This window comes from Anopheles marshallii, chromosome 2 (assembly GCF_943734725.1).
Source record: "Anopheles marshallii chromosome 2, idAnoMarsDA_429_01, whole genome shotgun sequence".
NCBI classification, from domain to species: domain Eukaryota; kingdom Metazoa; phylum Arthropoda; class Insecta; order Diptera; family Culicidae; genus Anopheles; species Anopheles marshallii.
This window is the reverse complement of record NC_071326.1, coordinates 40,202,025-40,272,625: the sequence shown is the minus strand read 5'-3', so window position 1 is coordinate 40,272,625 and position 70,601 is coordinate 40,202,025. Positions and strand designations below refer to the sequence as shown.

Sequence of the window (70,601 nt, the reverse complement as noted above, 5' to 3'; positions counted from 1 at the left end):
CATCATTTTCATTGAAGATCATATTCTTTGTTGAAAAACGGCAAAAAAAAGATGAATGACCTATTAATGATTTCCTCACAAGAATCTTTATGTGAGCAACAACGAATGAGCAGAAAATGTGCAGAAGTCTGTAAATTTGCCAATTTGATTTGAAAAAAAAAACAATTACAATATTAATCGTTACCCCATAAACTGAACGTCCATACCTCAGCCATTATTTGTACGATGCTTGGAGGAGCATCGTTGCAGTTGAGTGACATTATTATATTTCTTCCCGAAAACTAAAACGAAACTCTCCACTCATAATTTGTCCCACTGTGCTCAAAATATGACCAGCAAAGGTCCTCCATTTTATGACCCCTTTTTTATTAGAACCAACCAATGGTGTACCTCGACAAACGCCGAATTGATAATCTTCTCTCCGATTTCCAAAATTTTCACACTCTCCCCTCCGCTTATGAAGCCCGAGCAGCAAAAGCAACGCAATAATGGCCATCCGAGTATCTTTCAACCGAGTTTGACTTATCCGTTGGTGAGATGATAAATACCGAAACCGAAACCCGCAGAACGGTGCAAAGCAAATTGCAGCCCAACTGTGCGACAGCACGTTCCGGGCCACCGTCATCATCATCAGCTTCCCCTCACTTTGGGCCCACCGTTCGGAAGTGGATTAGAGCTAATTTATTACGTTGGCTTCTTGTACCGGAGGTCCTTCGGTTACGCGAGTCAGTAAAATTCGTGGAAAATAAAACCGGACCAGATGAGCGCACCCCCACCCTCGGGGGGGGTACGAGATGATCTTATGCCTTTCGCCGGAATAGAAGCCGTTTTCATGGGAGTGGAAAAAGCGCACAAGTAAAAGCGGTGGGGTCACTCGCCAAAAAAAAAAAACCTTACCGCCCGAAGATAATCGGATGGATTTGGGCGAACTCGGCGGGTTGCTAAAATTGGATTCGGTATTTTTTTTTTTTTGTGAAAACTGTCTGACAAACGTTGGTTTGAGGTTGATTAGACGTTGCTTGCGCGTTTCCTTGTCCGGCGGGTGATGAAGTTTCGGGCTGGAACTGGATTTGGACACTCCTTCCCTTGCCCGGTTAACTGTAATGTGCGGCGGACCGTTTAACCGGGTATAATGATCAAATAATCGTAATTGAAAGGATTATCCCGATGTAAGCTGGACTGTTTCGGTGCAAAATTAAAGCTCAACCTTCAAAGGCTTTCCCTCGCAAGCGTTGACAAATGTGTTTGCAATTGAACAGCGAACAACAAAACCCTCCCATTTCGATGTCTTTTTTTAAAATAAATTAACACGTGGTCCTCGAACTCCACCTTGCCCCAACGCGAAACGCAACTCAAACGCTCATCAGCCTCAAACACCACCGCCTGACCGCTTATGACAAATCGTTTCACACTAAACCACCACACAGCGCTAACTTCTTAACGCGTTAATTAGATCGGACTTTTGAGCCTTTTTTTAAGGAATTTTTTTTTTCTGTCCACTTCCAATCAGCTTCCACCGTGAACCTAACGACGTCAGTTGGTAGTATACGACGGCAGGCGTTATAGTAATAGTAATTTGTGCTGACCTACAGCAGAAGTATCGTCTAATATGCGTGCAACACCACACCGCATCAGCATTTACCACACCGGATGGATGTCCTTCCTGTGTGATGAGGGTCGTGTCCCTGTCTCGTGTTTTCTTTTTATACACCCAAGCACTGTCTAATGGTTTCTACAGAGGCGTAAGAACAGAATCCTTGCTTCACTGGCAGCAGCAACGACTGGTGAGCGAGAAATCATCATCAAGCGATAGAAAAAGTCCACTAACGTACTCATTCTTAAATCATGAAGATAACAAGTGCTTAATGTAAGGTTGTTCAGGTGGTAGGACGAGTTTTATGATAATTAGTAATGGAAAAACTGTAACTGGCACCCGTGCTCTCCAGCCACCATTACACGGCCGTTTACATCTGTCGGTGCAAAAGTCATACAGCCCGTCCTGCCTGAAACCACTGTTGCATGGCGGCTTTTAGCACATGTGCCCGGGGTCAGCCTGCATCTTAACCTCACTTACGCGCTACGTAAACAAAGCAGACACATTGACAGATGTGTGCCCCGAAGTGCGTCGCGAGAGCGCTTCGTGTGTAGCGGCAGTTGTCCCCAAGGTTCTCGGCGTTGAGTCTTCTGTACACACAAACTTCTTGAGCTGTGGGCATGAGTCAAACGCGTCCGGTACGGTACATCAAGCAATTACACAATTGGATCCACACGCGTACCGTCGACCTGGTCGGAGTGAAACTGGACCCACCGACTGTCACGGTAGCGCCTTCACGCCGTCCAGCCACAACAACAACAAAAAACCCCCCGACGAATGCGAAAGCCTAGGAAACGACTCTGAAGTGGTGGATTGCTTTCGCGAATCACGGCATCGAACCCACTCCGTCTCGTTTGCCCTATATTGCCCACTGTCTCGTTCTGGCTCTGACGATCGCGTACCAACACACCGCCACTAAACCGATCGACCTTGCACAGCCTTAGTTATTCCATTAATAAACGACGGCCACACTACACAAAAAAAAGACACCACAAAATCGACCACATGTAATCCGCAGCAACAGCAGCCACTCTAAACATCGTGGAGGGTTTGCATTGAATGCTGCTACGACAAAACCGTCCCCACCGAGGACTTCCCGTGCAAGGCTGTCTCTTTTTGCTGGGCGCAGACCATGACAGCGAGCGAGTTGGCGAGGCACAGCACGACGGCAGGTCGGGTTGGAAAACTCGTTTCACCAAAGCAATCACCCAACCCCCACAACGGGCTGTACCGGATTCCAGCCAGTGGTGGAGCCGTTCAACCCCAAAAACAAAAACAATCAACCCCCCCGTACAAGATATAATAATCGAAATCGGTTCTAAACTCCATTGTCATAAATACAAGAGCCGGTACGAAGCAGCACTACGGCAGACACCCTGCCTAATTGCTTCACACTCACTTGAATGCGCTTTGGCGATCGATATTGGTTGAGGATGCCCCCAAGGGACAGCTACTGGTGAAACATTCACCTGATGCCTTCTCTGCATTTGCCTACCGGTACGGGGATCGGTTCAAGTCGGACAAGCCTGGTCAATGTGGACACACACATTTCATCAGCTCTGTATTACTGTGTTGAGTGGTGCACCGAGATACTGGGGCCCGGTGTTCGTTGGAATTTATCCCCGATGATGTCTTATCTCCATTCCCATCCCAAACCAATTGTTCCAGTGCTGGGTGCGTGTGTGTGTTTGCGGACGTGCCCAACAACGTCTCGTCGTGTATCGGGCTGGCACAACTAAAAGCCAACCGCTCGGATTACTTGCAAGTCCTGCTTCGTCCGCTCGCAAGATCCACGGGCAGTGGGGAGCGGAGTAATCCCAGTTTGCTGCCGATGTGGACTCAGCATCGTCCGGATGTTCACGTTTTTGCAGCCTGCAATGGATAACGGAACGCTGCAGAGGGCTACCCGTTCTACCAAGTGTCCCTTTGAATGGACTTCGATATCACTCCTTTCACAGAAATATCTTGTGTATGTTTATCCTAATGGCACCTTGCTTTGCCATTTCACGTAACGCTCGTTTCGTTTATCTGCCGGTTGTCGTCGCTAGTGAAGTGCACCGAATTATATTCCCGCACCATGCCGTCCCGCTCACCGTTCGCTCCCTTGCCAGGATACACGAGATTGCCTCAATCGGTATCTACACGTTGGGGAGAGGTACAGTAAAAAAAGGTCAACGCGAAGGAGTGTGGGCAGAATGAAAAGGACCTAACCTCGTCCTTGCCGAGCGGCAGCCAGCAAGCTCCCAGATGGAAGCAATTTGCTTTCGATGTTAGCAGTTTGTTTGTACGTAGGTCGATCCTTTTCGCTCGCTGCCGTTCCACACCCAAACCGCCCGAAAAGAAACGAAACCGGGGGGGGGTTGTGATTGTGGGTGAGCATTTTCCCATCCCGTGCCGGATGCTTCATTGAGCACCAACGGGAAAGCCAATCGATTTCTAATGCGCGAAATGACAAACGGCTCCCAGGGGGAGGGAGGGAGGTTTGTGGACAGGGTGGTCAATCGAACGGAGTGGGGGTTTTATTCGGGAAATCGTTCGTTAAAATTCATGAGCAACTATATCAAACGTAGTTCATTTCTTTTGCCTATCTCTCTCTTTCTTCTCTTAATTTCATCGGCTAGATTTTTGGCTACCTTTATTTGGCACGAGGCGTAGAAAACCCTAAACACACACACACACACCATCCTGCCAGCTCATCGTACCGCTGGAAGCTGTGTGATTAATTAAGCGACAGTAAGTGCTTACGCTTGCCCGAACCCAACCAGTCGTATGATTAATTGATAAATAATGAGCCATTGGCGATGATTGCCAATGCTATCGGGGCAGTTGGGTTGTGAGCCGATGATTCCAACCCACAAAAAAAAGGGACAGCTGCACTGCTAAAAGGGCAACCAGCAGCAGCTCACTTCACTTTTATCGATCAGTTTGTCATGTTTCTCACGGGTTTGATGGGCAGATACGCCGGTGCGATATCATCGGCCCAAAAAACCAACATCAGGAAATGCACCCGTGCGCCAACGGGAGGAACAGATTGACGGGAATGTATTTCAAAATCTGCCCCTTACCTGGAAATGGTTATGAACCGTCCCAATCGGGCCCCGGAAGCTATTCATTTTAATTTAATTTATTCAATTAATTCCACCGCCCCCAAAACGAACCGCCTGTGTTATCAACGATGCGTCACATGATTTATGACGTTTAAGCGCGGGTTTTTTTTTGCGTTCTCTATTTTTGGGTTCTGATGTAAAAGATGGAAAGCTTTCCAAATGTGTGCCAGATTTCGGTGTGTTTAATTAACCTAAAATAGGTCTGATTACGTTAAGCCTAAAGCTTGATTTATCAGAGATGTGTGGGTTGTTGTGGTTGGGGCCGTAATGAGATAGATAAAAGGTACAAAGGATACTCGCATATGGTCGAACCGGTAGGTCCTTTTGTGGATTATAGGTGGCTTGTGCAACCGAATGCAAATTCAACCGATTTTTCATATGAATACTCTGTCAATTAGAGGAAAACCCATCACTGGTTTGTGCGTTGTAGTTATCTCACCACACACAGTGAAAATCTGACAACGTTTTCATTCAATTAGTAACGGCCACTACCAAAACACTAATTCAATTGTATTCAAGGCTTTGTTCAAACTGTGTTTATTTTACAAACTAAAATCTCTGCGTATTTGCCAGTTGTGTTCGATCTGATTTCTTTTTTCTAGAGTGCCAAAAGGTAGTCTTGTTATGACCACCACAATAAAATACGCCAAGACTACAGACATCACCATAAAGTGCAGCAGAACCACAAGATGAAGTGATCTCTGTGGTTCCTCGAATTCTTGAGCAATTGACCAAAGAGTGAAGAAGAACCTGGGCTAGATGGACCTTGTTTTGTAAAACTGTTTGTTAAGAACAATCGCATCTGGCCAGCAGACAATCGCCTAAAAGGAGCGACTTGTAAAAATTATTTAGAAATTGGTTCATTATAACTTTTTAACGAAGATCACCAACCACCCTGAAGGCCCTCAGAAGTTGTGGATAGATCTTTTTTAGGACAAATCTCAGCCAAAAAAGAAAATTTAATATCTTTAAGTGACATTTGATATCCAATTTCACGAAAAAACATAAAATAAAATCAAATATTTTTATTTGCAGCGGCATTAGTTAAGGTTCTAAGCAGTTGACCTATGGTATAATAATTATAATATGTTATTAAAATCTTTAATGCTTATAAGTTAAATTATTGAATAACTTCCAAGAATTCAGACTCTCCAAAGCTATTAAACGTCCAAAGCTAACCGTACGCATCGAAACGCTTTGGCTTCTTCGAACGATCGTATCCCCAGGGCAGTCTCCAATGGCACACCGGACGACATCCACATGTTCTGCGAGTTTAATTAACTCGAACCATTTGCGTCCGAACGAAACCCCCCCCACTTTCCGACGCAAAATGTCCGCTCGCGTTGACCTCCACCTCCCTGGTTGTGTAGTTAAACAAAATTAGTTTTCCACTAAACGTTCCGCATTCTCGATTGACGAATGGGTCTTGCGTTTCCAAAAGTAAAGCATAACAATTGGGCAGCTAAAGTGACAATTAATCAGCAGGCGGGTTAGAAGCGATTGGATAACGCTTGTTCAACAACCGCCTTGTCCATGCATACCGTGCAGTTGATGTGAAGGCATTATCTGCCATCGTTCTTGGAGGTTGAGGTTCGTGCGTCGAAGGGTGTGCTATAAAACACAGCTGCTTGTCACAGACCTTCGGACAGACACTAGGAGAACATTCACGCTCCGGGTTATAGCCGGTACGTTGGACACTCAGTGCCGAGACGGGGAAAAAAAGGCGAACCAATACAGAAATGTGTCCAGCCCTACTGACCATGTGCTAAGTGAGTCGCACCAGCACCAAGACACCTTACCCCCGTACATGGAATTTCCGGAATCGGTACACTAGGCCGTTCGTTGGCCTAGTCACCACTTCAGACCACTGTGCCCCAAACCAACCAATAAGACCTTTGGAAAGGGAGCCAATTCTGCTACCAATATCTCCGACTCCAAGTCCACGTCGTATGGCAATGTAGGTTTGTTATATTTTTGGACCACCCTCGGCACTCATTTTCCAGTTTTCGGTAGCCTTCGATTGGTTGTGTTTGGATTTCGCGGTTTCAAATTTGAACCATTTACCGAGAGGTAAGCGTAACCGACCCGAGCGACGAATACCTCGAGGGAAGGTCAACATAGGTGTACTACTTCGGCCGCGGTCGCGGTTTTAACTCGATCGCTTAACGATACTCTCGATGGTGCGTCACCGAGTGGCTAACTTTGCCATCGCAACTCCACTGTGAATTTCTCCCCATCAATTCGCACACAACTTCCGCCGATCGATTTTGATCAATTGCACTCAGCGTGTGCGTTGCGAAATCTTGTCACTTTCACTTGCCGACATTGCGGAGCTTTCCACCAGTGCGCGAATCGTGATCGTGGCACGATTAGTCTTCGAAGGCACCACGACAAAGGGAGCGGCAATCCGAAAGGAAGATGCGCAATTTTGCGGATTTGGGAAAGTGATTTACGGACGCCGGTTTGTGGTCGACCCGTTAAAAACGATCATCCGGAAAGATCTTCGTGTGGTGAAGCATTCCAAACGCGGGATAAGCGAAAACATACTTTCAACCAAAAAATAAAAAAAATCACATCGCTTCAGCAAATATCTCGTAAATTAATTTTAATATTAGATCCCCGAGCAGCGCCTGCGGGGAAAACATAAAGTAACCGGAAGCAGAGATAGGACAGTGGGTCATATTTCGAGCCACCGGTTTGTGAAGCTGCGGAAACTTTCAAATTAATCTACAGCATTGCAATCTTTGTTATGAAAAAAGTTTATCCAACAAATTGATCAGGAAAGAGCGTGTGGGGCACAAACAAAAGGCTTTTATAGCAACTGTTTTGTTGTTTTACTCGTTCACGCGCCCTGTTAACTCGATCTCCTGCTACTAATACACCACTACTACTACTGCTACTGCTACTATTACTCGAGACTATTTATGGGGTTTTGAAGTTGTATCTTTGCCGACACGCCCGAGTACGGTGCCGCTCGATTAAGGGATGGCAAGAAAACTTTTTCCATCGCTGGGCACGGGATACACATGTGCATAGGGAGCACGGGGTGAACCATCGTGGCTGATGAAGCGGCAAAGACCATCCCACCCGTAGCGGGGGGAGGGTTTTGTGGCTTTAACTTTACACCAAACCATCGGGTGTAACTTTCGCCTTGTTTCATCCCAAGATGGTGGTTGGTTGGGTAGTTCCTTCTACCACCCGAGATGGTCCCGATGGTGACACAAAAACGATCAAATGTCCTGTCGGGCTGGGAGAAGTCAAGTGTTGTTGCTATAATTTGTACTCATTTCCAACGTTGGGAGTTGTGCGTTAATTCATGCAAACCGTTTGTATTAGCTCATGATGAAGCTATCTCGGTACAGCTGGTTCTCGCTTTGTTCTTACTTTTCCAGCGCAACAACCGCATGGCGGTCTTGGCCTGCTGCAGGAGTTCTTTAAACTGCTCAGCGTCGAGTCCCGTCGTCCCGGGGAAAACTTTTCAGGGGACGCATCAACGCCATCACTCCATCTCAATTTGGACCCACTACGGCTGGGAGGATTGAGAACTCTATGGGCTGGGTTGTCCGGTGTCATTCTCATGACGTGATCAGCCCACCGTGACCGACGAGGCTAAGCCGCTGTACAACAGTAAGTTCGCCATACAGCACTCAGAACTCGTCATTTAGTCGGCTCCTCTATTGTTCTTCCACACATCCCCCTTCTGAGTATCTTCCTCTCGAATACGACTAGGAAGGTTTCATCAGTTTTGGACAAAGTCCATGTCTCAGAGGCGTATGTGAGTACTGGAACTATGTAGGTTCTATATAGTCCCAGCTTCGTCCTTCGCAACAAGTGTTTTCTCTTGTGCTCTAGTAAGGGTATTTTAAATTATAATAAGTCGTGCAAGTTGTAATCAAGCTAATCACACCCATGCAAAAGAAGTGATCGCATAGAGCTAAGCTGGTCGGCGTTGGTCCTACCATTGCAAATATCGTGGAACATAGACCTTCAATCTATCAGCAATTACGTTGCACTTTGTTGCAATGAAAACTTTAAATAATGTTGTCACCCTTCTAGAGCGTTAAGTTTGTGAAGGCTACCGCTACTACTGAAGTGCATCAAGCACCTGGCAAGCATAAAGTCAGCTATCTTTACTAACTTTTACATCGCGCTTGAAAACTTTCGCAAAATTACTTCCCCAAGCTGGTGTCGAAGTGCTCATTCGTCTTATCACGGGACCCTCCCCCGTCCCCATTGCTTTCCGCAGCTTATTACGCGTTTACACGCACCGACCATTGCAGTACTTACCGCGTGATCCCGATCTGGGGCTGTCCCACGTTGGAGGAACCGTTGCGTAGCGTGCAGTTCTGCAGGCTTCCGGGTTTCGCCGAGCTGTTCTCGAGTAACGGAACCTCCGGTCGATCTGTGGGACAATCTTCACCGACGGTTTGTCAGATGGCGGGACTAACGGAGCCCATCGCTTGGCACGAACGGCTCTTGGCAGGGTAGCGAAGATATTTGTTTTGCAGGTCGAAGAGAATGAACGGTGTTTCGCTTCATTTTTTGTTCGGTAGCTGTGTCGTAAATTCCATTCTCTGCTGCTTTGCTCGTGCCGGGCGTATGTTTTGTCTTATGCGTTTCTTTCCTTCGTCCGATGTGCTGCTGTTGGTTTAGTTTTTTTTTTCTTGGTTTTGCTCTTCTGTTTTGCTCTTCCGCTTATGCTCTATCGTATAACGTATCGTTGACTTTCTTATGGAAATTCGGTACACACTTGGCAGACACCGTACTGGGTGTGCGAGGGGGCCACACTCCCGGAACCCGGTTGGAACACACGTAAATCACTGCATTTTCTGCACTCTTCGGAATTCACCCCTAGAAGGACCCAGTTTCGCAATGCCGATCGTTTCTACCTTAGTTTGCCCGTGGCGCCAAACCGAAAGCCCCACGATGGAAGCTTAGGTTCGCAACTAATTTGCATCAAAAACGTTCAAAACGTTCCACAGCAACTAATTTCGCAACCAAATCCCTTGCCAGGAAGATGGTTGGACAGACCGGGTGGAGACGCTTCGCCAACAAAATAAATCTTACTCACACACACACACACATACAAACACGCACCAAAAAGGCAAGAAACAGAGAGAGAGAGTGAGAGAGCGAATGAATGATGGGGATGGTTTGGAGAAAGGGCACACCACCCATAAACGAACCAGCGGGGAAAAGTTCAATATCCGGTTTGGCACCGATCGTACCTCGGTTAGTGACACGCTTTGCGACACGCGGCGCAAAGTTTTGGCGCGCACGAAACATCACTCACGAGTAATTGAAACACGTGCTGCTGCGTAACGGCCTACCGGGCGGTACGTAACCTCAAAAACCACCGCGTTAGCGTTTTGGGGTGAGTGTTTTAGAATGTGCCAGGGATGGGAGGAAAACCAATTTCGAAACAATTCAACAAATGACACTAACTAACACACTAACAGCAATGATGCTGTTCCAATATTCCCGTTAGCATGTCAGCGTTTATTGACATTCACATCGACCGTTTCCCGGGTCCGGCTGTTTTTCCGTGCAGCTTGAAACAAAAAAAAGAAGCCATAGCAAACGAATCTCTAACCGGATTGTCGATACCAGATCAATGGCTGTTTGGTTCTGCTCGTAAGGTGGAAGCTGTCACTACCAAAAACACGCCCAACGCACACGGTCACTATTGGTACGAGGGTCTTTTTTTTTGTTCACCCTCCTTCGTTTAGCTTGCTTCCCGCTTATTCGGCTTGTTTGGTTTCAACAACCACGACACAGCCTCCAAAACTGGTTCCGCCGTACAACACCACATACACCAACACTTACTTTGCTTTCTAGCGAAACGGGAGAAAATCGAAACGTACGCGTACGCGGCCACCGTTTTTCTTACGCTACTGCCTACTGGCGAAGACGCCAATCAGGCACGCAGACACAACACAAGAAAGCGCCCCAAGTTATACCGTAGCTCACGGTTTGCTAACCTGACACCGATGACGGCTATAGACGGACTGTTTACGCGCCGCGTGGAGCCCTCGTGCTTGGCTCGCGGTGGAACATTTGGGCGTGAGAGCGGAGAGTGAGCGTAGAGAGATGGATGTTTCTGATTTGCTCACCGACAACATGTGGGCAATGCTACGGAAGACAACAAAAAGGTTTCTTGCCAATCACAGCATGATTTGAACACACGAAATAGACAAATTTTCACAAATAATATTGATATTCGTATGTTTTTATCACAAACATTCACTATTCACCACAAAAATCACACAATTCTTCAATGCCGGATAGCTTGGTGTAAATAAAATTCAAATCAGCTGTCAATTGAAAAAATAGTAAATATCAAATGTGAATAAAGTACGGGACGCACTGTATCACTTAATCGAGAGCTACTTTGGTTTCCAGAGAGCGAACTTCGCTGAGCGAAAAGCAAAGAGAAACCAGCGGATGCGTTACAGGGTTGTCAAACAGTACAGCAGTTGAGCGCTAAAAATTAGAATTTGAAGTTTTTTTGTTGTTCTTTTGATTAAAACGGTGCAATAACGTAAGATTAACACTGTGTGATAGTTTAGCAATTAATTTGTTTCGCCAATTTATTCGATTCAGTATACGACCACGACCCCCAAAAACCAACCTCATTGACGAATAGCTCCACGGGGAGCCTAAAATCATTTCGATGCACCGAACGTGAAACATTCCCCCACCCGTAGAAATCCCCCCACACACTCACAACAAGGAACTTGGAAACAAATTCGAAAGCTAAAACAAAAGTCCGCCCAGCGGGGGACGTCAGTGCGACAAACGACACGTACATTTTCTGGCGGAATTGGCAGCCAAACGAGCGGAAATTTTTAATGCACAACCAGGAACTTTATCATCCAGCCAGCGAAGATGCTTCTAACTAGCACCAAACTCTAGCTCATCTTCATTGTTTTTGCAGGTCGGTGGGGGGGGGGCATAAAGCAGAAACTTGTGTTTATGTTTGGCAACCGAAAATTCCGCCATTCGAACCGTCAGCATGTGCCGATGTAGCATAACTTTAGCACAAAGCTATCGAACGTAATGCTGACCCGGTACTGCGGGATGAAGTGTACGACGTCGAACCGTTACGGCACAAAATCACTGCTCTATTCAATCAGCTTTTCGGCATTTCGGCAGGCATCTAAATTTCAGAAGAGCATAAATAAGTTTCAAAGTAGTGCCTTTCAAAAGCATAAGATAGTTTATCCCTTGGATAGGTCTTTGAAAAGTATTGATGGAAATGTGACGTCATAATTGACGTAAATGCCCAAAGCCTGACTGCCTGTTTGAGATGCAAGTCAGAACCAGCAATGAAGGAAATTCAATCTGCAAGGTCGTCTAAAACAAATGAAAGCTCCTAATTAGATATTCATATTGCATGTTAGCAAAAAGGGATGTAATTGTATTCTATTGCCTATATTTTAAAACCTCTTTGTAACTGACGACGTAAGTGCTAACAAGGGCTTCATGACAATAAAAGTCAAACAATACTAAATCGTAGGCTTATTGGCAAGCTTAACAAATTCTAAAGACAGTACCATTCTGGACAAAATATTGATTTTCCTCTCTTTATTCACTCTATAACGGTAATACGTCCATAGGTACCGCTGATGATGGGCGTCATCTTTTGTACGTAACGCTCCAGCACGGCTATATCGACTGGTCCAATCAACAAATTTGTGGCCCACTGAGGAATCATGGTGTATCCGCTGCCACCTTTCCGAATGTACGCCCCAGTTGCAACCCGATAGATCCGCTCCGGATCGAGCGGTTCGTACCGTGGGACCGTACAAAAGCGACACCGTAAGCTGACCGATACGACTCGGTTCCCGGCAGGACGGCGCAGATCGTACGTCACCTGCATTCCCGACATCTGCATCATATCGGACGTGCCGAACCGGCTAGCACTGTGCTCCAGCACCTCCAGAAGCACTCGCCCTTGAAGATCGAAGCTATCGATTGTGTCCTCAAACGGTACGGCCGTTACCAGATCATCGAACGTGAGGTTTCCAGCGAACAGTGACGTCCGCATACCACCTCCCGTGTTGAACGCGATCGCTACTTCCGTCCACTGGTCTGGGTTCGGTGCTTTCTGTGCTTCCGTTGCAAAATAGTCGATGTACCCATCGGTGATGAAGTTGCCAAAGTTACACTCACCTCGCGAACAGTCGGGTTTGTCGAGCATTACGGCCGAGTAACCGATCTGACGATTGGCTTGTACATTAACTTGCTCCCGCCACGGAACCAACTGCTCCAACACCTCCGGATCTTGTGGTACTGTGTCGTCGAGAAACTCTGGATTACCTTCCCAATCTCGCACGTTTCCTTCCTGGTCGAAGTACAGAGTGATTCTTCCAACATACTTCGCGTAGGATGCGGCCTGTACAATCAGGGTCGTTTGACCGTTAGGATGTTCTACCACAACCGGATAGGTGTCTTCAGCTTCATCGGGAAAACCGTCGGTAGTGCCGTTGAAAAGGAACGTATGAGAATGACCTCCAACGATGACATCTACATCTGGCAGCTCACGAGCAATAGTACGATCGATCTCCAGACCACAGTGGGATAGTACCACAAAGTGCTGAACTCCTGCAGTCTTCAACCGATCGATCTCCACCCGTAACTGTTCCACTTCATCCAGAAAACGTAACCGCTCCGTCATACCCATCGTATTCGTCAGGTGATGGATAACACCAATCACCCCGATTTTAAGCCCACCACGATCGAGTACTACACTTTTGGTGTACTTTCCTTGCAATGTGGGCTCGTCACGATCGTCTATGTTTGCCACTACCACGGGACTGTCGATCACATCCAGAAACGGCACCAAACCCGCTATTCCATGTTCGAACTCGTGATTCCCGAGCGTCATCACGTCTGCCGGAAGTAGATTCAGAAAGTGGGCGGTCACATTCCAGCGCAGCAGTGAGTACCAGAGGGTGCCCTGGAAGTTGTCGCCCGCGTTCAGGTAGATTGGGTTCCGATCGGCGTACTCCTGCTGGAGCGATTTGATACGGGCGACCACTCGTGCGTAACCACCAATACAGCGTTCACCTTCGTCCGGCTTGCAGCGCGTTGACACCGTGTTCGTTTGCTCAAACCGGGCATGGAAGTCGTTCAGGTGGATAATCGTCAGTGGAAACAGCTCACTGTCTAACGTCTGCCTCGTTATGACCACACCGGACGGGCCGGCAACTGAACCCGCGGTCTGAGTCAACACCGTACAACTAGCGACCACGAACAGCGCGCAGAAATTCACCAACCACCACATGATTGGGATCATCGCGGATGGTTGTCTCGTCTACAACTGACAGACGCTCGGCCTCCACACAAACAACTGAACCAACGTGACACGCGATAGCGGTTGTGATAAAGACAATGTTTTAACCCTAAATAGCCCGAAATGAAGGAGTAAAATGAGAAGAGAGAGTGAGAGTGAGAGAAAGAAGCACAACGAACGTGTTTACTACGGTTGGCAGATAACTCTACATGAGCATACTTACACGATCGCTCAGACCGCCCGATGACAGATGCTCGTTGTTATGGATTCGCCAAGTCGCGTGTTACTGAGGCCACTTAACTTCTTTCCACTGCGGAACGCTTGGTACATCCAAGCGGAAAGGATGATTAACAAATGATTCACACACAGCTTGCGCACAGATGGCTATGGATACATGTATATTGCTTTATTAGCCTTGGCAGAGTAGTGCCTTTTACTGCGCGATAGCTCCAACAACTGGCCAATTTATTCTGCCGCTTGCCACAAGTGTGAACTAGAAATTAGAGCTACACGTTCCATTTTGCAGGCACTATTTAAAGACAGCAGAGGTTGTAATTAGTAGTCGATCGATTAAATTAAGTTCCAGATAAACTCAAACATGGCTAATTGATTGGCCCACCAATTATGCACGGAACGAAAATAATCCTCTGCATCGATTTAAGGTTAGGCATTACTTCTGGTCAAACCTTTATCACTTCCCTCACTTTCATCCATCTTCTTTCTCGAGCACCACCCGGAATGGTACAGTTGTATTGCATCAATCTGCAACCTTATCAGTGACCACAGGCAGTCGAAACGTTTGATACGTCGTTATTAGCGTCAGTCATGCCTGCTAGAGATGTGCACGCTGAGTAAGAGTGAGTGAGTGATTTGAAACCTTCGAGAGAGTGAATGAATATAAATCAGCACGAAGAGTTTTTATGACTCCTTTAACCACTCTTTTGCGTTTATACTCACTCTTACTCTCTGTGCCGACTAGAAACTCCTTCAGGAGTGAGTAAAACTGTTTTATCACTCTTTGGATTATAATCACTCTGTAAGAGTGAGTAAAAGAGTATTATCACTCTTTGGATTATAATCACTCTGTAAGAGTGATGATACTCTTTTACTCACTCTTACAGAGTGATTATAATCCAAAGAGTGATAATACTCTTTTACTCACTCTTACAGAGTGATTGTAATCCAAAGAGTGATAAAACAGTTTTACTCACTCCTGAGTGAGTTTCTAGTCGGCACAGAGAGTAAGAGTGAGTATAAACGCAAAAGAGTGGTAAAAACATAAATGCAGTGTAATATTTTTTAATGAATCTCAAAAGAGTGAGTAAAGGTTTCAAATCTTTAAACCCACTCTTTGACTCCGATTCAAATCATTGAAAAGAGTGATTATTCTCATCTCTAATGCCTGCTATCACACCTTTTTGCTCCCGAACCCGACCGCCCAAACCCAACAACTGGGTCGTGAGAATTGTGAACCGAGAAGTCGGCAACGGGTCCATCAAAAGTCACTCGATCGTACGCTCAATCGCACCCACCTAACACTCACACCCTCCACCGGGTTATCAATGTGTCGGATTTACGCTTATCAACACAATTGCCACAGTGCCACAACTAACACAGCACCACACCAGTACGCGTTGAACGCTGGCAAGATGTGGATCGTTGGGCGGATGACGCTACGCTTAGCGCTCTGCTTCGTAGTGGCCGTTGCGTCTGGTGTGTGCAGTGCCGTGGACGCTTCCGAGCAAGGTGTGTTGATCAGCAAACCGTGGAAGGGTGAAAGAAACGATGATCTGCTGTATCCACTTACGATTATCCATCTGAACGACTTCCATGCCCGGTTTGAGGAAACGAACACGGTGTCAACGCGCTGCAAGCCGGACGAAGGTGAACGTTGTATTGGTGGTTACGCACGAGTGGTCGCCCGTATCAAATCGCTCCAGCAGGAGTACGCCGATCGGAACCCAATCTACCTGAATGCGGGCGACAGCTTCCAGGGTACGATCTGGTACACGTTGCTGCGCTGGAATGTGACCGCACACTTTCTGAACCTCCTTCCCGCCGACGCCATGACGCTCGGGAACCATGAGTTTGATCACGGTGTGGAAGGGCTGGTGCCATTTCTGGAAGCCATCAAGAGCCCCATGCTGGTCGCCAACATAGACGATCGTGACGAACCGACGCTGCGGGGCATGTACCAGAAAAGCGTTGTGCTTGACCGCGATGGCCGTAAGGTTGGAATCATCGGCGTTATACACCACGCAACGGACACGCTCAGCATGACGGACCGGGTGCACTTTCTGGATGAGGTGGAGTGTATCAATCGCGAGGCATCGGCACTGAAGCAGCTCGGTGTGGATATCATCGTAGTGCTGTCGCATTGTGGCTTCACGATCGATCAGGACATTGCACGGCAGTGTCCCGAGGTGGACGTGATCGTTGGTGGACATTCGCACACCCTGCTGCACACGGGGGAAGTGACGGATTGGCCGGACATGCCAGCAGGTAGCTATCCGTTCGTTGTGGCGCAAGACTCCGGCCGGCAAGTGTTGATCGTGCAGGCGGGTTCGTTCACCAAGTACGTCGGCCATCTGCTGGTGTACTTCGACGAAAATGGAGAAGCAGTACGCTGGGAAGGTAACACCGAATATCTGGACGAGCAATTCCAGCCGGATGAGCAAATCGAACGTGAACTTCAGCCCTGGCGCTCCCAGGTCGATACGCTCGCTGTTCGTCCGGTGGGCAGTTCCAAAGTGTTCCTTTCCAAGCCCGCCTGTCGGACAGGTGAGTGTAACTTTGGCAGCTTCGTGGCGGACGCGTTCGTCGACTATTACGTTGGTCGGGGAGATCTGGAGCACGAGTGGACATACGCCGCGATCGGTATTACGAACGATGGTGGGCTGCGTACGTCGCTCAATCCCGGCACGCTAACGTACGAGGATCTGGTGACGGCTATCCCCTATGAAAATACGGTGGACACGTTCGAGTTGCGCGGCCAGCATCTGCTCGAGGCGCTGGAGTATAGTGCCAGCCGGTACAATACCGCCGATGTGCTGCAGTTCTCCGGCATGCGTGTTACCTTCAACCTCACGCGGCCGATCTTTCAGCGGGTGCAACAGGTCGATGTACGATGCCGTGTTTGCCGAATTCCACGCTATGAACCACTGGACACGGAGGCCACCTATAGGGTCGCAATAGCCGCGTGGATCGGCAGCGGTGGCAATGGGTACGAAATGTTTGGTCAGCACCGCACCAACGTGCGTGTCGGTCCGCTAGACATTGACGTTTTCGAGCGGTATGTCGCCAAGATGTCACCAATCCTGCAGGGAACGGACGGGCGAATGGTTTTCGTAACGTGAGCGATTGACATTACCCACTGGCAAAGTCAATCTATTCGCACTGTTTTTAACAAGGATCCACGGAAGAATTCATTTCAAAACGATAATAAACTACAACACTTTCCAACAGGCATAAACGTAAGGGAGCTCCACTGTTGATGGCGTTTAATTTAGTTATTTTTTCCTCACATTGCAGCATCTTGCTGAGCGGCGCAAAAGAGGCTTCACGCCAGGACGTGCTGATTGCAGTGTGCATAAATATGTTGCGATCTTTTCTTCCATTCCTTGCTGAAGCTCATTACGCCAGCTACACTTTCCATCATCGTCAACTTCAACAGCCCCCCCGGGGGGTACACTCATCGTGCTTTGATACTCACGCCGAGGTGCTAGCGTAGACGACCACGCTTAACTGATTAGTGCTCGTTAATTTGTGCTGCTTTGCTGGTGCTGCACTTGCCGCACCAGCAATTACGATGCAAATGCATCCGCGTTACAAAGCGTACTCTTTTTCTTTTTTGAAAATCCCCCCCATTCGCACCTCTGCAGCAAATAGTGTCAATATTTACAACATCGAATAGGGCAGAAAAACACGTAAAATCGTGCCCCCCCCCCCCCCGCAACCCGGCTGAAAAAGTGTCATCGTTGACCTAAAACGGTTTGCGCTCGGAGATTGGCGCTAATGACGAAGGTAAACGTAGCAGCGTACCCCGGCACTTGAAAGGGGGGGGGCCCTTTCATCATCACGGGGCGCGCAGCGAAAGAACTTTCGCTCTGTGCCATCAGGTCACGGAACGCTTGTAAATGCGGGAAAGCGTGACGCAGATTTTCATTCACTGTCCCCGAAACACACACACACAGTTACTGTGCATACATGCATTATTCCATATTTACTTATCTCTTGGAGACACTGGATGGTTAATGGCAGTGGAGTCAACCAACGGTGCTGTGGTTAACGGTCAGGACCAGCACAACCAGAGCGCTATTCCACGCCATCCTTTGTCCGGGCGCACTGTAACCTAGTGAACGCCACATTGCACATCCTCACGTTCTATGTCCGGGAACAGTACCTTTGCGCGGTCCACACAAACGTTTCATGCGTTTCATGTTGCAAATTAAGCAAACATACCGAAACATGCCGAAAAACCCAATCCCATTGGCATGCCTTTTTTGAGGGCTTCTTTGATGGGTTTCGCTCACGAGTGGCATTGGGATGTTTGGAGGATAAAATCTCACCGCTCCGCGATGCATTTTACCAATTTCGGAACATCATAGCAACAGTCTCATTGATTGTCCGAAACGACCGTTACCACGCCATGAAACGTGAAACGTGAATGACATACTGAAGGGGATTTTCGGAGCACGGCGGAGCCGCGAACAAAAACCACCATCAGTGATACGCTGATAAATATCCGGTTGTCACCGTGGGTAAACAGTTCTTCCACCTGTAGGGACATACCGCCACCTAACCTAGCTGCGGCATGTCACATGTCTCGTCCTCCCGAATGAAGCGACAATATTAAATATCCACCACAGTCCGGAGGCGAAGTGACACATGTGGCGAATTGTACCTTTTCCATGGGGATGGCATGGGGGGACAGGACTTCCGTAGAGTGCATATCCGCATCGAACCTCACTGCATATGCCTGCCCCAAACACGGTCGTGTTTATGCAAAGCTTGGCAAAGATAAACTTTATGTCACACGACATCGGACAGTGACAGTCCGACAGTAGACCACCGCCGCAGAAGTGCAAAATGGTCAAAATTTGATCGAAAGTTGTACTTAACAGAAACATTTTACACATCACCTTAGTGTGTGCCTTTTGACATCGGGAAAACCGACCCACCGAATCGCGGTGGTAGTAGTGAAATGGTTTGATAAAAAGCTCTGCTATTTGACCACTGTTCACAGCTACTGCGATCCCGAATGTGTTCGGTAATCATTTGATTTGTGTTCCTACTTTTACGCTAGCGCCTTTCGTGCAGCCTGCTGAAGGAACGGGGACAAAATCACCTGCTCGTCACAGGACTATTGTGGACCTTTTATGCTGATGGTTGCAATAAAACAGTGGCTTGGACCACGGAAACAGGCCCAGTAACTGGTCGGTGCTTCCGGTGGATGGTTCCACTTGGCTAAGGGAAGTGATTGTGAGGAGAGCGTTGGAAGATGTGAAAGAAACGAGAAGATTTGTAAGTGTGCGTTTGTGCGAAAATATGTTTTTCGTTTAGTAGCAAAGTGTTGCTTTGATGAGAAAAAAAAGCCCTCATTAGCACAGTGCCTGTAGAAACGTTCGAGCCAAGAGGACATTAATTGCATCCTTCTAATATATTCTAAATATCTTTTTACCATTAAATTGCTTTATTGTTTTATGTGTTTGGGAACCGTGTATTGAATGGGGCACTGAAAAAAGCATAGATTTAACAGTGATTTTAGTCAGGTTTTCAATGAATTATAGTAGAAAACCTGTATGTAATACCACCAAATAACAAACTTTAAAAATACATTTTTGTCATGCAAATTTGTTCGTCATGGTAGTTTTTTTCTCTTCTTATCGTGTTAATTTAACCAAATATCGTAACTAGAATATGTTTCTCTAGCATATCAGCATATCAGTCATGTAGCGAAAATGAAAAATCCTTTAAAACACGTGGAAAACTTCGCAAACAGTCCTTAAGACTGGCGTATAAAGGAAATTTCGCTTGAACAACGGCTGTTAAATTATAAAAATCAGTGGCGGGTTTAACGGTAAGTGGACAGAGCGGCCGCGAGGAACTCACAAGGAACCCCGTGCTTACAAAAGGACCCGTCAGTGACGGATCTAACGGTGGGCGCCTAGGACCTCGACGTGTGGGAGCCCCCGAAAAAAGCAGTTTAGTAAGGAAAACTGTATGAAATATGGCAGAAAAGAACCCGAAAAGCGTCGCTTAAACCATGTCCGCGGGTAAGAGGGAACCCCACAGTGTACTAAAAGGAGTTTCCCGGTTTGCTATTTTTTACGAACATCCCCCCACCCCCGTCCAACTTGTTCTAAGTGAGACAGTTGTGGGGTCCCATTCGACTGCGGGTTTCGCTTCGTCTAATTTGAGAAGGCTCGAAACTCGAAACCAGCCCCCTCCCGCCACCATTCCAACCCCTCTCCTAGTAATTTCTGAACCTCCCCGCTTCCCGGAATACTTTTTTTTAAATTAGCGGCCCCAACTATCATTCCGCTTCGGGTCTCCAAGGGGATTGTTCCACCACTGATAAAAATCTTTAAGAAATCTGAGGATTACATCAAAGAATAGTGCTTATTTACCAAAGGATATCTATGGACAAATTCAGTATAAATTGTGGAGAACCCTAACGAAAACTATTGGAAACCTCGAGGAAAACTGTGAAAAATCCCAATGTTGTATTCGAAAAATTAAAAAAAAAATTCAAACGCTTGTGGAATACTTGTGGAATCGGAGATAAGTGTCCTGCTTGGGTAGGCCAAAACGGGGCACCAAATATTAAAAAAAAAAGTCAAAGCAATGCGCAATAATTAATTTTTCCCTTGCCGTGTCCCAACGGAGCAGAATTTGTTTAACGCGCTTTAATTATATTCTCCAATAGCTATACACATTCAAAAACAAGTGGACAAACCGCAGACTCAAATGCATATTCGACTGCGAATGAAAGCGCAAAATTGTGCATTGTGCGTCCAAAAAGCCAACGATGCTCTATGCCAAACAAAAAAGGCGTTCTCCCTGTTCTATTAATCCACCTTTTGCGCGAATCCTTTGTTTTAACCTCAGCCCAGAGTCACGCCACTGACGCAAACAAAAACAGACAAATTAATGTTCAAAGAAAATCAACCGATCAGTTGCGCTGGGCAGACATAATTGAATCATAATTCCAATATCCTGCCATGTGTTGGCTCCGGCACGGTAGATCTGTTTACCGTCGATACATTTTGCACCGGATTTTAACTTAATTTTAATTACTTTTGAAGCAGCGTCGTTGCGTACTTTAGCGTATCAGCCCAGCGGCGTGCCAATTACCCGCCGGAAAGTGGGGAAAAAAAGTGGTGTGAAAAATAAATTTTGCCTTTGTTTTACAAGCCTTTTCCTTTGTTCCTGCCGTGAAACGCCGGTAGAATTGATACCACCCGGGGGGTTGATGTGGAGGGGATAGATATATGTGCCTTTTTTCAATTATCGTATCTCGCGTTAAGCTGCTGGCTGGAAATTTAAATAACATACAGTGTTCCACAGTTCCTGGAATTTATTTCCACAGAAAGCTCCACTCATTTCCCTACGTGATGCCCTTTAATCGTCAAATCATTTCCAATTACTGACCACTGGCAAAACGGTAATTGCAGTGAAGCACCGAAGGGATCAATTTAGGCAGTGCGCTTCAAGAGAGCAATCGGATCCAACCATCAAAGAGATCATGCCCGGCTGCATGTTAACCTCCACCTCAACGCATTAAACCCTCCCTCCCCGGTACCAACGCTAGTTGGATACTTGGATTGCGTTAAAGCCACTTTAGCACCGGCATTGAGGCTGGTTTAAAGCCAAAGGGCATGCAAACATCCACTCGTACCATAAACTTTAATTATCCAACCGACTCTGGAGCACCTGGTGGGATACTTTTACGATAAACATAAATACACACCCCACATCCCCAAAAACAAACGGACTTCCCTGGTTGAAAAAAAAAAAAAATTGTGGCCGTTCTGAAGTTCCCCACAGCCAGATCCATCGGACCTATCATAACCGAACCGAACACGAGCCCCACCGTCAGATGGTACACATCGATAAAATTGGCCAAAAAATCGTTTCCTCCCATGCGAAGGACTTTCCACGAGACAGCCATCCAGTGTGTTTGCCAGCCGGGAAAGCCATTTAAGCCGTTACCGTGTTTTCTATCTCCACGGCAAAAGGAGCAAAATGGAAAGCATCCCATTAGGTGTCGGACCACCCCACCCGGTGTCGAACCCGGTGAGGTGAAAAATTGGAAAATGATGACTTTAAGGCAGTGAGACCTAGATCCTTAGATCCAGGTGGTGACAAAATTGTAAATTAAACTTTAATGAAATGGTCGGTCGGTAGCGGACCGAGGTAAAGGTTCATCGATTAAACTGCGCCATACTGTTAAGGAAGGCGTTAAGGGATTGGGCAAGCAATCGATAGTGTCACGATCCGACACATGGCCACACTGCGGTGGGTTTAGTACTAAAGCTTGTTTCGTTCACATGTGTTGAAGTTGGGTAAACATTTGTTCATGGGTGTCCTTGTTTTTTTTTTTTTGGAAATGGTTTCCTTCATTTGGAATTTTAAGACAACAATGCCATTCTACCAATAAACCTCAACCATTGCGGCAATGCACGTACACACGCTTGAATTGCTGCCAGCTTCTCAGACCTGGTACCTCACACTCGATTTGCACAAGGATTAATGTTACCTTCGTGACCCCATACAAAGGGTTCCCCCCTTTGCTATCGGCACGAGCCTGATGGAGTCGATGGAGCCGGGTGGCCTGTGAGCGGGTTGATTGATTGTCGATACATGCAAATAATTTCCTTCCGTTGCCGAACCGGGCGCTGATGATGAAGGCGGCCAAAAGCATAGGTGAACGCCTGCTGAGGCGTTTGGTAAGCTTGAACAACCACCGGGACAAAAGCCACACTCATAACATATCCCGAAAGCGCGTTCCAACGCGAGGAAATGTAGGTTGTCGCACGCTAGACAGAAGTCGTACGCAGTAACGCATACAATAATCTTCCCTAATTTTGCCTCCTCACGAGCGTATCAAGAAGCACCCGGTGCTCGTGCCGGTGCGAGAGGGAATGGAAGATTTAGAAAGGATGCCGACAATCAACTCCAGTACTGTATCCGCAGGATACGTGCGCAACGAATGCTGTGGTTATTGATCCGTACAACCACACGGTAGCATGCCATTGGCGCAGAAAAGCTTGCAATAAATTCAAACCGATGTAATATAAACCGTACCAACACAGCACAAAAAGAATACATAACCTCAAATTAATCGATAGCGTTTCGAACGCCATTACGCTGGCCCGTTACATTCCATTCCGATTCGGCTGGAACCGGGGGCACAATAAAAGATCAAAGCATGTTTTATGGTCCGTTGGTTTGTGGTTTGCAGTTTGAACCGGGTGTCGATAGAATAAAAACAAAGCAAACAAAGCGGCCAACGGTTACAAAATGGCACCAGTGTTCCCATTACACAACGCTCGCCAGCCCCACGTGGCTTTCGATAAGGGTAAGTGGGGATGACTCCTGCTGCTGCTGAAGCACGGTTTAATTGATTGATGAGCTTAAAATTTGATTTGTTAATAAATCCACCGATTATTGCTCACCACCCGTGCACGTACCGTGATTGGGCGTAACGTGATTTGCTTTTGTAATGCTTCTCCGCCACAGTGTTGCGCACCCGGATGCAGCAGGAACGCGTCACGTTTACGGAAAATCTTCGCGAGTACTGCCTCAACACGACCATTCACGGGCTGAAGTACATCGGGACGGTATCGTTGACGCTGTGCGAAAGGTAGGTTTGGAGTCTTGTACCTGTTAACATAAACACAGATCAATCGTTCAATTAGGGAGGATGGTAATGCAGCAGCAGCTGTTGCTCGCCCTCTTGACAAAAAAAAAAAACAATGTCCGTTAAACTAATTAACCGCAGTGTGGTAATGGCCGCCCCAATCCATCTCCATTTGCAGGGCGTACTTTTTCCTCACATTTCTCGTTGTGACCGCGTGCTCGATTTACTTCATCTCGAAGGTGTACATCAAATGGCAATCGTCACCGATCATCATCGGGCTCAACCCGATAGCGACACACATCAAGTACATCCCGTTTCCGGCGGTCACGATCTGCAACATGAACCAGGTACGGCGGGAGGCGGCCGAACGGATCGAAGCCCACACGCTGGAGCAGTCGGTGCTGCAAAGCATTTGCTCGATCGACGGCGATTTCAACGTGACCCAGTACGAAGGGAAGTGGACCGCAGTGAAGAAGTTGCTGTTGAGTGTAAGTGTGCCTGTTGAAACGTGTCGTTCAGTACGAGCTCACCGCTCTCACCACACATCCCAACAGGCAACGCAACCCTGTGCGGGTATGCTGAAAGCCTGCCGGTACGCGAAGCAGCCGGAAAAGTGCACGGAAATTTTCCAATCCGTCTTCACCGACGAGGGTCTGTGCTGTACGTTCAACACACTCGATACGGTGTACATGTTCCGCAATGCGACCGCGCCGAACATCTTTCCCACGGAGGTTAGCAGCGGCAGTGGACGATTCCGACCGATACTTTGGACACCGGAGCAAGGATACGCGGAGCATCCATCCAACTCGACCTATCCGCGCGTTATTGCCGGTACGGGGGTCGGAATGGGGCTGGCGATCGTACTCGATGCGAACGTGAGCGATTACTTCTGTTCGTCCACCTCATCGACGGGTTTTAAGATCATTTTCCACAGCCCCACCGAAACTCCGAAGATTACCGACTACGCGCAGTACATACCGGTCGGTTCCGAGAACCGGATCATCATCACGCCGAAGATCAACGATGCGGCTGATCAGATACGCAAGGTGGCACAGGCCCAGCGGCAATGCGTGTTCGCTAGCGAGGCCAACCTGTCCTACTACAGTGTGTACTCGCGCAACAACTGCGAGCTGGAGTGTGAGGCAAAGTTGATACTGGAAAACTGTGGCTGCGTGCTGTACTATCTGCCGAAGCTGTACGAGGATACGAAAATTTGCAGCCGTGCCAATGCACGCTGTTACGAGCAGATACGTAGCTCGATCGCATTCACCGCAAACACAAGCCTATCCTGTACCTGTTTGCCCGGGTGTTTCGAGATCAGTTACATACCGGATGTAACGACGGCGGAACTGCAGGTCGGTCTGTTCGGCATACGGGAAACCTTGCTGGATGATGTAAAGGACGAGCAGTACGCGAAGTAAGTGATAACGGTTAGAAGCTGATGTTTGTACGTGAAAGTGATACCGAATTACTGTTTTCCTCATCCTGACCTCCGCATAAGGAATAACCTGGCGTTGGTGTACATCTTCGTAAAGGATACCTACTATCGGAGCTTTACCAAGGGCGAGCTAGTGGGCTTCACCGATTTTCTCTGTAATTAATTAACATGTCCTCATTTAAAGTTCCAAGAATAACGCAACTCTTCTTATTTTCTTTGAAAGCGAATGTCGGTGGACTGTTGGGGCTATTCCTGGGATTTTCTATCATATCACTCATCGAGGTAATCTACTTCGTAACGCTCCGACCTTACTGCGCAAAACGGAAGCAAATACGCACCATCCTAAAGGAGCACAATTCTGAGACTAACACTCTAAATGCCGCCCGAAATGATCTTCTTTGGGTAAGCCAAACTGTCTTAAAGATTCGCAAAGTGGCGCTTAACATAACTGCATTTCTATTCCATCAGTTTGGTACCAAACCTCCCGCAACGGTGGTTCAATTTCTCGGCCGAACAAATGACCATGATTACGCTAACGACCATCAGTTACAACCTGGACACAATGCAATGGTAAAAGAGTACACCACTAAGCTTAAACATCTTGTTCACTCTCGACTGCAACAGGCTAACGCGTGGATGCGCAACACGTTTCGTTCGCGACGAAATCAGCTCGGCCGTGGGTTCGGACAGGAACGTACCGGAACGTCCTATCCGTTCTACGATTGATCCACTCGTGTCAAGGATGAGTTTTGGACGATTGTTTCGAGGCAAGACATTTGAGCTTTATTATTGACTTTCGAGTAGTCGTTTTAGCACCGTTTTAGATCTTTTGTCCGTGTTTCGTACAATGTAAATGTGGCGTTCTTTGTTTGCCTCCCTAACAGAACCATCCTCACGTAATGAAACTCTGCAACTGAGCTGCTAATCTACTTGTTCCTATCACAGTGAAGTAGTGTAACAAACATTATTTTGTCTCAAATGTAGCGTTGTATATTTGTAATCGTCTAAAGAATATCGAACTAACCATGCACAACATACCAGCACATTCCCTGTGCTGTACCTTTTATCTGTAACTGGTACGGTGCTCGTAAAGCAGAAAATAGTAACCCGCAACCACGTTTGTAACTGGCACCATCGAAAATCTAAATCTAATTGTGTGAAATCGTATTCCGTCTCTGTGGCTTGTTGTTTCGCTTGCTGTTCTCTCTCGTCTAGTTTTGGCTAATATCCATTATTATCATTCGGCACACAACGTTCGAGGCACGCGTCGGACGACAGCGTGAACGGATGAGCATTACTTAACATACTTTCGGTAGGTGTTATCCATCGCGTAGTCAACCGCACTATCGATTGGATGGATGATGAACGGAATGGCAAGCAGACCGAGCATTGTTGGTCCCCATTTGGCTACCGGTCCCTTTACCTTGTTAGCTTTTAAGGCAGCTTTGGACAACCAGCAGATACTGTAGGGAATGGGAGCAAGAAAATGCAATTGTTTTAATTATGTTCAATAAACCGTTTGTTGCTTAAACGAAAGCTTCTACCGGTTGATGGTGAATCCGGGTATGATGACCGAGGCAAACATTTGCCACAGCAGAGTGTCTCCAGATGCAACGGCAGCTCCACGAAATCCTCCACCAAGTATTTCGGGTTTCTGAAATTAGCGCCTTGCAATTAACGAAGTGCTCACTTTTGGAAGTTAAGACCTATGGTTGAACCTACGTCGTATTGCTTCTTAGATTTATCCGCCGTATCCGCCAGTACGTAACTAATCGCCACAGCATAGCTGGCGTGCACAAAGATCTTCTTGATCACCGGTCGGAACGCTTCTCCGATCTCGTTCGCATATCCTTGAATTCATCATAAGAAAAGGCGGTCAAGGAAAACAGGGCTTCATGATGTAACGTGCGCCCTTACCTAGATAGCGCACCGGAGTGTCCCGATACAGATCCTTCTCGGTAATTGACATCGCGTCTAAGGTTTCGTCTATATAACCCCGTTCCGCAGTTCTGGAAATGCCGCCTTATTAATCAGCAAATTAGCGTTGCAAAAAAGAGTTAACCACTCGACAAATCCTCTTATCACCTGTGTGATAATCAGCACCGCACTTGAACAACCGATGGCACCGTCTCACTCCCGATCGATGCTTTGTTTACATAACATTGAACCTGTTCGGGCCGCACGTGACAAAATTGCCGCGCAAGATTTTCCTTCGTGTATTCAGCGCTTTTACGCGTGCAAAACGGTTTTCTATCAGCTGTGTGATGATGGTCTGTCAAAACACGGAGCACGGTCGCACTTTCCGACAAGCCAGCTGATACCACAGGACGGAGCAATATTAAATGAAACATGTCTGTTCTTAGCTTTTTGTACAACGGAGGTTGCTTCGGATCACGCATCATTCGGCAAAGAAATGGCAACGATGTTTTACTGCTGGTCGAGTATTCCACAGTTTGAGTTTAACCTTACACTGCGCTAGTGTGCGTACAATCGTATTGTTTTGTACCACAACCGCACCACTACCAGCACACGATGCATGGATTTGCAGGGCAAAAATACACACTCGCTGGCATTTTACACTGAAATGACGCGTTTGTTCGACGAAACGGATCGAAGTGAGCTGTCAAGGCTGGGCTTTGTAGCGCGTCGCGTGAAAATTTGGATGAAAATCTATCTCCGTTCCGTTGCGCGTGTGTGACGTAGTAGTCGTTTGATCGTTTACTTTCGGGTTTGTGTTGTTCCGTGTGTTTTAAATGAGCGATAAAAGCTGTAAATCGTTTGTCCTGTCGTGCGCCTGATTGCGTAAAAAGTGTAAGCCAGATTCTTCCATTTTTCTGTTGTGCCCCCATACAGGGAGTAGTGTGAGAAAAAAAACGTACACACATTCATGTGCAGTAGTCCGTCGGAAGGCCAACCAGTGAAATCGCTCGCCTTATATGCCTTTTCTCGCTCACTCTAGTGCGCGGCGTCAGCTCGAAATTCATCGGGCTGCCCATGCAACGTCTCATGTTTGCCTATTTCGGAGGTTGCACTCGAAAGTCAAATGTCCGCTTCTTTGCGTGTGCTTGTGCGTTTTTTTCCCTCCTCTGCTACGTGGTATTCTTCCTCGAAGTAGGCTGGTAGCGTTGTTTCGGGAAAACTCTTCATCGTAGTGCATCGTTCCACGAGAAAAGAAAAATTTCGTCCCACACGCAATCGGGTAATTGTGATATTCTTTGCAACAATTTGTGTGGGGAGCATTCGAACGAAATTCTTCGTATGCAAATGTGAATGCGCGCAAGTGGTTGTGTGTGGGTTAACGAACTGTTGTGCGTACTCACTAGAAAGGAGCTTCTGGAGCCGTGTGGAGTTGTGTGCGTATACTGTGTGCCTGTTTTCGGAGTGTGTGCTGCTGCAAAAAGTGACTAAAATTGCGTATTTCGGGTGACTTTTTATTCGTTCTCAAAAATAAGCGCTGGGTCATTGTAATTAGCTGTTATGCGTATACTTTGTTGTTGTTTTTCTTGACATATGCATACTTTAAATCACGAAAGGAAAGGTTATCTGAAGGTGGTCTGTATGATGAAAATAAAACAGTAAATACAATCCACCCATATCCCAACAATGTGCGTGGACATGTGTGTGGAATGTATTGTAAGCTTGTTCGAACTGTTCAAAGAAAATTCCTCGCTAAGACAATTTTCATGTGGTACCTGTTTTACTGCTGAACTGGTCGGGAATCCTTTGTTTTCAATTTTTGATTGGTCACTCTCGGGGTTAAATCGTATCACCAATACTAATGCGACTAGCGCCACCAATAGATATTGAACATACACAGCTGCTGTCTTGTTGGTGGGCGAATGGTGAAGCCTTTCTACAATGAAAAGAAAAATTGTTATTGCTTTTCACGCGTTGACGTTGAAAGATTTTCCCAAAGCAAAGTAACCATTGCTTGTGTGTTTGTTGTTTGGAAAGAAAAATCACCAATACCATCAACACAGACAGAAAATTGTTGCCTCTTTTGTTCGCTTCATGTGAAACAAGTTTCCCTACAGATGAGCGAAACGAAACGAATGAAAAGAAATAATTAATTGTGTTTATTTTTCTACGTGAATTTGCTGACGTTTCACGGCCTCTTCATGTCTCAGCAGTGCAGCGCAATGTGATGTTTTCTCTCCCTCTCTCTCTTACTGCGGTTTTCAATTGTCGTGTTTGATAACCCGTTCGGTGGTGTGCGTGAATGTACGCTGTTTTTGCGAATTTATCATCTGATGGAAGTGCTAAACATACATGCTACACGGTAGCCACGAATTGGAAAACTATTATCATCACCTGACAACACGCACACAGCCACACATGCACTCCTATGCAAAAGTGCACAGTTAGTACAAAGTGTGTTGGCGAGATCATTTACGCCGTCTGCTTAAAATACAGATGTAGTTGGGTAGTTGATTTTTAGTATTCCGCTGCTGTGTTCGTGTGCGTGATGGGTACAACAGCGAGGCCTTTGAATGTTTATTTTCTCCCTGTTTTTTCAACGTGTGTGTGTGTATATGAAAACGATAGGAAGGGAGAGACGGATTTGATGGCGCCCATAATAAGCGAGGTGAACAAAGTAAGATAACCTTTGGAACGGCGTTACAGTGCTAGGCGCTGATAAAAAGAAGGTTTTTGAATGCAAATCACACTAAAACGGGGTGTACATTTAATTTTGTTACAAAAAATTTTGTTGGGGAAATTCATTCAGTTGAATTGTATGTGTGAGGTGCTATTTACAATCCCAATCGATTGGGGGTCGCGCTTTTTTGAAGTGCTTTATTGTGATATGTTTACAACTTTCGATATTTATTGTTGGTACCGCGTGTGTGTGTGTGTCGTGTGCCTGTGTTCGTATACACGCTCTGGTGCCCATAATACGTTATCTTGTATACGCATGCATGCATTGCCAGCAGCAACAACGACCTTGGCTTGCAATGAAAACAACGCAAAACAAATGTCTGAAAGTGGTTAGGGGTGTGTGGTGGATCGTGAGGAGAGCATGATACAAACCACCCATGTTGTGTACCTCCCATCATAACATCCTTGATATCACGGAGTGTGTATCTGTGTATCCTAGATACCGACGCAAACGCTTACGTCTAATAATTGAAGTGGCATGCGTTTTATACAGCAGACACTTTTTTTACCACAGATTCGTATTTTAGGAAATTATTCGCTTAAAGTTATTAAACGATAAACACACAGAAGAAAAAGCGAATACGAGAAACAGAAGAAAGTGCAAAGTAAATACACACAAATGCATCTTCTCTTTTGTTTCTTCCCTTTTTCGTTTGTTTTGTATGCTTTTTGATAATTGCATTGCGGCAAAACTTATCAGTGCATGAAGGCAAATATACTTTATCGCAGTGTGCCATTCAAAACGGGGCAACCCATGTGTATGCTTCGATGGATAAATACATGCATAGCACCACTGTTGGTGTGTGCAGAAAAAATGTGATCAAGTAAGGAAACGAAAAGAAAGGCCCAATTAACATTCCGTACTGTTGCTGCTTTGTAGCACACCCATGCACGTTTAGCAGGTTGTGCGTTTTTTTCTGTAAAACAAAGAACTATCTTTCGTGTATAATTACAATCTTTGTATGTGTTGTTTTTCTTTTTTTAAATTTTTTCATTAAATTGTTCATAAATTTTAATAATTCCATTCATAAAATTCAAGAGTCTTAAAAATTTTATCATCTTTTATAATACTGGCTTGTTGTTTTTTGTTACTTTGTTTGTGTGTGTGTGCGTGTAGAATCAATTCCTATGTGGCTATGACAGCTCATCGCAGCACAAAATTTTCGTGCTACATTCAGTTTTGCTTTGTTTAGTATCTCTCTCTTTTATTTCACTTTTGCCAGTACAAAGTTCACAGCCCGTGGTGTTAGATAGACAAAATTGCGTTGTTGAATGAACTATCCTCATATTATATAATGCGAAGGCAAATATAAAAGTTGACATTGGTTACACAAAGTGTGCTCTTCACAAGGCGCACGTGTCATGTGTGCGTGTGCCTCGTGATCCCGAAATTAAGGACAACACAACCTTAACCACCGCACGGCAACAGTGTCACGTCTAGCGAAGAATTTTCCACGTCAGGTGCATGAAGATGCTGGCACTGGATATGCAGGTTGAAGGGTCCTTCCGGAGGCAGTAAGAATCCTCCACTTTTCCACACAGACTGGTCCAAGGTGAAACCAAACACGGTTCAGAGTTTCGGATTGCTTGCCATCCTTCCGATGGAAACTGCAATGGCGGTGGAAAAACGATTAGTAATGTTCTAGTTTGCAATAAATCGATGTCGTGTCTTTGTCTTTGATTCGTCATTGAAAGCGCCGTAGACTGCGAGATAGAGAAGCGATGGTGTAACGCCATTCTTTGTGGTACTCTTACACGGAGAAAATGCTGATGGATTTTAAGAAACGAACGCATTGGTTTTCGCTTTTGTTAGCTTTCCACTCCGCGTAGGTGTTGTTCGTTTTGCTTTTTTTTCTCAAACACTCCCACGTAGACGTAGCATTGTGTTGCGTTCAAGCGTATGGGTGTGTTGATGTTCGGATATTTTCCTATTAGTCCTCCCCCCTATCGGTATGTACACCGCCGTGTCCAGCTGATGCGCGATACCAATACTTGTGCGAGATGGGTTTGTGCTTTATATGTTGGAAAACCATGTTTCTTGTAGTTTTTTTTCTTGTATTTCATGGAAAAAGAAAGAATGTGCAATTAAAATACGATTTATATTTCTAGTAAATTACTTTACTACATCACCCGAAAAAGATTACAGATACGTCAATCAGTTGTAGAAATCAGTGTGGAAAATAAAAGTGAACAAATCATTGTGTAAATGAACGGGAATGTGATATAAAAGTGTAATGTGTGATGGTTTTCCCCATTTAGAAATTATTGCTTGTAATTGTTTTTGATAAATTAAATTTATTATTTATTTAATTGATCATACAAGCTTTGTTATAATTTCTTTTGCGGTAGGGAAATTTTGGGTGAACTCCATCCAAATGTCCTTTGGACGCATGTATGTGATGTATGGAGTGACAAATGTCAAACATTAGTTGTGTGGGTACCAATACATGCAAACCATCCATGCGTATTGGATGTCACAAAAAAGTGCAGCATTTGGCGACTGTATCCTTTTTTTTTTGGTACTTTTCCTTTCCATGAGGATGATGCAAGTGTGAAAAAGTGTGTCCTGAATGAGTAGAATTTTCATGAAACTGTGCACGAAATGTGCACATTTATGTAATCAAAACCAGTGTGAAATAATGTAATTTTTTTATCCTGCAGTGAAAATCTACCTGGTAGTGGTGTTCGATTCGAAATATCCTTCACCAGTTTAAAAAGGTTCCAGCAAAGCAGTCGGTGTAGTGAAATACGGTGAAAACTTTTATACTATCCGCAGTTTCGATTGTTTTGAAAGTATTGCAGTGTAAAAGCGTGTTTGTGCTGAGTGAAGAAAAATCTTCCTTAAAACTGTGAAAAAACAGTGAGAAAATAAAAAAAAAAATCTGCGCCTCCTTTGTGCGACCAGTGTTCGTGGCAGCAGCATTATTTGGGTTTGACGTAAAATAAAAAAAGTTAGGTGTGTTTAAGGGCTTACTCCCTCCCAGCCCTAAACTGAGCCGATGGCCAGTGTGTGTGGATAACGTTATGTGCAAAATCAACAAGGCGCTAACTATGCGAAGCGGCAATGCTCAAAGGATTATTGTTGGCAAATTTTAGCTGCTTTTGTACGTTGAAGCTCTGCCACAAGGGATTAATTAGCGATTAATAAAGGTAAGTGTACGGCAATGGAAAAATGTGCTTTAAATTAATTGAACAAAGAATAAACTCCATTCGTTCCGTTGTGAACGAAGCAAATTAAATCGCAGAAAGCATTTCCTCGATGATAGGCACTAAATTGTATTGTTTTTCCGGAAAATTCGTTTAACCTCGCGGGGGTCCCTGTCGGGTAAAATGTTTCATTGGAAGGTGTAGGAAAAACTACGGCACCGAGCGCGCCGGGTTATAATTGACTCGGAACAAGCGTACAGGAACTCCGAGAATCAGGGAGAAACGATTAAAATCGAATCAACCAATTAACGAAGGTTTTTTTTTTCTCATCCAGTCATCCCCACCGCCACGTGGAGAGCTCATTTAGTCAGAAATTCAATCAAATTCTCAAGCGCAACGAGCGCAACATGGAGTTACTTTTGCCTCTTCCACTTCCCTGCCTGAAAACCTTCCCCCAGCTTATCTTCCCCAGGGGTGAGAATTAGCTTTGCGAAAGAAAAAGAGCATAAAACAAAAATTGCATGATTGAGAGTTGACGTTCTCGTATATTGCGAAATGAGTTTCCGGGAAAGAACATTGTTGAAGGCATTTTTTTTATTTCTTTTCAAAAAAAACAATCGCTCCGGAAGCAACGCGGCCGCGCACTAGATTTGGGGATACATTTTCGCAAATACATCAGCAAATAAGCAAAAAATTCGTATTGCAAAAAGGCGCAACTCGTCCCCCCCGAAAAAAAGGGGTGGCATTCGTCACGCAATGTGGATTTGATGTGCAATTTTTTTGTTAGCTTTGTTTCGTCTTTCTTTACATCCGTCCAATTCCTCCCCAAACCAAGGCCATCGGTTGCGGCTTGCCGCTGCGGTTACTTCCAAACCGCCGGCGGGTTCAGTGTTCGATTGAACAGTTTATTGGAAGAAGCACAGAGGAATGATGGACGTAGTTTTCATGTGGCAATCATGTCGCCAATGGTGTGTTGGATATATTTTTTGTTACTTCGTCCTTGTTTGAGTGTCTAATCGATTAAGGAAAAAAAACTGATTGCATCTCTAATGACATATCTAGTGTGGAGTATTATAAGAAGCTTCAGCTTAAGTTAAGTTAAATATTCGTTCCTGATGTGGCAAATTATGGTGCAATCTTTCCGCTCATGCAGAGTAAAATCGGTTGGAATCTGGTTGGTTTGAGATTCAATCGATCTTTTTATAATTAAAATGCTATACGTTCGAGCAAAATACACTCATGTACATACCGTCGCACATCTTCTCCTGTTAGTGTCGCTCTTTAGCTTATAATTACCGAATATTTAAGTGTTTTTATTGCTGATTATTTTTGGGGCGGCTCGGTGGCGATGCATTGGTAGCGACGCGCCGGTTTTCACACGACAGGACTGGTCCTAAAATCCCTTCAGAATCCCAACTCTCCGTACACAGGACTGACTATCGAGCTACGGGTAAATTAAGTCAAAGAACGAATTCCACAAATGGCAGCCCTTAGAACACTTTTGAGATTGTTGTGCCAAGAATTATGCATAGTTAACTGTTGAGCATATTCAATGGGCACCGGGCACGACATGCCGACTTTAAAACCAATATCAAAAAATCCCTTTCGAATTCTTAACTCCTATGGTAGGACCGAAGTTTAGGGATGTCAGAATTTTCCTTTTGGGTGGACTCTAGTGGTGGAGTTTTGCATCACCGACGATGCCATATCGTATCGTTATCTCAAATGTTCTATGCTGCATGCGTAATGCGAACAAAGTACAATCGATAGACACTATTGCCCTAAACTCACCCTTAAAATATCCTTTGATTGTATCAGTATCCGCTTTTTCATTCGATAAAACCTTATCTTGATACCTGTTAAAAGCAGTTGAGATGAACCAAGAAACCTGAATTGCTCTTTCGCAAGACCCACAACCTTGCATCGTGCAGCTGGTAACTTCCAAGTAATTAAGCCATATCTTACTTCTCACCTTTTCCATTTCCCATCAGTACCCGCGGATCGTTCTCAGGCGCTCGTCTACTAAACGCAAACTACCTCTTTCCTCCTTCCCACAATGCCCACCCTCCTGTTGACATGATTGATTGATGTTTCATTGATCGTATCAGGTCGCGAACGACACAACACCACACAGCGTGTGTGTATGCTTATTGGTTCAGGGGTCTAGACAGCACGATTGGATTTCCAGTTTTTCGCCGCTATTCGTTACATTTCTCAAGACACTTCGAGCCGTGTTTGTCACGTAATGGTATCCTTTTTCGTGGTTCTGTCGCCCGCTAGCTCATCCACACATTTGTCCGGAGATCATTCCGAACGGGGGTTTTGTAGGTTAGGTTGGGCAGTAGTCGGGAAGAGTGCTAGTGGAGTAAGGTGTAGTCTGGCATAGACTAAAATGGGGTTGCTTCTGTAATGGGTCTACACCCTTGTTTGGTGGATAATATGTTACCTTCTGTCTGTGCCTAGTGCTCGAAGCATATTTTTGAAGACGGTTCGATTAAGGACGAGGTAGTGTTCATAAGGAGCGAGTCGCATTGCAGCAACGTGAAAAACATTAAAAAACACTAACCGCTGTTTCATTCCCTCTCGTTCAAGATTGCTTAAAAAAAGGCCATAATTCATACTTGCGTTCCGTTTAAAGCAGCCATTGGAGCAACGGAATGTTAAGTGACGTTTTTCGGAGTGGCGCAACATTCCCGGTAACTCATTTTTTCCCTCTTTTGATTTTCCGTTTTTTAAGGGTTTCCTACAAAAATTGGGCCACTCTGCAACGACCGTAACAGGGCCAAATAATAACGCACCCGCGGTCGTTTTGGTGTGTACCATCTGTTTTTAGTTCGGAACTCGAGGAATTCTTTCAGACATCAGTACCGTCAGGACTGGAGTTTTTGCTGCTGTCCTTTGGGCGGTGAAGTGTCCCCTCCCCCATTTCCCCCCCCAGTCATTTCTCTGTCTAGTGACCTCAATTCGACCGCTACCAAAGTCGAAGCGAGAAGGCATTGCGCGGCCTTGCCAGTGTAAAATCAGAACAGTTGCATCGTGTGCTCGGCGGGGTTGCCCTCGAGCCTGGGGATTTATTTTCCTGCCATTGGCAACAACTGAAAGCAGGAAGTGTGGACCTTGCTCATACTTCTCCACTTGTAATGGTTGACACAAGCACGTGTAATAAATGCTCCAGTTTCTTGGAAGCACTTGGGCGGAGAGACATTTCGTGTCTTAATGTCGTCCGGGTGAGCATACAGACACACTCACACACACACACACTCGCACACAGACATATTGTCGGACTATCGGAATAGTTTATCAAATGAAGGTATTGCGTGTTGAATAGCTAATGTATGTAACGTTGGCCACTTTATGGTCGTCGGACGACCTTCCGTACACAGAGTTACCTTTGGTAGTGTTTATACGAATCTCAGCTTGTGGGGGAATCAGGCCATATCAGGTCCCATGTCCAAAATGAGTGCTTAGTTGTGGAGGATTGTGGTGTTAATCTTCATATTTTATTAAGCATCTTTTAATATTATTGCATACTTAACAACCTTCGAAGTGGGATTATTAATGCAACATATAAAATTATGATGCGATTGCATAATATGTTTTATTGATTTGCAATTTACTTACCGTTTCGATTACGACTTCGACTTCACGACAGTTAGGCTTCTTTTTATTATCCAGCGCTTCAACCGCATCGCGGTCTTGTCCTGTTGCAAGAGTCCTCCAAACTGCTTACAGTCGAGCGCCTTCGTCTGCCATATCCTTTATCCTTTCTGGCGGACGCAACATCGTCATCATTCCATCTCTATTTGGCCCTACCACATCTCTTCTGTCCATGTGGACGACCTAAAAGGACTTTGCAGGCTCGGTCGTCCGGTGTCATTCTCATTATGTGACCAGCCCCGCCGGAGCCTAGCGAGTCTAATCCGCAGTACTACAGTAAGTTCGCCGTACAGCTCATAGAGCTCGTCATTGTAGCGGCTCCTGCATTGTCCTTTCGCACATACGGGACCAAAGATCCTTCTGAGCATCTTCCTTTTGAACGCGACTAAGAGGGTTTCGCCAGTTTTTTACAAAGTCCATGCACGGCACTTAGGTTAGGTCATCAATATAGAGTTTCTTGGAATAGAAGATGTTTTCTCTCATAAGACTTCTTGGAATAGTGTAACGTACACGAAGCAGTCAAACTAACAAAACGAACATGCCCTTTTTCCACATCAGAATTGCATGAGTCATGTTCCAGCAAATTCATTTGCGGTATAAACTCCGGTCCCCATCATCGGACTAAAATCGCTACTTAGTATTGCAATGTGTACACACTACGGCACTTGATTGCGATGCAGGTACGCGTCACGTGAATAGTTTATGCACTGAAGAGTTCGAAGCTGTTTACTTTGCCGAAGCTGTGGGGTTTGGATTGCACCGGTTCAAGACGTGCGATGATCGATCGACGGTGCTACAGCTTATCGTACGCTGTGTAGAGGAGTTCATCGACACATGCACGAAGGGTGCTGCTGCTGTAGCGAGACGACTTGTATTGGTAATAAGCTGATAAGTGCAAGCAACTATTGAATTTTGCAATTCAAACCGATGATAGTGTTTGGTGAAGCGCTTGGTGCAATCGGCTGATAGTTTGGAATAAAGGACGCTCGCGATTAAGTTGCTAGAATTTTGTCGATTCTTCAATATTGGTGCTCAAATCAGATTAATATGATTGGGTCGGTGGTGTATTGGTAGCGGCGCCGGTCTTCACACGACAGAACCGGTCGGAAATCCCATCCGGAACAAACTCCTGTACCCAAGACTTGACTATCCGGCTACGGGTAAATAGAGTCATAATTCGTGTACTCCAGAGAATTGTTGTATATTTAAGAAGATGTTCATAATTCGCTGCTGCTCATTGATGGTACTGAGCACATATCAAGTGTTTCTAAATTTTCCAACTGATGAGAACAAATCGATATTCATATTTGCTATATAATAATTATATTTATTATAAATTATAGACTTCATACAATTATTGATGTAAGGCGTTAAAACAATACTGCAAAAAATAGGAGTAATATAGGCAACAGATTTTTATAGTCTCACCCCCATAGGGTTTAAAGCTACCCTGGACATATTTGTTGTACTATGGGCTCGAATTGGTCTTGGAATGTGAATAATTAAAATTTCAATTGATTTGCTTAAATTTTTGATAAGCTCTTGCTCTAATTGTTAAAAACAGTGTTGTTAATGAAAAGTTTAATAAATTAAGAAAGTAAATTTTAATAATATTCAAATTTTAGCGATGAACAGTTGCTATATTAATGATATCATAATGCTTATTATATAAATAACAATATAAAAATGTTGTAAGTAATAATTCGATGTTTTTATGCATTTATGATGAATATACCCTAGCGTAAATGATTAGTACATTTTGTATAATATTATGAAGATTATTAATTCAATGCTTCACGAGAGTAACAACTTTCAGTTATAAAGCCCTTGATTAGTAATATTATATCTTAAATTTAAATTTTATCTTTCACTAAATTTCCTTTAAATCACCGTGTGAAACTACCATTGCAACGAAAACAAAAATTTCAAAACATTTTTATTGTTAATCTTTTTTTGTAGTAAAGACAAAGAGCACTTCTTGGCCTGATTTGCTGTATCTGCAGGCCTTTTTTCAGACTTTGCCATTCCACGTCACATCATAGGCAAAACAAGAATTGGTCGACTGAAACCGTTTACATTCAGCGGTCGCGATTGATGTAGTATCTTTCCGCGGCTTACGAATAAGCAAATAATTAGGTCATGGGAAGCAGACCCCCGTTCTCGGGGGCTCTCGCTGCCTTGCAATAACTTTCCTTCTCCTAAAACCCAACCATAATTTAGCATCTGTGGATCCGTCAAAAGAGCAGCTGCAGACGAGTTTGCTTTCTTTTGACTGTGGCACCAAGCTGTCACGATATATGCTTCTTCGTCCCTGTGGGAGTGCAGACAAATATGGTATATCATTCCTCTCGACCGGAAGTGTGGGAAGCGGATGCCGGAGATGATTTACTGGCTGTGCAACCCGATGCAACCGTTCCGAGTGAGAAATGCCACCCCCCGGGAGGGAACAAGGCCATTTTCACGTACCAAGTACGAAAGCAACCGGACGAGTTTGTTTGTGCAAGTGTGTCTTTTCTGGAAAGCTTTATTTATTCGTTACATTGACTCAGCTCAATTCGGGAAAAACGGTGCTGTGGTCTGTTGCTGTTCGTGGAATGAAGTCAGTTATATGTTTATAATTTTCTTATGGGGTGTATATAAAAGTTTTATGAGCACATTGTGTTTCCATTCCAATAGCTTCCATTTTCACCCGCATCCTTCCTCTTGCTAAAGTTATTGATCTCGATCAAGGTTGTTCATGCGTAATTCGCCACAGAAAACCCAGTGGGGAGGTTTTTTTTGGACGTCACGAAAAGACCAAAATAAATAAATAAATTTAGCGTCGAATGAAGGACCGGCATCTGTAGAACGAATTGCACCAGTTTGGGGGCCAACACCGCCCGGGATCGGTGTTATTTCCTAGCAATTTTCAAGGCTTTCGATCAATTTAGATTCGCTCGTTCGAGTTCATTGAGCAATTTTTTTTCTGTGTGTGTGTGTGAATTTTTCTTTCCCGATGCTTGCCATTTTCTGCCAATTACATGTATTATATTGATGTATAATGTTAATACTTCTCGCTAACTAACGCTGAAAAGAAAGAATGAGCCACAAGGCTCACAGCTGGATGGAGAAAATAATGTCAATCGATTATTCATGAAGGGTAATCGGGGTGCAACGGCGAAATCAATTGACTTTCTCCGGCTTTTCTGCTTTCCAGTGCCCAACAGTAAATGTGTGGGATGTTGTCCCGTTTTGTTGTGTGGGATGTACTGTAATTTCCTCCCGGCGAAGGAAGTAAACAATGTGTTTAAATGTAAATATTTTATGCGAATTTCAATGGGATTTGTAATTTTATGTTGTAGAGATGAGAATCGCACACAGACAAAGTCGAATATGCCACACGACATCTGTTACCGTGGTCTCTTCTTTGAAACAATATTTAAAATTGTTATCAAACTATTTCAAAAATTTCCACCCGTCATTGAATATGATGCTGCTTTTCACCCCCGTAAATCATCCCTTACAATGTTGCACTAGTGCGAAGCCTTTTCACGTTCCGGCATTTAGTCGCACCCGGTTTCTGCGCGAGATTAAGCAATAAGCAAACGATGCACACTGCACAAATGTATTATACTTGACGCGCGCGCGCTTGGAAGTTGTTATTTCCTAGCAGGTCCAAACGTCAGCGAACGCAATTGTATTGTTGTTTGTGTAAAAAGTGGAGGGGGGGAGGGAACACGATTAGATTAACAGCAAATCAGCGCCAGCAGCTAGTTTGATCCGGATTCTAATTGTATGGTGTAAGTTCGTTCGATTGCTGTAATTCTTCCAATGACGTTGGTTTGGGCTCTAACCGGTGAGGCAATTTATTATCAAACGTTTCAAAACTATTAACATGCACGAATGTTATGACATATGTGTATCAACGGATTGCGTATGAGCGTGCAAGATTGCTCCCCTTTCAATATTGGCTGCCATTAATTGATATCCGTGTTTTTGCTGGGACCAATTTTGGGATAGCTATTGTGAGCTGTGTTCGTCCTCTAAGCTAAAAAGCTAATAAGCTTGACTTTTAGTTTTTTAGTTTTTTTTTTGTTTTTGGTGGGACCAATTTTTGGATAGCCATTGTGAGCTGTGTTCGTCCTCTATATCGATAAGCTTGATATTAAGTTTTTTTTAGTTTCTTAGTATTTAGTAGATTTACTTTTAACAGGTTGGAGATCTCATAGTTAAGCATTAATTTATATATTCATTTGCGTTTTTAAGTATTTGAAACTAATTTAGATAAAGTCTTCAATAATTGTAAATAATTTTAAGCTCACACCGTTGTTGAGATTTGGTTTGTTTACTATATCGCTGTATACTTCCATGACGCCAAATGTAAGCACGAGGAAAATGTTTTGCGGTACAATTAGATCCCCTGTAGTTTCCAGCCAGGGTATCACGGAATTCATTCAACGTGGACCACGCTTGTTTTCCTTTCACTGCACGAGCTAACATTCCATTCTCCCGGCCGGTGAATCAACTTTTATGAATGAATGTCTCTGTGCGATGCATCGTCTGCCATCTGGAGCGCAGAGATGAAGTACCGGGCTTCCGAGATTGTGCTTTTACTTGTACACTTAAAACCCGTGTTTTTTTCCTCGCCCGGCAAAGAAATTTTCGTCGACCACACAGTGAAAGTCACCCTTCACGGAGGTGGTAGGGCCACCACTACGCCACCAACCCGTCGCCTTTCTTTCAAAGCGATCGTTTGACGACCGGTATCTGCAGTGCGTTCGTTTGCTTTTTGCTGTGTGAGGCGCATACTGTGCTAGCATGCTGCAGTCTCTGCGTGCTTTCTTGTATCCGCCGGTGTGCCGCATTTAGATTGATGTGTGAACATTCCTATTGAACAAACGCGTCGTTTTTCTTTGGCGGAATAACAAACCGAACCCACCAGTAGCTGAAAGGTGTGTCCAAACGAACAATCGTGGCTCTGCATCATTTCAATCACGTACGTGGATCGAAAATTGTGCTCGGATCTTATTAATGTTTCCGTGCTGCGCGCGTCACCCTGATTAAGACGTGTTGTATATATATATATTCTTTTTATTCCACACAGCACCACCCAACAGAAGATTGCTTTCTTTTTTCGGTGCCGGCTCCACTATCGACTGGAGTAGCGGTGGCATTAGCGAAATAAAGGCAAACGTCTGCTGTCGTGGCAAATGCGTTACGATGCATTTGCTGCTTTGCGTTTTCGCGTTTCGCGGCCGTAATCGTAATCGGATTGTTTATAGTGCATTCTACCCGCGCTGTGCGTGATGCCTTTCATGGTTTTATTTTCGAATTTGTTGGCTAAAGGCCACGACTTTGCGTGATCATTTTGAACCGCAACCGGGTTTGTTTTACTTTCTCTACGTTTAGGCTGCACATTTTTTGAGTGTATTTCTCCACACAAATCAAACCGCGCTGCACTACTGCATTCGTTCATCGGTTCGTTAGGTGGAATTAATGTCTGGTGATTGCGATTGCGGGGTCCTGCCAACACAACGAACGCAACTGGGGTACGCAGACGGTTAGACAACATGTAAAAATGCGCTAACAAGCATAAAGTTCATGTTGTTTGTTTTGAGAAATTGAATATTACAAATATGAACTATTCTTTCTGAGGAAATTACAAGGTGAAAGGAATCCTCGTTTAATATGACACAGCGTTTGCAGTATTTATGGGCAAATAATCTTTTAAGAAGGGACACGAAACTGAGCTGAACGGTTAAGCTTTTAAGTGTCGAGAGATATGAGAAATTGGGTTAACTTGTGAATCCTTTTTCTTGTATGGTTGTCCACTTGTGTAGGCTTGATTCAGTTGGCTTTTTATGCAGATTTAAATGATTGTAACCTATTTACCAGGACGCTAAAAATGAAGGCGCTGTTTATTTCACAGGTTATATGTTATATGTTATATGTATGACGAAATATACAGCTGATGGTAAAAATAATTACTTTGATTGAGAAAGATTTCATTACGACAGAAGTTTATCCATACAATATGCATCCTATATCCTATTCCATGTATAGAAGCATCAAATAAATGCCATGGTTGACGCCCAACTGCTCCGAAAAACAGCTTATAATGTTTCAACAGTTATAATGTTATTGTACGAAGTCATCTTCTATTTGTTCTCAAAAAATGGTAATATTGGCCGTAATCATACTCTAAGCCAGTTTTTTTGTATGCGTTTTGACGTTTCCAGGGTTTATCCGCTTACACCTCGCCATACAAATGACATGCCAAGTTAAGTCTAGGAAAAAAGGATTAGATTGTTTTCTGGATGAAGGCAGCTTTCCGAAGTTCGACAAATGCAAGAAAAAACATTTTGCTAACAGGCCAGAACGAGGTTAGGCCATGTTTCCCGTGTGTGAAAAATGTAAAAAAAACATTTTAACGAAAACTTTTGAAAAAGAATCATTTTAATAATTAGAATTATATATTGTTTCAAATGAATTGAAGTTAGTTCATAGTTAAATTTCTAAATATTATTCGATTTTTCACAAATTTTAATTCTGCAAAAATGATCTCTTGTGTAATTTTTTACGTAAAAATGTTATGTCCTTTACAAATATGTGAAAACATAATAATACAAGCCCGGTACCTGTATTACAGGCAGATACAGGCTGAAAAGCCCGGTACCTGGATTACAGGCAGATACAGGCTGAAAGCTTTCTTAATTATAGTATGATATGCCCCAATGATGTGTCAATGCCAATAATATATATAATATGTGCATTCACAATATAATTCCTAGCTGTTGGATGGACTATGGGTAAAAGTCCAGACTAGATTCGATCTCGCTTACTGTGGTGTGTTATCCCTAGAGCCTAGCAAGGTACCATATGATCACTCTACATATTTGTGTGTTTAAACGTATACAGATGTTGAAGGGTAGAGTATTTGCAACGAAAGATTTTTGGCATAAAGGTGTTTTGCTTGTTTGGTAACGTCGTAGTGTTAAAGAATGTTTTATACTTTGTAATAATTTGCATTTTTTGCAAATTTTAAGACTCATAATTTGTAAATTAAATTAAATAACGCACAATTATAACGTGATTGGCAAAGTTTTAATTGGTGCCGTAGAATACTTCAAGAGGTTCTGGTTGCAGGTCGGCTAATGGGCAGATTATTAGATAAGACTTTAAACGAATGATTTATACGCCACCGAGTAGAAACTTTCCAATGGAACTTGCTCCGTGTGCGCCCAGCAATTTCTCTCCCGGTACGTAACCTCTTCCTCCGCCTCGTCATGAGTGATTAATCGAAGTGCTAAAGAAACTGGAATGTATCTTCGGTGTCGTGCCCGTCTGCTCTCCACTCGAGAAAGCCAATCATGGGTGATTTTGTTTCGTTTGCTCCCCAGCTCCGAGTTAGCCTTTCGCCAATAGGTTTTCACCCGCGTACACGCTCCGGTCTGCCCCGGTTTGAAGGAAGTCTGGCAACCTTTCTTGCACCGTGCAGCGTTGGAATGTCGGTAAAACGGAACAGATCATCGACCCGATCATGCAGACCAATTTCTGCACGGCGTTGATGTTTCTTCCATTCCCCTCGGGCTTGCGGCGGTGGTGGTGTATGCAGCGAACTTTCCTCCCCGAAACATGCCGGAGATGCTTTTCGCAATACCCATACCATCACAGTGATTTGAGGAAGGCTGGTTATTGCTTTTCGTCGTCTTAGTGTGCGTCGCTATCGTGAATGGACAGACACGCGCACACAAGAACATACTCACATACGCGTAAAAAGATGGGTGGCCCCGGGGAAACGTACGGCCGTGACCAAACATGGATCCGTCCGATGGGCCACCACCCCCTTTCCATATCCAGCCCATAACTCTCCGCCCGCCACGACCCAGCATTCTGCGGTTGTGCCCTCTTCTTTCGGCTCAGGTGCAAGATCTTCGAACCGCGAGCGTTCGCGACCGGTCAAGACCGGTGTCGCAAGGCCGAGTGGCTACCCCGTGAACGTACGAGCGCGCTGTACGTGTGGCGGTCCGCGACAACAGACGCGCCGGTTCGGTTCGTTCGTGTACGTGCGTTTGATCCGGGGTCTCCATCCATGTGTCACCCTTGCGGTGTCCGTCGGGCTTTTGGTTGGGTCTCCGTCGGCTTTTGCGCCGGTGAACGGGCCGAAAGACTTGATCTTCGTCGTGGTCTTGTGTGGTGAATGGCGATTTCGGGTACCGGATATTGCCGGTCGTGATCTGTTGCAGCGTTTCGCGCAGCGCGCAGTGTTTGTCCACGTGTGTGCACGATTCAATGTGCCTTTTCAAAGACTTTCGCAGTGCTCTTGGTGTTTCGTGCGTGAATTACGCCGTTGTGGGAGACCGTGTTTTGGAAAAGAATCGATATTCAGTACTTGGTGTTCGTGAAGCTTAATAAAAGCATGTAAAGAAAGTTAAAACAGTGCCAACCAAACGGCTCTTAGCGGTGCTCAGTAAACTGCTGTTCGTTTACGATCATAGTATGGTGAAAGGAACTCGTTAGAAAGAGCTTTTTTCTACAGTTCCAATTTTTCCGCAAGGACTACCCTACACTCTAGCTCACTTTATTACTGTGGTGCGAAATGGGTAGGCCATGGAGAAAATAGTTTAAAGTCACCATTACACCTCGGTTAAAATGTTCAGCTGTCGGTAAACGTTTACGGTTCCGAATGATCAATTTATGTCGTACAGCACGCAAGAAGTGATGATCGTTCGTACGGATTCAGTCTCCAGCTGCGGGCAGAGTGGATCGTTCGAAGAGGAATGGGATCTGATGCAATTCCACCAACCCTGGAACCAAGCAACGACATTTCGGACAAATAATGAGGTAATGCGAGATCAGCATTGTGGAAGTTCAGCATACGCATGTAGCAACTCATTTATTTAAGTTTCCAACGGCCCCCTGTTCGTGTTGGTGTGTTCGAAATGGTTGACACAAATTGATTAACCCCTTGGGCAGCAGTGGGAATAGATAAGCGAATGCAAGAAATGCAACTGCACATGCTGCACCACTGCCACTCTACCGAGGGGTGAATATTTTACCCCACCCGACCAAAAACGGACCCGACAGGATTTGCGATAGGCAGAGAAGAGCTTTAAAAATTGAGGTATTTCTGCACGATAAGAATGAGCGATAGGTTTGTGTCAACATTTTTGTCGTGGGTTCTTTGATTCCAGCCCAGGCGAGGGCGAATTCGTTAACTAATCTTGTTTCAGTTCTGTTGGGGAACCTTTGTGTTCAAAAAAACGTCCCCCCACAGTTTTCGCTGGAAGGTTGATGAGTGCGCCCGACTGGTGCTTTGTGCCGTGTCTGAAAGAATGGAATGTGAATAATTGGGCAAAATGTGGAATGTGAATATTCTAAGCAAATGGATAACGTTGGTATGTTGTTTCGATCAGCAGTGGTACTCTTCGGTGGAAAGTGTAATATCATACGCGATCAACCATGTGATTGAAACCACGAACTGTGACCACTTCGTTTCCACGAGGAACAAAGTTATGCTCGGATCGGATGTACCCGATACGATTAAATTGTTTTTCAAATTAGTTCAACTTTTAATAAGCGCAAAGAGAACCACTCACGACCGCAAAGAGTGCCGAAAGGAGATTAGTAAAGCCTGGCGCCTGGTCCGTTTTTTCGGGTCTCGTGACAAGCAGAAAGCTTCAGTAATGCATTTAAAATCCCATATTCCAGACGAGTCTTATCAGTTGGTCAAGTGTGTGTGCATTACATTTTAGCAGTTATGTGGCCACAAAGACCACAATACATTCGGTCAAAAGCTATTCTTCCGGCTCGGACTGCTAACCATGCACTTTGCAACGTACGAAAAGGATTACTTTTGGTGCTTGGAACCAAAACAAACCCCTAATTGACCACAACCCCATTATCGTGTCGTTTACCACCAACACACAAATTTGTTATCATGCAGCTATAAATATGTCGACGCCACCCGTATGACTGATAACGTTACACCAACCTAGGAAAAAATGTGTCCCATCCGAAAGGATGGTAACAAATTGTGTGGACAAAACAAAAAATCAAACCAAAACATTACAAACTGTGCAAGAAATTGCGCATCTTGTTCCATGAAGGACGTCCTTGATCTTGGTACACTGGATGGTACTGGTCGTAAGGGGAATCCTTCTAACAGAGAGATAGAGAGAAACCGTTGGCGACATGTTTAAATGGTCTAATGCAACCATATCTTCAATTTGGAGTTCACCGGACATTGTGCTGATGCCAGAGTCCGTAATTGGACTGACAACGCTAAGTAATTGGTGTCGATTGACGCATTTTAGCGTTTTGTCGTTTGGGTTTTTCTAGTTTTCATTATAATGATGCGTTTCAAAGCTTCTTAGTGGTCAAGGTGCAGAGCGGTTCGGCTTAATTGATTTTTAATTCTGAGCTCTGAACTGTCTGCAATAGTAGTCTTCTTACACAAACATTGTCCAAACTACTTCAGCAATGTAATACGATTAACTTTATTCGATATTTTATAACAAAACATTGACCTTAGAGCCAGCTAATAGTCTGATTCCATGTCCGGGGTCTTCAAGTCTTCGTCGTACCAAGCACTGGCTTTCATAAATTAAGAGAGTAGAATGTTTATTGGATGTTCTAACATGTATCACTTGTCTTTTGGGTAAACCACCACCATAATTAATACGAAGTTCTTACTGTTTTCTATTGGATTAAGATGAATGTGAAAGACCAATTTAAACTGTTTTGTTTAAGTGTTGTTTGTCTTACATGTTTCATGATAGCTGTTTGATCAGCTCCATTATAGCTCAATGGTTTTATTCGTGTCAGCGTGGTCCTATTCGCTTCAAAGTTACAAACGGAATAGTACTTTACATAAATCACTATCATAATAAATGTCACTCAGGACAACAGATCAATCAAGAGTTGAAGTCACGAATAAACTACTGGTATAATTTTGAAAGGCATTTGTCGCAGCTGCTTGGTGGTGCATTTGGTAGCGACGCCGTTCTTCGCACGGCAGGGCCTGGACAAAATCCCATCTGGACCAATCCCCCGTACGCAGGAATTATTATCTAGTATTACGGGTATATAAAGTCAATATATAAAACAATTAAAGGTTGTTGTACCGGTAAGAAAAGGAAGTATAAAGATTTTACCCCAAATATTGCTTTTAAACCACTCAACTATCAACTAACAAAGAGTGAACAAACGATACCGTGTAAAAGGTGACAACCATAAAAAAGATCAATGAAGATGCCGTTGGTTTCAATAGAGCTTTCTTTCAGATAAATGTCCAACAATTCTAGCGCCTTTGGCCATTTCGAGACAATCAGATTATGTTGACCCCAATGCACTCTAGAGAGCTGTTGCGTCCGGTCCGTTTTTTTCTTTTTGGTTAGGAAAATTCCATTCGCTTTCTTCCTCCATTTCTCTAGACCTAATGGCCGGAAGGGAATGTGAGCCGAATCACGCACGCACTCCACACTGTCGGGGGTGACTTACACGAATCGGCAGGGAGAGAACTCTGCAGCCTCTCTACGGAATTACGGCAGCCTCTTTTCGGAATTTTGTTTTCTCTTTTGTCTGGGAAATGAAGCAGGCGTGGAATTTGTCACGTAACCCTCCGATATACGCAGGCGGCAGTCTTATGTATCGTCTCGGGCGCGATGATGGCACCGAAGAGACACCGCTGAAACGCACAAGTTAAAACGGCACTCCGTGCTCTCGGTGCTTGCGGTTGCTGCAATACGTTTAATAAATGATAAGCACCCATCAGTTTGCACACAAATGATAGTGTCGGGAATTGGATTGCCACCCCATTCGGGGAACGGACGTACTCTAGTTGCGAGCAGTGGTTAAAATTGATTAACAACCGATCGGTGTGTTTTATCTCCCGCGCTTACAATGTTTTGACATAAGCAAGAGGAGGAGGTGCGCTTGTTTGCATGGGGCAAACTGTGCAGTGCTCTGCATCTCACACGGCTTAACGGAGTGCAGCGGCAATCGCACCGCAAGCGATAAGAAGGGATGCTAATAAACTCTAACTAAACAACAACAACCCGTTCTCTTCTCTATCTGTGGGGATCACCTTCGCGTATGGGGAAGGTGATACACATTACCCCCTTTTTCATCTTCATCGTAAACACCATCATCTGAAGGTGCTAAAAACCGGCCAACCAGGAGGCTGCTCGTTTGAGGAACGCAACCGGTCACACCTCCGGTCCGGCAAGCAACGATCCAAGAATAAGAGAAGATGCTGGACTAGTTATCATTTAGGAAGATCCATCCGTATGGCGCCGTACTTTTGCTTCGTTAAAACACCGGTTCTAACTGGCTCACGGTGTGCTAACTGCATACCATCGGTAACTAACCGGAATAGTAGTTCTGTGTTTTTGCTGACTAAGGTTTCCTGCCAGAGAAAACGGTGATAAGCTGAATGTTTTGCCTTGGAAGTGAAATTCTGTGGAATAAAATGGTAAATACGGAAGCAAAAACCCGTCTGCGAATGTCAGGAAGCATTTTCTGCTTCACGATTGCTGCCGCAACACAACGATGCCAACATTTCACGTGACCTGCTCTGTGCTGTGATTAATCTGTTTCTGTACTGCTGCTATAGAAAGGATACGTCCTCTCTCCAACACCTCCGCACGTTACTGATCGTTATTAAGGGCTGATAAGAGCTTATTTCAGCACGTGTGTAGATGTGCATATGTCACACGTTCTGCCAGAGATTGATCACGTTTCCGAAGCATATTGTTGTCCTGCTGCTCTGTTTGTACCTATTTTGTCTGCGGCCGGTCTAATCTTGCTGTCGAATCTCTTTATGATTATGTGGCATTGCAGATGCAAACGTCCACTGGAGAGTGAGGGACTGTGGCTATTGTAAACCATGCTAATTAACGTCGAAGGGAGGTGCTTTCAACCCGCTTTATTCCTTTTCATCTTTACAGCGAGGGCAACATTACGCGGGTACTTACAGATGTTAAAGCCCTTCGTGTGTAAGGTGCGTGTGCACCTCTATCTCTTTTCTATGAACGTTCAGGATGTTGTGGGTTTACCCGTAGCTAAACATACACAGGGCTGATGACGCACTTCTCCCGTTCGCAGTTGATTATGTCCCAACCAGTTTTCTCCAGTTTTCTAAGCAATTTGATCGATCTCGTTCGGGAATGTTCCGTTTGAGAGATGTTATCAATCCAAATATGTACCAATAACAGGTATTGATGCATGCATAGGTTTTCTAATGGTAGTGTGGCAGGGGCGGCCCGATGGCATGACGGTAGCGGCGTCGGTCTTCATACGAACGGACCGTACCAAAATCCCATCCGGACCACAATCCCCCGTACACAGGACCGACTATTCAGATACGGTCACAGACAGCCAGAAGGTCGTTGTTGCCGATAAAGAAGAAGAATGGTAGTATGGCGTCGGTTTATCACACAACAAGACTGGTACTAGGACTGATATTCGGAGGACTTTTTCCTACTCCATACATAGTTCAAGACTTCCAAGATTGTCATGATACTATAGTAATGATGATAAAAATAATTAAATATTCCCAAACATCTTTCCTTGCTTCGTAAATTGCTGGAACGTCTGAGGTGAGCTTTGTGCCTGTGGTCACGTTTACCATCGCACCATCTTCTGTCTAACTCGCACCAGCGAGGAACAGTTCTAAACTGCTTTCGTGTGTGGTGTGTGTTGCTGTACCCGGTGTCTCACTGCCAGTTGATCAGTCGAATCAGCCTTTCGGGGACAAAACGGAGCAGAGAATGTGTGCGCGAACCAAACACCCCGAGAGACAAGAAGAGGTCACCATTCTAATCAGTACCGCCGAGAGAAGCTGTAAAAGCTTCCCTCCGTCTCCCAATTGTTGTATACCCCGGGGGCCTTTTGTTGTGTGCCGTGATTATGAATGTATGGACATGTAAATACGGTCTGTTAGATCTCTTTCCCCGTGCAATGCCTCTCATTCGCTCGCTTGTGCCTTAGCCTCCTCTAGGCGGTGATCGCGCTGCATCATATTTTACCCCGGGCATCTGGGTGTCCGGCCCGCAAACGGTAGTCAGCTTCCGAAGCGAGTGTACCTCGTCCAAAGAATCGTGCAAGAACCGAACAATAATTCATTCATAAGTATTGCTGATAGGAAGGATTGCTGAAATCTCGTCGCAAGCTAGCAAAAAAGCACTAAAGGAAACGTAAAAAAAGGACTCCAGCGCAGCTTACAGAATTATCGCGCTGTGAGAACATTCTGGTGTGGAGCAATACCAGACAATTGCAATCAATCGTGAAATACTGCTTTTCTGCCGTCCGGGAGTGATAAGAACCAAAGTGAAAAGAGTTTTTTTTTGTTTGGTTTGATAGTCCAATCATCCACCAAATTGACTGGAGAATAATCTAGAGTAATCCAGACATTAAAAAAAACACGACAACTCAACGATGGGGCTAAAGTTCCTGCTGTTTAATAATCAACAGAGTCTAAATCTACATGGAGGTGTTAGAAAAGTAACTATCAATCATTGTCACCCAATACCAATCACTAAATCATTCAGTCGTTCTAGAAAGGATTGCTTTAAATTCCTGTTAAAAAATGGAGTCAAAGGCGCGTGTACTTGTATCATGATCATACCAACGGATTTCCTTAGTCGGAGCAGTAACCTCGTGTGACCACGGGCGTTCCTTTCTAGCACTGAAGCACTAGCCTCCTAGTAGCGGGCGAGTATCGCAATTGTAAAAGGAACTCCGAGCAGGTCATGTGAGTTCGTGTCGGGCAAGAAGCTCTGCTAGTGTCCGACATTACACTCCGTGCCAGATGTCCTCCTATCTACGGACAACGGCGAACCACCCTATCACCAGAGGGCCTCCCCCGACACATCTGGTGACCGTAGGTCAGTGCGAACCATTCCCAGTGTGATTGTTTTTAAAAAGACGTGATTATCTGCTCACGCCAACCGTAGCCACCGATGCAGCCGATCTGCTTAACGGCAAACAGAAACCCTGGGATAGAAAATTTCCACACTCGCAAACACAACCATGGTCGTGGTGCGTTCCACATCTGGAGCACACTCCGGGTGTGATGTGTGTTTACCCAACAGCTGATCGGTTGATAGACACTGATAACGGCTGCTGCTTGCTTCCGCAGAGCGCTCTGGGGGGACTTCATGGTACGCTTTGCATTGGTGCATTGGTCCACTTGTTTGACCCTTGTTCGTTGTTATCGAGCGTGTTGCATCGACCTTTTCCTTGGCAGCGGGGGAGGGTGGGCTAGAACCTAGCCTCCATCGGTCGTTGGGATGCGATTTTATTCATCTGGCACGGGGTGCGTAAACGGACCGATTACTCTCTCGGACGGTGCAAATCGAGCATAGTAGGCGTTAGTAACAGCATGCAATTAAAGATAAGCTTTACGGTACAGACGGCCATAAACATCACCCATTAAGTTGTTGTCTAAACACCATGACTAACCGTTGTACCGTTTTGTCTTTGCCTTCCACAGATCATGGAGGGTTCGGGCGACGGTTCGCCGCAATCGTCGATGTGCATGGTGAAGGCGGCCGAGCTCTTTCCGAAACCGATCCTCGAGAAGGAGGAAGAAAAGCTCACTGTACGGTTCCCCGAGCGTAAGTAGCAATTGTCCTCGCGAATTCGGACACTGTTTTATTGATCCACCCATTAACGCTGTACAATGACTTTTTGTATGTTTTTTTTATTATTTTAGTTGCTGGTGAATCGGTACGCTTCCTAGGTCAGACTGATGATGGCATACTGGCACTTTCAAACTATCGGCTGTTCCTGCAGAAGAATAGCACCGGCGCCGGTGTGTCGGTTCCTCTCGGACTGATCGAATCGATGCAAGTTCGTGACCTGTTCCATCTGATCGTGAACTGCAAAGACGCCAGTACCGTCCGGTAAGCTTAATTGAAAAATAGCGGTCTCTTTACAAATAAAACTCGTTTCCTTGACACTGCCGCCTTTTCTGTCCCACTTTCAGTTGTTCATTTGCAACGTCGGAGCAATGCAGTGAATGGAACCGTCGGATAACGCTCTCGATCGGTGTGCCGGAAACGCTGGAGGCACTGTTTGCCTTTCCGTTCCACGCGTGGGCCTCGGAATCGCCGACGCTCAACCAGGACAACGAGTGGGCCGGTCGCCTTCAGCGTGTCGGTTCGTTCGACGATGAGTTTCGCCGTGAAGCGGAACGGTTGCAGTTCGATCTGCAGGGTGCCTGGCGCATCAGTCAGGCGAATGCGGATTTCAAGCTCTGCCCATCGTACCCGCGGTTGCTGCTCGTGCCGGCTTGCATCTCCGACGATACGCTACAGAACGTAGCAAGTTTTCGCAGCTCACGGCGCATACCGGCGGTCGTGTGGCGTCATCAGCGTACCGGTGCGGTTATCGCACGCTGCAGCCAGCCCGAGGTGGGTTGGCTCGGATGGCGCAATTCGAAGGATGAGCAGCTGCTGAAAGCGCTCTCGGATGCATGTTCGTTCGATCGTGGCACACAGGATCGGGCAAGCGATGGTACGAGACGGACGCGAACACAAACCGACAGTTCGGAGGCCTCGAGCGAAGGCAGTCCACCGCGCAGCCCGGAAGGAAGCCACGAGGAGGTGGAAATGGATGAGCCGAAGAAGATTTTGATTGTGGATGCACGATCGTACACGTCCGCGGTAACGAACCGAGCACGGGGCGGAGGATGTGAGTGTGCCGAGTACTATCCGAGCGCTGAGATACAGTTCATGAGCCTGGGGAACATTCACGTGATAAGGAAAAGTTTCCACGCGTTAAGGCAACTTTGCGCCTCGCAGGCGGACATTCCAAAGTAAGTGCAAAGCGGTTTGTTGATATTGTCACAACAGCATGCTCAATCAGGTTCTTCTATTCACACAGTTGGCTCGGATTGCTGGAACGGACGCTTTGGTTGCAGCATCTTTCCGGTTTGCTGGCGGCCTCGATGGTCGTATGCCATGCAATCGAGCGTAACGGACGACCGGTGCTGGTACACTGTTCCGATGGTTGGGATCGTACGCCACAGATCGTTGCGACGGCGCAGCTCTGTCTCGATCCGTACTACCGCACGATCGACGGTTTCCGCGTGCTGGTCGAGCGGGAGTGGTTGAGCTTCGGCCACAAGTTTGCCGACCGTTGCGGGCACGGACCCGGCTCGGACGAGACAAACGAACGGTGCCCGGTGTTCCTTCAGTGGCTCGACTGCGTGCACCAAATCCATCGCCAGTTTCCTTGCAGCTTTGAGTTCGACATGGGCTACCTGGTAAGTGTTGAGCTGATTTGCGGGAAAAGAGCTGGTGTCTAGCATTTCCGTAATGTCCTGTTTGTTTCCTTCCCCGGTGTAGATCAAATTAGCACAACATTCGCATTCGTGCCTATTTGGAACGTTCCTCTGCAACACGGTCAAAGAACGGCAGGAAAATAGCGTTCCCGATCGGACGTTTTCTGTGTGGCCTTTCCTATCCGGTCCGATCTATAAGAACCATCTGTACGTGCCGAACCGCGAACGTGTCCTGTGGCCGGCGCATAATGTGCGCGATCTGCGCCTCTGGACGGAAGTGTACCTGGGCAGCTGGGGCGGCCACAACCAACAGTCGGCATCGGAAGTGGCAGACTATCCGACAGCGACTGTTCCAGCGGGCGGTTCGGATGTTGTATCGGCGGTTGTCGGTGTAAGAAGCATTGGAGCCGGCGGGGACTCTACCGGCAGCATCCCTGTGGGAGTAGGGTCAGCGTCCGTGAATGTTGATGTCGATGGAATGGCAACGGCATCGGTGGCTAGCTGTAGTCCGGAACAGAACGGTTCGATGACGAAAACGCGCTCGTACAGTGATATCAAAGAAGCAACCTCAGGTGGCGGCATGACACGTCGCTCAAGCGATCCAAGCATGACGTTAGACTCAAGGTAAGCAAACGATAGCAAGCTAGTAGGGTTAGTGAAAAGTCATTGCAATATATTTGTCTTTCTTTAGCATTATTCATCGGACAGGTGGACCGGCAGCGCTTAATCTTTCGCAGGAAGAAAGTTCAATCGAATCAAACCTCTCGTCCGATCGTGAAACATCGCCCGATCTACCCTCCATTGACGATCACTTGCTACATCGGGGAGTAACAGCCAGTTCCTTTATACAGCATGCCACCGAAAAGCTACAAATTCTCACCCAAGAACTGAACCAATCAGACGAAGAGCTAGAACAAGCCATCAAGAACCAGCGCAATCTAGCCAACAGCAGCCCTGCCCGGAGCGCTGTCGTAACGACCGAACCCACCGGTGCAGAGATTCTTTCTTCCTCAGCCTCTTCTAGTCTTTACACTAACGGCAGCATCGGTGGTATCGATAGCTTAGCAGCGGCGGCAGCTGCCACTTTAATTCCAACCGCAACTACAAACGTTCGACCTTCCTTTACGAGCACTAGCATCAGCAACAGTTCGACCCAACAGCAAAGTATCGAAGAAAATAGCTACCGTTATCGTTTCCAACCGATCGTGCCGGAATTGCCGACGACAGATAAGACGCGATGCTCTCCGCATGCGACGAGAGAGTCTAGCAACAGTCCAACCCAATATCCGGCCATACAGCAGCAGCAAAATCTCGTGATGTGGCGGAATCCAATCGATGAGAATACCTCGCGCATCATCAAGATCGAATCGTACCAGTCGACTACTGTAGGTGGTAGCAAAGATGTGTTAGATGGTGGCGGTGGCGGTGGAATGGGCTTGGAACGAGGCTCGAATCGTACCGTCATCGGGCGACCCATCATGCCCAACGACGATATGATGATGGAGAGCGTCGACCTAACCATTGGAGGAGCCGACGATAACAGCTTCGTTGCTGGTAAATACGACAAACTGTTTAAACTGATCAAGCACTTTCTACGACGACATATATGAGAAATTGGGACGCTTTCGATTGTCGCAAAATGACAGTGGTCACAAAGATGCTCCAGACACAGTATGGTGCATTCAACAGCGAATCGGTGCAGAATTTGGTTCGCTTAAGGATGCACTTTAGAGCAGTTTCCAACCTTAAGGCAAGGAGTCCCTCGTCCGATTATTGCTAACTGGTTTGGAGGTAACAGATGAGGGGACTTCTTTCCATGGATATTCCGCTCATATACTGCTCTCTTATGCGAATATGTTCATGACAGAAAGCAATCGATGGGGGAGGAGTGAAATTGTCCGGTTTCAGGGAGATGTAAATAACAACTTTAGGTTATTTTATGTCATGTTCCTAGGAAAGACTGTACTCCACGTCTAATACATTAAGTATAAATACAAATAATATACACATCTGACAAAATTAATCATTTCAAAAACGCTTCCCCTGTATCGTTGATTGTAGATGAGTAAAATCAATTCTCATGCTTTAGTATGTCTAGCAACAGGCAGGGCACCAGTTGAACTGTTCAGAACTGTGAACCATGGTGGTTATCAGTACTGATGTTTTTCTTTGGCGATATGATATATGCAAATAAACGAAAACACAAACCCACATTGATGCGACGCACAAAAACAAAATACAAACCATTTTCCATCCATCCATCCATTTTAGGCCAAAGAGCATGAATTACGTATTAAACCGGAATTGCAAGGTTTTGTTTATGTTTTTTTTTGTTCGCTGATAACGCATGAATACGGCATAAAAACAGTGTTGCGTACGGGCATTTTATTGATAAGGTTAAGGTTTTTTTTTCACCTTTTGCACGTTTCGGAGGAGCTCAAAACACGTTTCTGCTGGCGATTGAAATATCAACATAAAAAATACGTAACTTGTACGATTTGTTCAAATTGTGCAATTATTGTCCCACGGCGTTTCGTTTTTTTCCTTTTTTCTATTTGAACTTTAATCTGTTTATTTTTACATGTTTTGTGTTATTTATAAACCATCATTAACCTCAGACTTCTTGAATAGTTTAATGGCTTCTCTCACAAAATTTGCAGCTAAGTTAAATAAAATTGTAATGACCCTTACTTTACGCAAAGTGAGCTGTCCACATAGCATACAGTCGCCAGACTGACAGACAATCAAAAGCGAAACCTCTTCTTATGTGTCGTTTGAAGCTACATATATCAATATGTTTTATAAATTTAATATTATAATTTTATTTTAATTACCTTCATTTTTTTTAGATAAACTACTTTCCGCTTCGCCAAATCGATTAGAATCCCCGGGACTGCATGACAGATCATTGAGCCCCAACCTTTGGCATGGATCGATAGAGACCAGCACGGACACACTGGTACCTGTGGACCAATATCCGCTGGCTACCGGCAATATGCAAAGTGGGTTGAGTAATTTGACAGATGACGGTGAAAGCATGCGGCACGCACACGAACGGCGGAAGGCATCACTGTTGGAGCACGAGCAGCACTACAACAACAGCAACGGTGTCTGTGGTAGCGGTAGTATTAGTTTAGCAGTAGGAAACAGTGATAGTAGTCAGCAGAGACTTGTTAATGGTAAAGTATCGGAAGCGACAATGGCGCCAAACGACGTTTCCGACGGGGCAACCGAGGTCACGACCGATAGCGATACCGCCAAAGCTCCGACTGGTGATAGTAATGGATGTGATTTTACTACTGATAGTCATGATTACGATAGGGTAAGTGACGGAAATTGTTTCGAAAGGCGACACCAAAAATTTACACCGTACCATCCGCTTATTGCAGAAATTATCAAATCAATCAACGTTGGCGTTGGCCAGCGATTCGCTACCAAAAGATCGACCTGATTACCGCCACCAGCAGCATCCGCCAGAACCAACTTTGGAAAGCGATCGAGGAGGAGGAGTAGGTCGTTCAGCACTGTCGTCTCTAGCGCAGAACAACAACGTTAGCTGTGGTGCCGTTAACCTCAGTAAACTCAAAGCGAATGGTACCCCTACGGGTGCACCTGTGCCCTCTGGACCGGCCACCACCAACAACTTGCTCACTTCGATGATGCTGATGGACGAAAGCATCATCATTCAGCCACAGTTCCAACAGCTTGACATCAATGGCAAACAGCCGCCCGGTGAGGGTGTAGCGACCAATGCCGGATACGGCCCTGTAATACCACAGAAGGAGCGTCGAAGAAGAAACTCGTCCAACTCGAAGCATGACCTCATGAGCCCTTGTAAACCAACCAACGGAAGGTAAGGGAAAGAGTGTTGCTTATGGGAAGGAACAAACAGGATACTGACCCGTTTTCCATTTTCACAGTATATCCCCAAGTGCCACACACTCCCGGTTTTCGACACCGGGTGCCCGGTCACTGCCACTGACACCACCGAGTGTACCGTACGCGACGGATAGGCCACCGGTCGCGACGTTCTCGTGCCCGGACGGGTTGGCCCACGCACTCTCGGAACAAAATTTACGCCTCCAGCAGATTGTCTACGAACATCGGGTAAGAGTAGCGTGCTCATGCTGCATTAAATAAGTATTTAATATACTTTTCTCCTATGTATTGTAGCTCCGCGAGGAGGCACTGCAGCGTGAACTATACGCCACGCGGTTAGCACTGTTGAAGAAAACCTGCCAGCACTGTTGTAGCAGCAGCGCCCAACCACAGTACGGCAATGAAGACCCGGTAAGTAGCCTCAATTGCTTGCTACGGAACAATTTCCTTGATTACGATTTGCTAGCGGCAGAAATAGATGTTGTTATTCCGGTTCCAGCTTTATTTTCCGTTTGAAAGATAAATGTAAAAGTGGAATATCTTGAATGTCGTATTGGAGACTAAAAGGACGAAGAATTTACGTGGGTCCTCTTCTAGAACACTAAATTTATTACTTCTCTCGTTCTAATCGTTTATAACAATACAAACAACAATAACAAATACTGTTTTCGATCAAAAGTAGTAAGAAATTTAAAGCAATCTCTGATTCGAGCGGTAAACTCTGCCGTTGGCAAATCGGAAGAAAGCGAATCATCGTCCCAATAAATGGAAAAAAACATATAATAGGGAATCTTCGCTGGCCTTTTATTGTAAGATGTGCTTGACGATAGGATTTTTGGAACTGTGCGCGCTGCGATTGGTGAGAGCATGATGCTTTTTTGATTTGTAATAGCCGAACTAAATTCAACCTGAACTGGCACTGTTGTTCATTGCATTACGCTACAACAATCCCACCATAATAATGCTTGCCTGCGAAAGTTTTGCTAGGAAGCTTGTTTGTTTTGGAAACCAAATCGAATGCATAGGAAGGATGCGCCCGCGCCCCCGTCGTGGATGAAATTAACGCTTGACTCTTATATTTTATTTCCCATCTCTTTTCATGGATGCGTTTTTCCACGACAAAAAAACAAGCCACCTTCACCCTGCTGCTGTTGGCTTTGCGAACGACAAAATTTGCGCTAAAATACTACTACCTACTACCTACTACTACTACCGCTGTCGTGTATTTGCATTTGGCTAGGAGCTGCTACTACCACTACTACTACCTAGCACTTGCTCTCCTGTGCGATTGCCTAACTAAGCCTTGTTCGGCATGAGCCTGTCCTCCTGTTGTACTAGAAACCGTTTCTCACTAGTGACAATCGTTATCAATACCACACTCCCCCACCCTCCCTAGGTGCCGGTGAGCATTTCCATAACCAGCGTTGCTGCTTTAACTGCTACCGCCGTCACGTCCACGATGGGAGACAGGATCGGCCGAGACACCGATCGGAACCACAGAGGTGCCCACAGTCACAGCAGCAGCCGAAGCAGTAGCGGAGGTGATAGTATGGCCACTATTACCTCCATCCGTACCACAGCTGCCACCGCCACTACCACTGGTGACGATCTGCTCGCGGAAACATTGATGGGATGTTCCTCTCTGTACGGTTTAGACGGTAAAAGTCTTTTGGTGTTTGCCGACCTAGAAGAGGAAGATGATGAAGAATATGATGTGCCGGGTGGTGGTACGACCGAAGAGCGTTGTTTATGTCAAGCTATATTGAAACATAACCGTCGCTTCGTACATAATGTCCGTATGTGGCGTACTGTGCGTCAGTTTCTAGAGCGTACTCGCCAGAAGCGTATGGACTGTCCGTCAAGGGATCCGGTAATGCCTCCCGCCGAGTCTTTCCCTCTAGCAGATCCGCTTAGCGAGTACTATGCCAATAGTGTGGCTGATGACGATGATAGGAGTAGTGGCAGCAGTGCCATTTTCGATAGTAGTGGCGATGTTGGCACGGAACTGAAAAGGATGATACAATATAGGCTTGACAGCAGCACTACCACTGAAGGAGAACACTCGCTGGATGATGTTATCGTTGGTGGTAGTGGTGGCGGTGGTGGTGGTGGTTGCGTTGGTAGTGGTGATAGTGATGAGGATGAGAATGATGATGCTGAATTATCCTCCCAACTGGTCAGTGATGCAGTTTTGCGTAACTTTATGTTTTTTCTTCTGCATGGATCGTTGTATGAGACTAATTTTCACTCTTCCATCACTAATAAGAATGAATAATTCTTCAAATTTGGTGTGAAAAATTCTAAAAAGCTTCTAATCCATCTACTGGTTGATTGTGGCACGAGAAAAAAGAAATTGATTCTGCCCCGAGTGAGGATCGAACTCACGACCTTAAGATTATGAGACTTACGCGCTACCGACTGCGCTATCGAGGCCGTGTGTGAGAGGTGGGGACAGAACACAAACAAGTTCTTCAGAACATGCGTATTTATTGGTGAACCAACTTCAGATGAACGAAATGAATCTTCTTCGGATGAACCATGCTTGTGTTCATGTAATGTTATAATCGTGATGTGATGTGCTAGCGTCTTTACTAATACATTTTGTACGTTGTCTTTCGGAGGGTTGTTTTTTTTCGTACAGTTAAATATATTGTTAAGTACTGTTTTAACCATTTGTTTTAAATTTTCTTTCTAGATGGTGGATTCAATGAACGAAAATGCGTCAAACTGTTCGTGGGAGGCGGTCGATGATCGGAGCGCTCCCTCGTCGGGCGCTAACTCGTCCCAGCAGATGCAGTACAGCAGCAGCGGTGTCGGTGGCAGCACGAGCGTGCTCTGGGTGCCGGATCATGCCGTGACGCGTTGCACCACATGCCAGACCGAGTTTTGGCTTGGCCGTCGCAAACATCACTGCCGATCGTGCGGGCAGATCTTCTGTGCGGACTGTTCCGAGTTTACGGCCCATCTACCGGAGGAGCGACTTTATCAGCCGGTTCGGCTGTGCGGTCCATGCTACCAGCGGATCTCATCCATGACGGTACCCGCTACCAACTCCATCCCTGCACCGGCGGCTGGTAGTACGCTCACGTCGTCCGTTACGCACAGCGGTAGTCTGGCTAGTAATGCCACCGGATCAACGGTAATTGGAGCGGCAGGGACCGCATTGAACGATGATGCGTTTCTACACCGATCGAACGTAGCAGCGGCCACGATGATGATGCGCGATCGGATCACCAGCATCAGCCAGATCCAATCCTTACTAGTGACCGAATGTAGCTCGGAGGCACCGAGGGCTAGCGAAAGTTGCTGCAAGCCGAATGTTACCGCAGCGACGAACTAAACTTCGCCACATACTTACATTCTTTTCCGAATTCGATCTGACCGCGAGCTGTGTGAGCGTTTTTCTTTGTGCGAACTTAGCTGTGCACTCGTGTGAACGTTAGAAGGGCCACAATATAGAACAAAAGCAGGACGAGTGCCAACACACACTTATTGTTATATTTTTATATTATCTTATACATCACCTCGTACGTTCATTCTTTTCATGTTAGTTTTTTGTTTGTTTGTACACAACACATTACGATCATTACACCCGCGAGACACGCCGACGCACGATTATTTTATCTAATAATTTATCGAACTTTTTACTTGTTGTTTGACTCGTTTTACGATTTCTTGCTAGAAATGATTACTGTTAGACTTTATTTTCCTTAAATACTGAAACTTACTAATAGGTAAGCGTTTTTTATTATTTTAACTTCAAACTCTTCTGAGAGGCATTGCTATGTGTACGCTTTTAGTAGGGTATTCTAATACTATGTGTGCGTCGAAAACAGCAAAAGAAATATGCTGCGTGATTAATCTGTGACCTTTCTATTTCCCCCTACAACGATTAAGTTATGCAGAGTGCAGCGCAAAATGGAGGAGCAGGAGCAAAAATAATAAAAAAGAAATAATCAAATGACAGTAATAGGTTTTGTGGGTGTAATACTGGGACACATGTGGAAACAAAAAGGGCGGTATATGGAAAACATATGTTATCTTATGCATTAGGGAAAACTATTGAATGGTGTGAAGTAGAATATACGATGAAATAGAAACGGAGGAGAAGATGATGCAAACATCACACACTATTAAAGATATGGCGAGAAGTAGTAAAACACATCTTGCATTGGAATCGAATGTTTCAACACTCGGAAATTATGCATACGAAACACACACACACAAAAGTCAATCCCCAAGAAAGCCAAGGAACCCTCTTAAGGGTACAAAAAGAGCAGTAACTGTAAGCAATTGTAACGAAAAATCACGACACACACACCGATGTGCGTAATAGTTTATCAAAAAAAAAAAAAACAGCATTAAATAACTATATCTCTCCCGAAGGTAGAATAAAACCAGGAAGATCACATATAGGTAATAAAAAGAAGGAAGAATAAACGCAAATGCAAACACCATCATTTGAGAGAGCAAAAGAACAATATACACACCCAGATAACATTAAGAAATAGGAATGCAAAAAATAAAACATTTAAGAAAGATTATATTATACATGTATATGAAAACAAAGCATAGCTAACAAAACAAAGGGTAGAATGTAACATTACTTAACAAGAGAATGCAATGCAGTAGAGACAGATGAAATCGGGTCATTCCCGATGAGGGTTTTAAACAAACAAAAACAATTCAGCAACGGTGGCCCCCGACCTCACGGGACATAGTTCTGTAGCACGTGCTTCAGCAAAACATAGATCCTACAAGCATAAGAAGAACAATGGAACGAGTTTAATGAACCACCAACAGTGTGTAATGTAGTGTAGTCGACCTAAAACCTAACCTCAAACCGGACGGTACAAGAAGCTGAATCCGAGATAGGAAGCGAAATAGAGAAACAAGCAGCAGTAGCGGCAACCTCCCAAACTATGGTCGAAATAACTCGAAAAGATTATACTTTTTCTCGCGCATTTGTTTTGTGCGTGCGTGTGTTTATTGTATGGAAATGAAATTCAATATGATTTTTAAAAATTATTTTTCCTTTCAGTTTTATCGTTTTATCAGTCCAGCTGTCCACAGCACCGTGGCAATGTTTGATGCAACAAAAAAAAACACCTGTGTCCAATCTCTTGGCATTATTAATTCTATCTTTTAGCTTTTTCACACACACAAAAAACACACACACACAATCATTAAGCTTTACTTGGGGTTTTGCAAGTAAACACACAAAAAATCACCAATCCCACATGCAAAGAAAAATACAAGTATGCATGGCTCAGAGACAAACTATAGTGCAGCGTGTAATTGTAGTACCTATCGTATGGCAAAACAAAAAAAAAAGCATTGAAATACAAACTACAAAAGGATATGTGCTTCCTTGCGGTTTTTTCACAGTGCAAACAAAGATGACAGTTTTAATTAAAAAAATTGTTGCATGTTTCATCAAAGTTACCTACACATAAGTGAAGAAACTGTCTAAACATTACATTTGAACGGCAGTTGGATAACTTCTTCGAAAACTTGCGAAATGCTACCCGGAAACCCGTGCAATATAGTCCAACAATCTGGTGAAAATTGTTGGGATATTTGTTAAAATCCAGTAGAAAATGCAGTAGACTGCATCTGATGAAAAAGCGGTCTTTAGTTTTTCATGTGCGTTTCCAAAATGTTGCTACAAATTTGCTAAGAATGCTGGACCGTTTCCTATGGAATTATCTAAGAATAGCTTCTCACAGCTTTTTCAGCAGTTTGGAAAGGAATTTCATCAATTTACTTCGACCTTTCAAAGACTTCCATAACTTGATCCACAAGTTCCAATGTCGTAATTGACCGGGTTCTACAGGATTAAGCAACGATTTCCAATTAAATTGCCACTGATTTTCAATCTAGTTTCAGCAGTTGCATTCTATGGGGTTTTGCAAACACGTTAGTATAATACGAATTGACCACCGACAAATTTTCCTGCAATTATTCCCTCGTATTTTACATATCTGACAATTTTTCACCAAGCCCCATCCTAAGGTTTTGGGCAGTATTGAAGTTTTTTTTTAAAGAAAAATTTAAAATAGTTTTCGCTTGTAAATCCGTAAAATGTTTGCGTAGGTGGTGCTTTAATTTGGAAGCGTACTGTACCAACCCAAACAAAAACATTTTTGACAGCAGAGATTGCACACACACACACTCTCATACATCGTTACAAAACCATCATTGCGCATCAAAATAGACCGCAACAGGGAGAAGGACACTGTTGCACAGGGAGGGAGGGCCGGTATTGTGACGGACAGAAGAAGAAATCTTTCAGTCTTTCATCCGAGTGTGCCGTGTTTGGTGCGTGTTTGCGAACGCGGTCCGATAGTTCCATTCCACTTGTAAGTAATAACATCGATTGTTTGGGAATGGTTAAGAAAAGAGTTCTGTTCTGTATCTTCCAGTGCGTAGCAGCAGCACCATCTGCAGTAGAGAAGATCCTGGAATGCAATGTTGTTATCTGCATACTGCACAGAGCCATACGCAGCTCGTTGATGTTAGCCAGAATTGACGGTACAGGTGCACAGTGAAACAGTCCGCGGACGTGATTTATCGAAGCAACCACATTGGGTACGGCTTGTGCGGCTGCGAGAAGCACCTGTGTGACCGTGGTAGGCTTTGTTTCAGAGCTTGTCTTATCTGGTGTTCCACTGTGTACAATGTCGGCTATTCATTTCAGATTACTTCCATCTCTCAGCAGGCGAAGAGTTCTAATCAGCCACTTTGCTACGCTTCAAGTGTGTATTTTCCTGACTGGACAGTGATTTCTTACCCCAGTGCCAAACGTTTGTAGCGCCCGTGCCAAAGTTATCAATCGAAATGGACAGCGGAAAGTACAATTTTGCGATCGATCGCGGCGGTACCTTTACGGATGTGTTGTGCATTACACCGGACCGTACGGTGCGTACGCTGAAGCTGCTCTCCGTCGACCCGGCCAACTATCCGGATGCACCGACCGAAGGCATACGGCGCATTTTGCAGCAGGAAACGGGCCGTGCCCTGACGGCGGACGGATTGATCGATACTGGGCTGATCGGTTGGGTACGGATGGGTACAACCGTGGCCACAAACGCACTGCTCGAGCGTGCCGGCGATCCGGTCGCGTTGGTTGTGAACAAGGGCTTCCGAGATCTGCTGCAGATTGGCAATCAGGCGAGACCAAACATTTTTCAGCTGGTAAGTAATGTGGTCGTACGATTTGACCGTGTATCTGCATTATTATCGTGCATGATTTTACAATGAGCTCTAAGGGATAAAATGTTAATTTTGCCATCGGACAAATACGTTTCTTGGACAGCGTCCACCGTCTTAAATGGAGCATGATGAAACACTTAGTGATAGAGGAACACATACACACACACTCCACCTTCTTGACAAGTCGCCAAACATGTTGATGAGGAACGGACGCTTATCGTGTTGTACTCCTCCATGATCAGCGGGGAAGCTTTCGTACAAATGTTTATCGTACCTGAATGCTATCTGCACCAGCATCGGTTGTAGTGCCATAAATTATCAGTTTAACACTATCCAAACAGTGTCACTGTTGTCACTGTGTCAACAGTGTCATCAAAACCAAAGCTAGCTGCTGTTGTGTTTTGATTCTCAGGATTCTTATTTTGTCTGTTTAGAACCAAGTTTTGAAGCAAGTTTTAATCTCAGCTTCATTGGTCCATTACGTATTCTATGGGACGTTGGAATTGATGGAAATTTCTGGTGGGGAACTAGTGAAATGTTGAGCATTTCTAAGTACAGGGGGTGCTAAATAAGCCAAAGCCTTATTTGGATTTTTTTTTTTCGCAGATTGAACTAGATTGTGCAGCCCAGGAACTCAGGAATTGAAGGGATTCCTGTAGTTTATAGCGTACTTCAGGAATTTCGATTGACTTGGACTGCTGTTTGCAGCTAGCTCATCCGGGTAATATCAAGGGCATTTGAGGCACATAGCTCACGCTCACTAACAAAGTTCGGTTAGAGATCTGTAGGCAAATTAGTAGAGATGGCAAGCTAACTCATTTGAAGCATTGCATTTCAGGTATTTGAGTCAATTAATTAGAGGAATGATTTAACTCTTTAACTCACTCTAAAATATTTAAAGCATGTTTAGTAAACGAACGGGTCGAGAGGATGCTCATTGCCAATAATTTGTGTTGGCCACGGCGAAGAATTCATTCTTAAAGTATCAAGTATGGATGAATGAAACGATTTCAATCATGAGCTGATGGTAGCCGCGAAGCGTTAAAACCTCACTCAACTGCACTCCTGATTTAAATCATGAGTTGAAGAAGTTCAATCAAAGTTTGTTTGATTGAATTAGTTAGCTGAGCATGAGTTAAGTCGCATAAAAGTTACTCTTCTTGGAGCTTTGAATTAAGCCACTCTCTAGTAAGATTTGATCACTAAATCATACCACAACTTAAGATTCTACTCCGAGTTCTATTCCTTCTATTCTATTCCGAGGCGGAATCTTGCCACACGAAGTCCAGGAAAGTATTAGCTGAAAACATTCGCAGTTCGAGTTTTCATCCAATCTGAGCCTCTAGATGATTTAGATATCTTCTACCATTCATGTCCCTTACGAAGGACTGGAATTCACATTAAGAATATGTCCCAATTCTCATCGAATTTTTTCCATTCTACGCGAACATTCTGGAACTTCCCGACATTTAGAACTTTCTCTCTCAGATATAAAGATGTATAGTAAACTCATTTAAAAATAGCTAGACCTCAGTACCAAATTTCTTTCTTATTGCCCTTACAGAACATCCAAAAGCCGGCCAACCTGTACAGAGACGTCATCGAAATCGAGGCCCGTATAGTGCCTGCCCAGGAGGAAACCTGCCAGCTGGGCGATGCGGCATCCAGCTGGAGAACGTTAACCGGTGCCTCCGATGCCGCGTATCTCGAAATGGTTCCGCTGGACGAGGAAGATCTCCGAACGAAGTTGGAAGGTGTACGGGCGGCCGGCATTAGCTCACTCGCTATCGTGCTCGCCCACAGCTATGCCTGTCCGGAGCATGAGCTCCGTGTCGGACGGATCGCACAGGAGCTCGGCTTCCAGCACGTCACCCTGTCCCACCAAGCGATGCCCATGTGTCGGCTGGTAGCTCGTGGGTTTACCGCCTGCGCCGAAGCCTACCTAACACCGCACGTCGAACGGTATCTGGATGGGTTCCGGAGCGGGTTCCGCGACCAGCTCCGTGGAGCCGATGTGCTGTTCATGCAGAGCGATGGTGGTTTAACGCGGATGGAACATTTCCGAGGGGCTCGTGCCATACTGAGCGGACCGGCGGGTGGTGTGGTGGGATACGCGGTAACGGGAGTGCGTGATGCGGCCGGCGAGGATCCAACACCTCCACCATTGATCGGATTCGATATGGGCGGTACCTCGACGGATGTGTCACGGTACGCGGGAACGTACGAGCACGTGATCGAAAGCACGACGGCCGGTGTGACGATACAAGCGCCCCAGCTCGACATCAACACGGTGGCCGCCGGCGGTGGTTCGCGTTTGTTTTTCCGCTCCGGTTTGTTCGTGGTCGGACCGGAGTCGGCCGGTGCACACCCGGGACCGACGTGCTATCGGAAGGGTGGCCCGCTAACCGTTACCGATGCGAATCTCATCCTTGGCCGACTGCTGCCCGAATACTTTCCGGCCATTTTCGGTCCGCACGAAAACGAACCGCTCGATTACGAAGCGACGCGAACCGCATTCGAGGAGCTACGCGCCGAGATTAACGACCATCTGGCAACCACCGGTGACGGTGGTCCGCTGTCGCTCGAACAGGTCGCAATGGGGTTTGTGCGCGTCGCCAACGAAGCCATGTGCCGTCCGATCCGTGCACTAACGCAGGCGCGCGGCTACGACACGGCCCGCCACGTGCTGGCGTGCTTCGGCGGTGCCGGCGGTCAACACGCTTGCAGCATCGCGAAGCAGCTCGGGATGGGGCAAGTCGTGATGCACAAGTACGCGGGCATTCTTTCCGCGTACGGCATGGCGCTGGCGGACGTGGTGCATGAAACGCAGGAACCGTGCGGGTTGGAACTTTGCCCGGACAATCGGGCCGCACTGAAGGAACGCCTGCACGTGCTGTCGGCACGCTGTGTGGAGCAGCTCGAGGCGCAAGGTTTCACCCTGGCGGACGAGGGTTCCATTGCGCTCGAACCGTACCTGCATCTGCGCTACGAAGGGACGGACTGTGCGTTGATGTGCGCACCGGACCGGGTGGTCGAGAATGCGGACCACACCGTGTACGGGTTCGGTGACTTTGGTCGCACGTTCCACGAACGCTACCGGAGCGAGTTCGGTTTCGTGCTGCAGGGACGCCGCATCCTGGTGGATGATATACGCGTGCGCGGATGTGGTCGTGCGTCGCTATTCACCGAACCGGACATTGCGGAGGCGACGGGACCGATCTATCCGGAGAAAACAACCGTCGCGTACTTCGAGGAAGGAGGCAGTGGCCAGGAAGCGGCCGGACGGCTCGTTACGCCGGTGTACGATTGTGCGAAGTTGCGCTACGGCCATCGGATCGATGGACCGGCGATACTGATCGATCGCCTTTCGACGATTGTCATTGAGCCGGGTTCGCGGGCGCTCGTCACCCGGCGGGGTGATCTCACGATCGAGATCGGTACTGGCGGTCAGCGGACGAAGGTGGACGAGCGGTTGGACGCGGTACAGCTGAGCATCTTCAACCACCGGTTCATGAGCATCGCCGAGCAGATGGGCCGCGTGCTGCAGCGTACGTCCATCTCGACCAACATCAAGGAGCGGCTCGACTTCTCGTGCGCCCTGTTCGGCCCGGATGGTGGGTTGGTTTCGAACGCACCGCACATACCGGTCCATTTGGGTGCGATGCAGGAAACGGTCCAGTATCAGCTGCGCAGACGCGGCGACACGCTCAAGCCGGGCGATGTGCTGTTGTCCAACCACCCGCAAGCTGGCGGTTCGCATCTACCCGATCTGACCGTCATCACGCCCGTGTTTACGCCGGAGGAACCGAGACCAGTGTTTTTCGTCGCGTCCCGTGGACATCATGCGGACATTGGTGGCATTACGCCGGGTTCGATGCCACCCCACTCAACCTCGCTCGATCAGGAGGGTGCCGCGTTCAAGTCGTTCCTGCTGGTGGATGGTGGCGTTTTCCAGGAACGTGCCATCGTCGAACGGTTGACGCGTTCGGCTGGTTCGGGCGCTCCCGGGACGCGCAATCTGTCGGACAACCTGTCCGATCTGCGGGCACAGATTGCCGCCAACCAGAAGGGCATCCAGCTGGTATCGGAGCTGATCGATGCGTACGGTTTGGCGGTGGTGCAGGCGTACATGGGCCACATGCAGCAGAACGCAGAGCTTGCGGTGCGGGACATGCTGAAGCTGATTGCGAAGGATGCCCGCGAACGGACCGGCACGACGGTGCTGGAAGCGGAACAGTATATGGACGACGGTACCCCGATCCGGCTGGTGGTGCGCATTGACGAAGAGCACGGATCGGCGGTGTGCGATTTCACCGGCACCGGACCGGAGGTGAGTGGGAACTGCAATGCACCGCGGGCTATTACACTGTCCGCGCTGATCTACTGTTTGCGGTGCATGGTCGGGCATGATGTGCCGCTGAACCAGGGCTGTTTGGCACCGATTGAAGTCATTATCCCACCGGGCTCTATACTGGACCCGTCGGAGGGTGCCGCCGTTGTCGGGGGGAACGTGCTGACCTCGCAGCGGGTCGTGGATACGGTGTTCGACGCGTTCGAAACGTGTGCCGCTTCGCAGGGCTGCATGAACAACGTCACGATCGGGGATGAAGGTTGGGGATACTACGAGACGGTCGCGGGCGGTAGCGGCGCCGGCCCGGGATGGCACGGCACGGGCGGTGTACATACGCACATGACCAACACGCGCATCACCGATCCGGAAATACTCGAACTGCGCTACCCGATCATACTGCGTCGCTTCACGCTGCGGGACGATGGTAGCGGCGGGGCGGGTCGTTTCCGCGGTGGCGAAGGTGTCCACCGGGAGCTGCTGTTCCGGAAGCCGATGACCCTCTCGGTGCTGACCGAGCGTCGCACACTGCGGCCGTACGGGGCGGCCGGAGGATCGCCCGGCAAACCGGGACTGAATCTGCTCATCCGGTCGGGACCACGTCCCGGTCAGCCGGGCCATCGGGCGGTGAACATCGGTGGCAAGACGGCGGTACAGGTTGGACCGGGCGATGTGTTCTCGATGAAGACACCGGGTGGCGGTGGGTACGGTGCGCCGGAGGATGAAGAGGCGGCGCCCGGGACGCTTTTCGGTGTGCAGCGCCAGCAGCGTCAGGAAGCGGCAGCGGCCGCCATCGTATCGGTCGGCTCGTCGAAAGCGTTCATGGAGCGCGGTAGTGTGTATGAGTACCGGATGGCCCAGGAGTCCGTGTGATGGCACGAGATCGGGTTCAACTTCAACTTCTATCTCGTGCTGATCGTCGTACTGCTCGTGATCGTGATCGTAATGTTCAAATAGCCTCCGGGGAGCGAAGGAGATGGGGCCGGGCGCCGGTCGGGATTTCTCCTGTCGTTTGACGGTGGCGATGGTGGTGTGTGGCTGGAGCAGCACAAGCGACAGCAGTTCGAGTAGTGGCACCACTGGTTGGCGATGTGTAGCTAGAGCATCTTATTTATCACACACTTCTCT

At 46.0% G+C, this 70,601-nt stretch overlaps 6 protein-coding genes and 1 non-coding gene across 9 annotated transcripts; 4 read left to right on the top strand and 3 right to left on the bottom strand.

Moving 5' to 3' along the window:
* Positions 1–12,292: 12,292 nt before the first annotated feature.
* Positions 12,293–14,011, bottom strand: LOC128707046 (apyrase-like). The gene has a single exon (XM_053801991.1). The coding sequence runs from the start codon at positions 14,000–14,002 to the stop codon at positions 12,293–12,295; it is 1,710 nt and encodes a 569-aa protein (XP_053657966.1). The 5' UTR covers positions 14,003–14,011.
* A 1,637-nt stretch (positions 14,012–15,648) lies between these two features.
* Positions 15,649–17,355, top strand: LOC128719940 (apyrase-like). Its single transcript, XM_053813582.1, has one exon. It carries the CDS (start codon positions 15,649–15,651, stop codon positions 17,353–17,355), a length of 1,707 nt encoding a protein of 568 aa, XP_053669557.1.
* Positions 17,356–23,524: 6,169 nt separating this feature from the next.
* LOC128719167 (pickpocket protein 28) lies at positions 23,525–26,028 on the top strand. Its single transcript, XM_053812789.1, has 7 exons — positions 23,525–23,582; positions 23,744–23,867; positions 24,043–24,352; positions 24,419–25,281; positions 25,366–25,457; positions 25,526–25,704; positions 25,771–26,028. The coding sequence occupies exons 1-7, from the start codon at positions 23,525–23,527 to the stop codon at positions 26,026–26,028; spliced, it is 1,884 nt and encodes a 627-aa protein (XP_053668764.1).
* A 568-nt stretch (positions 26,029–26,596) lies between these two features.
* On the bottom strand, positions 26,597–27,271 carry LOC128719168 (mitochondrial fission process protein 1). Its single transcript, XM_053812791.1, has 4 exons — positions 27,220–27,271; positions 27,025–27,152; positions 26,847–26,956; positions 26,597–26,765 (listed from the first exon to the last, which is right to left on the bottom strand). The coding sequence occupies exons 1-4, from the start codon at positions 27,269–27,271 to the stop codon at positions 26,597–26,599; spliced, it is 459 nt and encodes a 152-aa protein (XP_053668766.1).
* An 18,191-nt stretch (positions 27,272–45,462) lies between these two features.
* Positions 45,463–61,250, top strand: LOC128719295 (uncharacterized). The gene is made up of 13 exons (XM_053812920.1): positions 45,463–45,585; positions 52,238–52,361; positions 52,460–52,649; positions 52,733–53,563; positions 53,632–54,013; positions 54,096–54,655; positions 54,723–55,585; positions 56,881–57,353; positions 57,421–57,884; positions 57,952–58,138; positions 58,205–58,321; positions 59,307–60,086; positions 60,606–61,250. Exons 1-13 carry the CDS (start codon positions 45,463–45,465, stop codon positions 61,248–61,250), a joined length of 5,739 nt encoding a protein of 1,912 aa, XP_053668895.1.
* Positions 60,271–60,343, bottom strand: Trnam-cau (transfer RNA methionine (anticodon CAU)). The gene has a single exon. It is a non-coding gene; the product is annotated as a tRNA-Met (tRNA).
* A 3,500-nt stretch (positions 61,251–64,750) lies between the features above and the next one.
* On the top strand, positions 64,751–70,346 carry LOC128707508 (5-oxoprolinase). 3 transcript variants are annotated; one of them, XM_053802463.1, is made up of 3 exons: positions 64,751–65,107; positions 66,690–70,184; positions 70,233–70,346. In XM_053802463.1, exons 1-3 carry the CDS (start codon positions 64,751–64,753, stop codon positions 70,344–70,346), a joined length of 3,966 nt encoding a protein of 1,321 aa, XP_053658438.1. The 3 variants fall into 3 exon arrangements, with proteins under 3 accessions (XP_053658438.1, XP_053658437.1, XP_053658436.1); XM_053802462.1 differs by having other exon boundaries at positions 66,690–70,242; positions 70,291–70,346; XM_053802461.1 differs by having other exon boundaries at positions 66,690–70,346.
* Positions 70,347–70,601: the final 255 nt, after the last annotated feature.

What these genes read in the sequence shown, in the direction of transcription:
- LOC128719168 (XM_053812791.1), bottom strand. Translation starts at nt 27,271, where the DNA reads ATGTCAATTACCGAGAAGGATCTGTATCGGGACACTCCGGTGCGCTAT. An exon ending in CACTCCGGTGCGCTATCTAG is followed by an intron (nt 27,153 to 27,219) that starts GTAAGGGCGCAC and finishes GATGAATTCAAG; the next exon opens with GATATGCGAACGAGATCGGA. An exon ending in CCCGGATTCACCATCAACCG is followed by an intron (nt 26,766 to 26,846) that starts GTAGAAGCTTTC and finishes CATTCCCTACAG; the next exon opens with TATCTGCTGGTTGTCCAAAG.
- LOC128719167 (XM_053812789.1), top strand. Translation starts at nt 23,525, where the DNA reads ATGGCACCAGTGTTCCCATTACACAACGCTCGCCAGCCCCACGTGGCT. An exon ending in CCACGTGGCTTTCGATAAGG is followed by an intron (nt 23,583 to 23,743) that starts GTAAGTGGGGAT and finishes TCTCCGCCACAG; the next exon opens with TGTTGCGCACCCGGATGCAG. An exon ending in TGAAGAAGTTGCTGTTGAGT is followed by an intron (nt 24,353 to 24,418) that starts GTAAGTGTGCCT and finishes ACATCCCAACAG; the next exon opens with GCAACGCAACCCTGTGCGGG.
- LOC128707046 (XM_053801991.1), bottom strand. Translation starts at nt 14,002, where the DNA reads ATGATCCCAATCATGTGGTGGTTGGTGAATTTCTGCGCGCTGTTCGTG.
- LOC128719940 (XM_053813582.1), top strand. Translation starts at nt 15,649, where the DNA reads ATGTGGATCGTTGGGCGGATGACGCTACGCTTAGCGCTCTGCTTCGTA.
- LOC128719295 (XM_053812920.1), top strand. Translation starts at nt 45,463, where the DNA reads ATGATCGTTCGTACGGATTCAGTCTCCAGCTGCGGGCAGAGTGGATCG. An exon ending in AGCATGACGTTAGACTCAAG is followed by an intron (nt 54,656 to 54,722) that starts GTAAGCAAACGA and finishes GTCTTTCTTTAG; the next exon opens with CATTATTCATCGGACAGGTG. An exon ending in TGTAAACCAACCAACGGAAG is followed by an intron (nt 57,885 to 57,951) that starts GTAAGGGAAAGA and finishes CCATTTTCACAG; the next exon opens with TATATCCCCAAGTGCCACAC.
- LOC128707508 (XM_053802461.1), top strand. Translation starts at nt 64,751, where the DNA reads ATGGACAGCGGAAAGTACAATTTTGCGATCGATCGCGGCGGTACCTTT. An exon ending in GACCAAACATTTTTCAGCTG is followed by an intron (nt 65,108 to 66,689) that starts GTAAGTAATGTG and finishes TTGCCCTTACAG; the next exon opens with AACATCCAAAAGCCGGCCAA.